This window comes from Lissotriton helveticus, chromosome 1_2, assembly GCF_964261635.1.
Source record: "Lissotriton helveticus chromosome 1_2, aLisHel1.1, whole genome shotgun sequence".
Taxonomy (NCBI): domain Eukaryota; kingdom Metazoa; phylum Chordata; class Amphibia; order Caudata; family Salamandridae; genus Lissotriton; species Lissotriton helveticus.
Genome location: NC_136058.1, coordinates 21,904,094 through 21,976,182, shown reverse-complemented (window position 1 = coordinate 21,976,182; position 72,089 = coordinate 21,904,094).

The window sequence follows — 72,089 nt, the reverse complement described above, 5'->3', positions numbered from 1 at the left end:
CATAGCCCACCAAACATGTAGTTTGTCAGGCCCAAATGAGGTCAGGCGTCATACAACAGCTCGATAGTTCGTTAGCAGCAATAACGCAAAGTGTAATACAACAGTTTTACGTGCTCAGTTACCAGTGCCCCCGTTATGGATCAAATGATGACAAAAAAGTACTGCTTCCCACTCCGGCTCCAGCACTGCCCCGCCTTGGGTCAGCACGGTCCGGTCTGAGCTAAAGCAATGGCTCATGGAGCTGACTGAAACGGGAGGCAGAGAAAGTGTCCCTCTGAGCCCGCACTAAGCATGAGCGCAAAATCCGCTACGCTTGCGGATTTTGCGAATTTTCGGTAAATCCGCGATCCGCGAACTCTCGCGAATTTACCCAAAATTCGCAATCCGCGAGCGGCGGAATCCGAGGCCAAAAGTTCAAGCCTTCCTGGCCTGTTGTTGTAACTAATTTACGATGGCGCCGGCAAGCTGCCAGCGCCATCGTAAAATAGTTACTAAATTAGCTTCAACAGGAAGCACTAATGGATAAAATCAAGCAGGCGCTCGTGCATCTGCTTTATTTTATCTATTCGAGCTTCCTGTTGAAGCTAATTTAGTAACTATTTTAGGATGGCGCTGGCAGCTTGCCGGCGCCATCGTAAAATAGTTAACAGGCCAGGCAGCTGTGCCCTCTTCCCAAATATACCATCGAAAATCGGCTGTGATGCTGGACAGAGGCCTTTGCATCCTTGACTGTCACGAGCGCAATCCTCGTGCTGTTCCTGGGGACAGGAGCTTTTATAGCTCACTCAAGGGACCCCTGCGCCCTTCGGCGCTATTGCATAGTAACACACACCTGGTCGCTGTAGACAACTCTCTGGCACTTTAGGCAGCTGTAGTGTAGTGTAGTGAAAGCACTATACATATAGCCAACGAGGTATGGCACAAAACGGTGGCGTCTTCTTGAATAAATATGGCCCTAGTTGAAGCTTAAATTCAGTGACTCATTCATCGGCCCAAAAAAAGAATCGTGACGTGAGCGTTGTCAAGGCTGGGCAGCTGTGCCCTCTTCCCAAATATACCATCGAAAATTGGCTGTGATGCTGGACAGAGGCCTTTGCATCCTTGACTGTCACGAGCGCAATCCTCGTGCTGTTCCTGGGGACAGGAGCTTTTATAGCTCACTCAAGGGACCCCTGCGCCCTTCGGCGCTATTGCATAGTAACACACACCTGGTCGCTGTAGACAACTCTCTGGCACTTTAGGCAGCTGTAGTGTAGTGTAGTGAAAGCACTATACATTTAGCCAACGAGGTATGGCACAAAACGGTGGCGTTTTCTTGAATAAATATGGCTCTAGTTGAAGCTTAAATTCAGTGACTCTTTCATCGGACCAAAAAAACAATCGTGAGCGTTGTCAAGGCTGGGCAGCTGTGCCCTCTTCCCAAATATACCATCGAAAATCGGCTGTGATGCTGGACAGAGGCCTTTGCATCCTTGACTTTCACGAGCGCAATCTTGGTGCTGTTCCTGTGGCCAGGAGCTTCTGTATCTTCTTCATCCGCTGCTCTGATCGGTCTCTGACCTTTTATACACACAAGAGGCATGTGCACTCGCATGTAAGCCCCGCCCCAAATCCGCAAATCCGCTAATCCGCAAATACGCGGATTTTGCGGATCCACGATCCGTGAATACGCAAACCGTGAAACGTGGATCCGCAAAATCCGCCCATGCTTAGCCCGCACCTCACCCCAGGTGTTGATCCACGTTACCTGGGGGGCGTGACCCCACTCTCCTAACCCGACATCAGCGACTTGGGCCTTGATCCAGAACTCCGTCACGAGGTGCGGCAGACTCAGGCCTGCAGCTCAGCTCTTCCGTGGCTGCTGATCCGGGCCGCTGCGAGTGACTCCGAGGGAGCAATGACTCGGCCTTCCTTCCGGCGGTCTCAGTCTGCACCGAGATCCACCCTCAACACTGTGGAGACTTTACTTCCAATTTGCTGCACCCACTACTTAGGCACTCCTTACCAGCACCTCAGGTTGCACTTCGACACACACACCACTCATCCGAGACTCGCCTCTTCACTGGTGCTCACGACGATCTGGCATTCTTCACCAACGCTACGCTTGCATCTCAACATGCACCCTGCGTGTCCAAGTCTCACCTCTTCTCCCAGTGCACACGATGCACTCCTCACCAACGCCCTGACTGCACCATGACACACACCCAGCGCTTCCGAGAGACTCACTTCTTTGGTTGGTGCATACAATGTCCCGACGCTCTTCACCAGTGCCCTGGCTGCACCACGACATGCACCCAGCGTGTACGAGTCTCGCTTCTTCCCTTGGTGCACACAAGGCACAGGCGCTCCTCACCAACATTCAGGCTGCACATGACATGCACACTGCACGTCCGAGCCTCACCTCTTCAACCCGTGCACACCACGACCCGGCTTTCCTCACCAACGCCTTGGCCTGCGCTTCAACACTTCTTCCGTTCGTGAACACAATTACCCCAATGATCTTCACCAGTGCCCCGCCTTTAACCCGACATGCACCTAGCGTGTCCGAGTCTTGCCTCTTCCTTTAGTGCACACGAGGCCCAGTTACTTCTCACCAACACCCGAGCTGCACCACCACACGCACACTGCGCGTCCGAGCCTCACCTTGTCTCCCCGTGCACCCCATGACCAGGCACTCCTCACCAATGCATTGGCCTGCACTTCGACACGCAACCAGCACGTTCGAGACTTAGCTTACTCCTACGTGCCCAGGATCCCGGAGCACAACTTCTGAGGGTCTCAAGCTGCAAAACCACGTGCACACTGCGTTGCTTGGGACTTCCCTGGAAACTTTTATGGTCATGTTTTTCTAAACAGGGAGCCAGCTCACCTCGGGTCCTTGAGGGTTAACAGACACAGCACAAAGCACAGTCTTCTTCAAGCAGGGGGACTCAGCGCCTCCAAGCACAGTCCCAACAGCCTCTACTTTAATTAGAACAGCAAAGTGCAGACCGGCCCCAGATCATGAAGCAAGGATTGGTCTTTCCACCACAGTCGCTTCAGTTGCTCCTTATTTAGCAGAGGTTCGTCTTGACCACAGAATGGGTCCAAGCCTTTACAGTCTCAATCCATATTTGTTTCATTCCCTCTTTCAGAGGTTTCAACTCTCCTAGTTCTACCCCTTAATGTCTTTGAAGTTTGCATGTGCTCAGGGGTCCCATATCCCTCCTCAAATCAGATATGGGTGTCTCCCTCCCAGTATCACCTCTCTCCCGTTGATACTGGGGTCTGGATCCTTAATCGGTCAGCAGGAGATGGGTCAATTGGTTTATAGCACCAGCCCAGTCCTTTTCACCTTCCGGGCTTCTCCTCCGCCCTACTCTCCAGATGCAGGGCAGCCTGGTGCCATCTTAACCCCTCCCTGGGGCAAGACCTCTCCCAGCCCCTCTCACCTTTCAGTTCCAAACAGACAATCCATATTTCAAAGACACACAGAAATGCTCAAAGCACAAAACTCAGACACTTTCTAAAAGAGTGGTTTATGAATACGCAGTGACAAAACCACCTACACAGAAAGATGTGTTATAACACTGTGAGTCCATACATTATAAACTTCACCTCTCCATTATAATCTGATAGGAAACTAGGCTATCAAACACAACACCCAGCTTTCCCCATTCTGTTGTGTGGGCAGGATGGACTTTCAGCAGTGAAAAACAAAATGGAGAGTTTTTCACTGTCAGAACATAGCACACAACTGAGCATGTGTTCTGCCTTTTACCTACATTACACCCTGTCCAGAGCTTACCTGAGATCTACCACAGGGGTGCCCAACATGTATGTAAAAGGGAAAATAAGGCCTGACAAGTGGTTGCCCTTGTCAGGACTACATGCTAACTTAGCATTCTGCGTGCAGGCCCTACACTGAAGATCTGAGTTCCCTTCTCTGCGCGTCCTTGCACCACTAGCCCTGCAACACACAGTGCACATCACTAGGGACTTTACTAGTACGGCAAACAAACCAATCATGGCCAACCAATTACCATTACATTTTAAAAAAGGGAACTCTTGTACTTTTTTCAGCAGTGGCAAAGTACCCAAAGCATCTAAATTGGCTATTCTATGTCAGGAAAACGGTCTAGGGGGAAAGCAAACAGTGTAGGGAACTTAAGCCAAAAAGGCCAAGTCCTACATTAACCAATTCTCCAAGGCTGTGTTACTACACCCTCAGTCCCACACCCATACTCCTGCCGTAGCATCTGGATACCCTAACGAGTGATATGCTGTGCTATATAAAGTTACATAATATAACACAATAGCAAGTGTAATAAAGGGTTAATAATTGTATCTTGGCCTGCAACAGAAAAATTACACTTTGGCAATGTAGGAGAAAATGACATTGCAATTTCTGAAATCGCAGTTCAATGCTATTAATGGCAATGGAAAACACAATTTGTCTTCCAATAACTGTATCAAAAGCCTCTTTCAGTCCCTTCTTCCGTGTTCAGTGCAAATATTAGCTTCAAGTTGCGCGTCTATCTGTGATTTAACGATAGTTTGGTCTGCTGTAAAACACACTTTGGGGCATATTACCAAGGGCCTTATCGCCGCTTAAGCGGGAATTTTTACCGCTAAAGCGGCGATAATTTAATCGCCCCATTACCTAGCTGTCGCTAACACCAGTTAGCGACAGCTATTAGGAGATAGCGGGCATTTAGGGGCCCACTTTGCATGTTAGCGACATGCAAAGTGGGCGTGCCAAGATGTTAGCGACTGAAAACAGTCGCTACCATCGCTATCCCCTATTACCAACTTTTGGAAATAATCGCCCTAAGCGCGATTATCTCCAAAAGCTAACGCCTGCCCAGAGCAGTTCTTAGCCATGTTATCCAATGGTAGGTGGATAACAAGGCTAAGAGCATTAGCTCGGTAATGCATGAATATCGCTGACTATTCAGCGATATTCATGCATTTCGGCCGATTTTTATCGCTTAGGAGATAAACCTTGATAATATCAAGGCTCCTAAGCGATAAAAATGGGCGAAGCTCAGCGATATAATTTCGGCCGCTAACCAAGCTTAGCGATAATTATCGCTATAGCTCGGTAATATGCCCCTTTATTCCTAGCGGAGCTGTGACAGACCTAATAGATATATGGTTAAGCAGGCAACAACAAAGCATGGTTACCTGACAGCAATGTGGGGAAATGTGGAAAGATTACACAGCAGACAAAGTTACCTCTGTGGGCCAAATGTATGAGCATGAGTATGACTGAGAGCAAGAACTCATTATGCAATAAAGTGTAGTGTGGAAGTTATCAAAATCAGTGGTGTTTGTTGCGTCAAATAAGCCAGATAAGCAATGGTCAGATGCGATGTAAGCAATTGAAGTGCGGTTACATAGGTTTTCTACTTTTGAATAAAGCTTTAAAATAATTAGGATTTCTCTAGTCAGTTTCAGCAGGGCTCTTAGGTTGCAGAGTCCAGTGCTGTAACACGTTTGATTTTCTCCCCATCTGTGCCACCTGCGTTTCTGGAAACACCTGAAAACTGACTTAAACAAATAGGTCTTCGGCACTAGAGTAGCCGAGTAGCCGAACTGACCCCGCAACCTGAACCTGTTGGTTTCCAAACTTTAAAAAACAAATCTTTTTTTGTCATTTCAATACTTTGTTGCTTTCTGTTATCTTCCTAGAGTTAAATTCCCCATATCCAGAATAGATTTGACTCGATTTTTCGTGGAATGTCAAACCATGGCCCACATCTACCGGAACCTGTCCTAATCTGGCTAATAGTTATGAGTTTGGCGAATAGACTCCCACTTCTCCATTGTCCCACCCAGGGCGGTCACTCAGTAGTTTTTTTCCAGCACTGGATTTTATGTTGGATCGTTTCTTTTTGTAAAAATACTCGTCAAATGATCATTAATAATGCCGATGTCGCTACTAGACTGTACTACGGAAAAGGGATTTATCTTTGCCTACTGGCTAAATGAATCAGGGGCCTCAAAATATTTAGAATATAAAACTGCAGCGAGGGCATTCTTCAGACTACTAAGTTTTAACACATTATACTATTGCTCAAATGGATCTTGGTCTGTAGCACATTCAGCTCAAGGGCAAATGTATCGACCATTTAGCAGTGTACAATACTGTGAATGCCTTGCGATTTTCCTGGAGTACTCACCAGTTTTAAACATTCTCCTCATGAAAAAAGTGCAAACCGATGATTTAGCTGACTACTTTTTCGAAATTTGAAAGGCAGAAAAAGTATGGATTACCCAGATCCTGAAAATATTGTTTCAGGCACTGGGGCCATCAATTCTCTCTTTTGAACGAGTTAGCAATCTGTTTCTCCTTTTCAGCATAGCTTTAACCACTTGGCTGCTAGGGGGTTTTCCCCTCCTGCGCTACAGATTTATGTTCCCCATTATACATGACGAGTTGACCTTGTCATGAGCACAGATTCATTGTGCCTCATGACGAGTTCACCTTGTCATTAGCATGCAAGTGGTTAAGTCCTTCCTACGAGTCACCGTGCCTAGATAGGAACTGTAAACTCTCAGACTCAGGCCTATAAATCAGCAGCCAGAGGGGCTCTGTCTGGCACCACTACATTATCTTACTTTGTGTGTCATTAAAGGCTTCTGAAACACAGTGAAGTCGAAACATTGCGTTATGGAATTCTCTGTTACTTTTTAAAATCATTAATAGGAATTCAGTGCAGAACTTCACCGGGTAAACAAGCCTACGCCCAAAAAAAGAGATGTCTAAGAAGGTGACAAGCATAGCATAAAATCTATGCAAAGTAGAAGAAACATAGGTGTCACATATATGACCATTTTTAGTGGTCTCAAAAAGAGAATCGAGCCATTTGCGACCGATAAAAAGTCTTTTAGCATGTTCTAACCTTATTTTGTGTAACCTATTAGAGTCAGTATCAGGAAGAGGCTTACCAAGAGTATCCCTTTCTAATAGCGAGTCGCATGCATGATTGTTTTGCCATGGGTATGACGCTGCATAACAATCGCGGTTTACTGCCTACTTGAAGCAGGTGGTAAGCCAGTCGCAAACGCGAAGGTGTCTTCAGGAGAACCCCTCTCCATTATCAAGAGCAGACAGTGGTCTCACGGACCACTGCCTACTCTTAAAAATTAAAACAGAAATGTTTATTTTTTCTTTTTGAACTGTATCCCGTTTAATTTTAAGGAAAACTGCATTATAAAAAAAGTTGTTTTATCTAAAAGCAAACACAGACATGGTGGTCTGCTGTCCACAGCAGGCCACCATCCCTGTGTTTTTAGCGATTCCCAAAGAGTTGCTAATTGTGACATACCTTGGGAATTGCGAAATGTGTTTGAGATGCATTAGTACATCGCATTTTGTGACTTCCTAATTGTGAGTCGCAAAAATTTGCAATTAGAAAGTCACAAAATGCTTTCGTCGTGCATGTGGCCCATACTGCCCTCAGAGTGGTTATGAGATTTCTCAACAAGACAATTCCTGCCAAAAAACAAAAAGCTAGGAAGGCTGTGGATGAAACAGCAAAGTGAGGCCAGCTCCTAATCGTCTTTACTGACACTCTGAAGGGTGCAGAGATAGAATATCGACGTGTAAATATCGATAAGCATGAATATTGAAGTCAGAAAATCGGTGGTGTTAATTATCGAGGTAAGTAATATCGATGTTAAACTTATCGAATTTTATTGTTAGAGTTTATATTGATTTTTAAAATATAGATGTAGAAAATATCGATGTAAGAAAATTAAAGTTAGTAATATCGATGCTATGAATTTTTTGTTATTTTTTTAATGCGTTATTTTTTTAGTATGTTATTTTTTGTTAATTTATAATTAATTAATAATTATATATTTTTAAATAACTAATTTAGAATGATATATATTTTTTTAGGAGGGGGATGTTAGGTTTATAGGGGATAGGGGATAAGGGTGGGTAGTAATTTAAAAAGGTTGTTTTGAAATGTACAATATTTTAATATATTGTATATATTTTAGGAGCGGGATCTTGGGTTTATAGGGAAGAAGGGTGTGTAGTAATTTAAAAATGTGGGGTTTATGATTTATATTTAGTCATTTGAAAAACTTTTTTGATGAGGTAAATAGATAATTTATAGTATTTACTAAGTTTTTATTTGAAGAATTAAAATTTTAAATTTACTTTTTTTATATATTTAAAATTGTAATATTATTTTTTAAAATAAAAAATCTACAAATTCATAATAGCAAATTTTGTTAATTGAAATGTATTATTAATACGTGTTATATTGTAAATAATTTTAAAGAAATTTAGATTGACATTATTAAATAATGAAATGTTTTATAAAATTGTATTATGTAATAATTTATTATTAATATTTTGGAGAGGTGTCTGAATAATTTTTAATTCTAATTTAATAATATTTGTGAAATATTGATCAATGAAAATGTTTTTAGAAAGAAATATTACATTTAATAATGTATATTTTTTAAATTGTAATAACATATTTATAATGAAATGTGAGAGTATTCTTTATTTGTTAATTTGAGTTAATTTAAATTTGAGGTGGAATACAAAAAATTCACGATTTACTATCCAGTGTTTTCCTTGAGTTTAATTGTATTTTGAGTTAGAATAGTAATTTATTATGGTTTACTATCCAGTGCTTTCCCTGAGTTTAGTTATATTTGGAGTTAGAATAGTAATTTATTATGGTTTACTATCTGGCATTTTCTTGGAGTTTAGTTGGATTTGGAGTTAGAATATTTAATGATTATAGTTTACTATCCAGCATTTTTCCTGAGTTTATGTGTATTTGGAGTTAGAATAGTAATTTATTATGGTTTACTGTCTAGCATTTTCTTGGGGTTTAGTTGGATGTGAAGTTAGAATATTTAATCATTATAGTTTACTATCCAGCATTTTTCCTGAGTGTATTTGTATTTGGAGTTAGAATAGTAAGATTTTATGGTTTACTATCTAGCGTTTTCTCTGAGTTGTTGGTATTTGGAGTTAGCATATTTAATTATTATGGTTTACTATCCATCATTTTCCTGGACTTTAGTTGCCTTTGGAGTTAGAGTATTTAATTATTATGGTTTACTATCCAGCATTTTCCCTGAGTTTATGGGTATTTGGAATTAGAATAGTAAATTATTATGGTTTACTATCCAGTGCTTTCCATGAGTTTAGTTGGATTTGGAGTTAGAATAGTAAATTATTACTGTTTACTATCCAGAACTTTCCCTGAGATTAGTTGAATTCGGAGTAAGAATAGTAAATATTTATGGTTTACCATCCAACGCTTTTCCTGAGCTTAGTTGGATTTGGAGTTAGAATAGTTAATTATTATGGTTTACTATATAGCACTGTCCCTGAGTTTACTTGAATTTGGAGTTAGAATAGTAAATTATTATGGGTTAGAATCAATTAATCAATCAATCAATCAATCATAGCATTTGTAAAGCGCACTACTTACCCATGAGGGTCTCAAGGTGCTGGGGGTGGGAAATGATGCTACTGCTCGAAAAGCCAGGTCTTAAGGAGTCTTCTGAAGGATAGCAGGTCTTGGATCTGCCTTAGGTGGATGGGGAGGGTTTTCCAGGTCTTGGTGGCGAGGTGGGAGAATGATCTGCTGCCAGAGGTTGATCTTCGGATGCGGGGGACTGTGGCGAGGGTGAGGTCGGCGGAGCGAGGCAGTTGGGTGGGGGTGTAGAAGCTGAGTCGTCTGTTGAGGTACGCTGGTCCGGTGTTGTGGAGTGCCTTGTGTGCGTGGGTGAGGAGCTTGAAGGTTAGCCTCTGTTGGCACCTGCGTAGAAGGCGTTTCCGTAGTCCAGCCTGCTGCCAATGAGGGCCTGGGTGACCGTTCTTCTCGTTTCGGTGGGGATCCACTCGTAGATCTTGCGGAGGGTGTTGAAGCAGAAGGAAGAGATGGCGTTGACCTGCTTAGTCATGGAGAGGGTGGAGTCGAGGATGACCCCTAGGTTGCGTGCATGGTCAGCCGGTGTTGGAGGTGTTCTCAGTGCGGACGGCCACCAGGAGTCGTCCCAGGCGTAAGGGGTGGATCCGAGGATGAGGACCTCCATCTTGTCCGAGTTCGGCTTCAGACGGCTGTTACTCAACAATTCAGCGACGGCCTTCATTCCTTCGTGGAGGTTGGTTTTGGCAGTGTGGTGGTCCTTGGTGAGGGAGAGGATCAGCTTGGTGTCGTCGGTGTAGGAGATGATGTTGAGGTCATGCAGGCGGGGGACATGGGCGAGCGGTGCCATGTAGATGTTGAACAGCGTTGGGCTGAGGGAGGAGCCCTGGGGTACGCCGCAGATGATCTCGGTGGCTTTGGAGCACAAGGGGTGGAGGCGGATGCTCTGCGTTTTGCCAGAAAGGAAGGAAGTGGTCCAGTCCAGGGCCTTCTCTTGGATCCCGGCGTCATGGAGGCATGTGTGTAGTGTGCGGTGGTAGACTGTGTCGAAGGCAGCTGACAAGTCCAGGAGGATGAGGGCTGCGGTTTCTCCGTTGTCTAGTAAGGTCCTGATGTCATCAGTGGCGGTGATGAGGGCAGTTTCGGTGCTGTGGTTGCTGTGGAACCCGGACTGGGACGGGTCCAGGATGCTGTTATCCTTGAGGTAGCGGGTCAGTTGTTTGTTTACGGTCTTCTCGATGAACTTCACCGGGAATTGGAGCAGGAAGATGGGCCGGAAGTTCATGAGGTCCTTGGGGTCTGCCTTTGGTTTCTTGAGTAAGGCATTGATCTCGGCGTGCTTCCAGCTTTCCGGGAAGGTTGCTGTCTTGAAGGAAATGCTGATGGATTTCTGTAGATGGGGTGCGATGGTGGTGCTGGCTTTGTTGAAGATGTGGTGTGGGCATGGGTCTGTCAGAGATCCGGAGTGGATGGTGTTCATGATCTTGATGGTGTCGTCGTCGTTAATGGTGGTCCAGGAGAGCAGGCGGTTAGTGCGGATGGTGGGCGTTGGGGCAGAGGTCTCAGTGGTTGTCGGGGCGGTCGTGGAATTGAAGCTGTTGTGGATGTCTGTGATCTTGCAATGGAAGAAGGTGGCCAGCGAGTTGCACAGGTCTTGTGAAGGTAGGATGCCGTTGGTGTTGGAGCTGGGGTTGGAGAGTTCAGTCACGATGTTGAAGAGCTCTTTGCTGTTGTGTACGTTGTTGTCTAGGCGGTCTTTGAAGGAGGCTCTTTTGGCGGATCTGATGAGGTGATGGTGTCTCCGGATGGCGTTCTTGTGAGCTACGTAGCTGTCCGGTGTTCGTTCACGGATCCAGTTCTTCTATAGCTTTTGGTAGGTTTGCTTGGAGGCCTGGAGGTCTTCAGAGAACCAGCTGGCTTTCTTGCTGGTGTGGCTGTTGGAGGGTTTCTTGAAGGGGTGAGGGTGTTGGCCCAGTTGTTGATCCACTGTCTGAGGTTGCGGGCCGCGGTGTTGGGGTCGGTGGGGTTGGCAGGTGGGCTCTGGGCGAGGACGGGGGTTAGCTGGTCTTCTGTGACTTTGCTCCAGCAGCGGCGAGGCATCTGTTGGGTGCAGTGGTGGGTTTACGGAAGGTGAAGTGGATGCAGCGATGGTCGGTCCAGTGGAGTTCAGTGCTGTGGTTAAAGGAGACATGGGGGCGTGCGGAGAAGATGGGGTCAAGCGTGTGGCTGGCGGAGTGGGTGGGTATTGTGTTGAGCTGTCTGAATCTGACGTTGGTGAGGTTGTCGATCAGGGTGGTGGAGTTGGTGTTGTTGTTGTTCTCGAGATGGAAGTTCAGGTACCCGAGGAGGATGTAGTCTGTGGAGGCGAGGGTGTGTGTGCTGATGAAGTTGGTGATGGAGTCGCTGAACTGTGGTCAGGATCCGGCGGTTCTCTAGACGAGGGTTCCTCTGAGGGTGGTGTTGGGGTCGGTGTGCATCTGGAAGTGCAGGTGTTCGGCGATGCTGAGGGTGTCCTTGGTGTTGGTCGAGGCTCTGAGAGTGTTCCTGTGGATTATGGAGATTCCTCCTCCTACTCCGTTGGTGCAGTCCCTGCGGTTGATCTTGTAGCCTTCCGGGATGGCTATGACGATGTCAGGTGCTGAGGAGGGGTTCAGTCAAGGCTCCGTCAGGAAGGCGACTTCTGGGGTTGTTGAGTCAAGTAGGTCCCAGAGTTCAACGGCGTGTTTGCGGGCAGAGCAGGTGTTGAGAAGAATGCATCTGAGGTGGTTGGCTTCTTTCCTGGTCGGTGTGTTGGCGGGCCGGATGCTGGTGGAGCTACAGTTATGGCAGGAGAAGGGTCCTTGGGTGCGCTTCGGGGCGGCCAGGCAGCAGGTGCGTGATCGTCCGGCGTTGAGTGTGAGAAGGGTCCTGGCCTCGTAGCAGAGACAGGAGTCATGGCGCAATAAGAAGGGGAGGTGGGAGGGAGGGGCAGCTGGGACCGGGGACCGAATGAATGGGCAACCGGGGGCGGAGCTGCAGGGAACGCAGCTGCGGGAAGCAACAGGCGGAGGGTACAGAAGGCAAAGGAAGGAAATTGACAAAATCGGGGAGAAATAAACAGTACGAGTAACAACACTGGGGAGAAGTGACCAGCACAGATAAACAGCACAGTTGACAAAAATCAGGGAGAAATAAACAGCAACAAATGGGGATTAATGCAGAGCAGGAAGAGAGGAACAAATGACAGCCCAGAGAAGCAGCACAATCAGGCAGCTATGGAGGAGGGCCTTGAACTCCTGATGGTAGCAGCAGCTGGGGCTCAAGGGGACGGACACACAGGTGGTGCTGTGCGTCTAGGGGGAGCGACCTGCCAGGAAGGATCAAGGGTCGCTCTTTCCCTGAGCTTAGTTGGATTTGGAGTTAGATTAGTAATTTATCATGGTTTACTTTCCAGTGCTTTCCCTGAGTTTACTTGGATGTGGAGTTAGAATAGTGAATTATTATGGTTTACTATCCAATGCTTTCCCTGAGTTTAGTTGTATTGGGAGTTAGAATAGTAAATTATTATTGTTTACTAAACAGCACTTTCTCTGAGTTTTTTTAATTTGGAGTTAGAGTATTTAATTATTGTGGTTTACTATCCAGCACTTTCCCTGAGATTAGTTAGATTTGAAGTTAGAATAGTAAATTATTTATGTTTACTATCCAGCGCTTCCCATGAGTTTAGTAGTGTTTGGAGTTAGAATATTTAATTTTTATTTTTTGTTATTTAGTGCTTTCGCTGACTTTACGTGTATTTAAGGTTTGTAGTTGTAAGTTATTGTTGTTTAGTAATTCGTATTTTTTAAATTCATTTTAGTTTGTAATAAGTTATTAGATGTATATTTTTTTCATTTTTAATAATTTTTAAATGTAAATATATTTAAATTTGTATTAATTATTATTAGTATTATTTATGGTTAGAACATTGATGTTTACATTACAAAAACAAATTTTATTCAAGTATTTAACACAATTGTAATATTTATTTATTATACAAAAATGTCACAATCTCATATATATTTTTACATATATATTTTATAGGTACAGTTTTCAACAATTGTACATTTTTCTTGTAGCATAATCATGTAATGGTAAAGTAAAAAATGTGAAATAATTTTTTTATTGTTTAATAAAGCTTTTCATTGTATATTTTATGTTTTCATTTTAAGATTATGTTTTATATAAATTTAATCAGTTTCAAAACATAAACATTTACAATTTTATAAAATTATATTTTATTATTTAGTATATTGAATATTATTTTTTCTAAAATGATATTCAATATGTTCACAACATGTTTACAATATTTTCACAATGTTTTTTTGAGTCATACATATATTTTGTAACACATTTTGTATAATATTTTTATGTTAACAGTGTACGGAATAAACATAGATTTTAAAAGACATTAAATATAATTGTATATTTTTAAAATTAACAAATATGTAATTTATATTTTACAATATTTTATGTTTATTTTAAACATTGGGAACAAAATATTGGTAGATGTAAAATGATACATACATTTAAAAAAAAATCAATATTTTCTATTGTTTTGTATGGGGAGTTAGTCCTATTTTCATTTTAATTATGCAGCCATTTAGTTTTCTTTTTCTAACTTTTGTATCTATCTGTTTTGTTTTTAGGACATTTTGGAAGACGGAACCTCGCGGTTGGGAGCTGCTTTTCGTCTGTGCGGGTAAGTTTACTTTGATATACTTTTTAGTTACTTTAAAGGTAGGGGTAAGTTAGTAGTAGTCTTTGGGGCTGATTACGATGTAAGGCGGATCGCCACCGCCCGCATGGTGGAGGCGATCCTCCCCATATTTACCTCTGCCCGCTACCCATTTCCCCCCGCCATATTAGTATGGTTGGGGGACCTCGGCGGATGGAAAGACCGTCTGCTGGTTTTCCGCCAGTCGACAAGTCGACCGGGCGGAAAAGGGGCTAGATATGGTGACGGTGTCTGCTAGACACCACCATCCATATTGGCATGAGTGGAAATGCATGCAGATTTTGCTGTTGGGGGCCCATTGCGGGCCTCCAGGTTATTGGGTGGGTGGGGTGCACAGGGGGTACCCATGGACAAGGACATGGACATGGTGGCAGGCACCGCACAGTGGCTGTCACCTTGTGCATGACAATGCACACAGTGCATTCCCAGCATTGTGGCGGGTGGTGCTGTGAGCACCGCCCACCACAATGCAGAGAATTGATGATGCCACCTCCCCAGTGGCGGTGGCATTCTAATTGCATGTGCGGGACCGCCGCACCACTGGTGGCTGGTCCCAGCACTTTCGTCCTCCCGCCATCCTAATCGGCCCCTAAGATTATTTGTTACAATGTTATTTGATCGTTATCGGGAGATTGAGGTGTCATTTTGGTAGTTTAGTGTTTTATGTATTTGACTTAGTGTTGGGTATAAGTAGAATGTTATCTTTTTTTAGTTATGTGTTTATTATATATGTTTTTGTGTATTTTATGTGGATATTTGTTGTTGTGGTTTGTATTTTTGTTGTGGGTGGGTTTTGTGTAATTTTTATTTACAGGTACTCGGTTTGGTGCATGGATGGAGTTCGAAGAGCATTTCTTTTTATAAATAAAGGACAATGTTGTTTCTTGTTTTATAACAAGTTACTGTACATTTCCTTTTTTTCGGGTTGTTGGAGTGTGATTTCACAAACAATTTTTAGGTTTTTAAGGGTTTTGTTATTTACAGGATTGCGGCGTTGTATTTCCCTTATCTACAGTTGTGTTTTTACATTTTTTTGGGTTTTACTTATTTTATAGGTTAATTTTTCCTTGGATTTGTGTGGATTTTATCATTTTTGAGGACTTTCTACAGCTACATAACTGTAAGTCATTTTTTTCTTATTACTTTGGGTGGGAAATGTTTATTTTTTCTTTCTCTTTTTTTAAATATATATATTTTGTCATATAATGTTTTTAAATTTGATCACATAATTATATTTATTAATTTAAAAAAAGAGAAATTCTTTGTTTTTATGTTTTATATGTTTTAAAAGTTCAGAGCCCATTAGGATGGGCTCTGAACTGGGCCCATTAGCCGAGCAGGCGGTAGCCACCTCCATCCATACCAGAAAGACCCTCCGCCATATTAGCATGGCTGGGGGGTCTGCTGCAGACGGAAAGACCGTCTGCCGCTTTTCGGCCGGTCTACTCAGCAACCGGGTGGAAAAGGGGCATAGCATGGTGGTGGTGTCTGCAAGACACCTAAATTAATATTATGATGATGGCGGAGATCAGCCTGCCATGGAAAGGCCCCCTGCATTTGTACACACAAGGTGGTAGGCACCGCACTGTGCCTGTCACGTTGTGCATGCAAATGCACAACATGCATTTTTTACATTGCAGCAGTTGCTGGCTGTTTACAGCACCGCCCGCCGCAATGTAAATAATGCGGGGTGAGCCCGCCAGTGTGGCGGGCGCATCCTAATTTGAATTGCTGGACCGCCGCACCTATGACAGGCGGTCCCTTTTGTACCTTTGTTGTAATAGACCCCTTTGTCCTTTGGTTTAATTTAAAGAATTGATTTTTCTAATAAGATTAGATATTCTAGACCTTGTGTAGTTGGATACATTCTAGTTTTATAGGTATTCATACATGGATTTGGTTTGTTTGCTTAGTTTAGGTCATATTTTACTTAAAGATTTCTCTAGTCTGAGCTCTTGGTAGATTTGTTCCTTTTTAATAGCTTCTATAAGTTTATGTAATGTTGGCTGTCCTCTTCCAATTGTGGCTTGAAGGCATTATGCCATCCTTCCACTGCGTTGTATGTTTTTGGCTTTTTGAGCCAAACTACTGACATACACATTCCATCAGGGTATTTGAAATTTAGGTTGTCTACTGTGCCCTGATCTATGTAACCTTCCCACCCAGGTGTCTTCGAAGTAGTCGAGCAGGGGACTTAATTTGGTTTCATTGGTTTGATAGAAAGGACTTTCGATTAGTAAGTTTCACTGATTGGCTACTTCAGTAGTTGGTACATAGGCCAAGCCGATTTGTTTTTTATTTGGTAGTCAAAGTTGCAGTTAGTTGAATATTCAATGCTTAAAGTAGATTTTTGTAGGTGCCTCCATATGGTTTAGTTAAAATGGCAGTAGGACCCTTGTATTGCAGTCTGTGGGTAAAGTTTAAGTGTTGCCTGAATCACTGTCTGTTCAAAATCTATTATTATTCTTCGGGGATAGTAATTTTCAGTGAATTCTTTTTTATTTTTTTTTGTTTCAAAAACCTTTATTTTACATAACAGCATATGATACAATACAGCACATATTGTCAATCTTCAGTCGAATTATCGCCATACATACAATAACAATGGTGCATTTTGCTATTCTACCCATCCCGGACCCCCCCACACCCTCAACCATCCACCCTTCAAACCCCCCCAAACTCAACCAAAACAGCCAAGCTCGAACGAGAAAGCCATATATAGAGGTTCAAAAACCATGGGAGTCCTCTCGCCAGGTAAATCAATGTCTTGTGCAAATTCGCAGATGCTCAGAGTCCGTTGTTAATTTGCCAGAGCAGCAGCGACCTATGTGTATTCCGTGCCTCCTATATCCTATCATATATGAAAATTTCTTGCACCATCCCTTGCACACATCATATCCCCTCTAAGTCCACCACCGCTGCCCCAGCATTCCCATCTTCCGTTTGCTGACTCAGGAGATACGTCGTCAGGGGCCCCCAGATGTCCCTTGGGCGAGACTTCATCGGCAATTGTTCCGCATATGCATGGAGGTATTCCTGCCATGTGGTTAAATCATGGATCCAAGCCTTAAACTTAGGCACCCTGCCCCTTCCCCACCGAAAGGCTACCTGCCTTCTTGCGAAAAGCAATCCCAGTGCGAGGAATTTTCAGTATGGTGTTTTAATGCCTCCAACTAGCCTCAACAGTGCTCTAAGAGGAGTGGATTCGATCTGAGTACCTATCATGCAAGTCTGGCCCATGAATACCTCCTCCCAATAAGTATCCACCCGGGGACACCTCCATGCCAGATGCATGAAATCAGCTACTCTCTGACCACAGCGCAGGCATTTGTCATCTTCCCGAAGTTGGAGCCTTGACAACCTCGCCGGGGTATAATAAATCCGGTGTAAAAACGTATAGTGCAGCTAGCACATCCTACTGCTGCTGGAAAGAGCGTCTGTCTGGAGGCAGGCCCCCTCCCACTGGTCGTCCATCAGGGGGCTATCAAGATCCTCATCCCACTCCCGTCTGGCCCATACTGAGTGAGGGTGAGGTGCACTACAGACCCTCTTATATAACAGTGAAATGACATGTGTGGGAGCATCAGTTTGTAACAGTAGATAAAGCGACGTGAACGTCTCCGGCTCTTTACGGAAATCTGGGGTTTTAGCCATAACACTCGGTTTAAGTCTGGTATAAAGGAACACATCCATAAACAAGTGATTGCCCTCCCCGAAGAACTGGTCCTTAGTGCGAAATTCCCCCTCAATGTACAAATCTCCCCAGTGGCAGAAGGGGACCAAAAGTGCTGGAGGGCAATCAAGAGTCCAGAATATGCTGCATTAGTGGCACACTGCCAGTGAGAGTGCACTCCCTCTTTGGATGAAGATCATCGGTCCCTGTGGGTCCTTCGGACCTTAATTTTTTGGGGGGGCTTATTCTCTCATGGAGAGCTGCGGGATAGTGCACTGTGGCATACTTTAGACTCTTGAAATCAATACTCTCCGTGATCCTTTTTTGTGAAACGCGCCTGACCCCAAAATGTCATCAGCAGAAGATCGTCACCAGGAGACAAAAACAATCACCCCAAGGGAGGTCCCTGTAGCCTTTAGCCTCTACAGCATAAAGGCCTCATAATTGTTTGAAATGGTAGCAACAGCTCAAGCCTCAAAGGAAGTTCTCGTTTAGCGTCACAAGCAACCAAGAGTGATACTAGAGGTGCTCCGCATGATCCTATCATGGCGGCAGTCTCCTCCCCTGACAGCTATAATGCAAAATTACTAAACCAATGACCCAACTAACATTTCCCCTTCTACAGTGAGGGTCTTTCTCTACCAGTCCGACTGCCCCTAAAATGGCCTCCATAAGTGTGCCCTTGTCCAAAGCACTCCTACTCCCCTTGTAGGGGTGGATCCAGCATTCATGCCCTGGAGTCTCAGAGACCCCTCTGCGAGAGTCCACAGCGACAAGGGAGAGCGACACATAGCGGAGGACTGGGAAAGATCCCCTTACCTCTGGGAGCCGTCTCCTGCCCAGCCGGACATTGGACACCGTTACTTCCTTTTCTCCATGCTGTGTCTCCTACCTCCTCCCTCACCTCTTCCCTCCTTCATTCTTTGCCTACCTCCCCTATTACTTTCCTCCCTCCCCTGAATTACTCACCCCCTGCCTGCCTTGTTTATCCTTATGCCTATGCTATGCTTTTGTAACTCATGTAACTCATGCAACTATGCTCCAGCAACTGATCTGATGTAACTGTGTACCTATGTTCTGCAACAATGTTCTTCCTGATGTAAAGCGCTCTGATACCTCCTGGTCTAGCCAATGCTATATAAAACTTTTCAAAGAAAAAAAATAAATCACGCATTTTTAACATTGCGGAGGGCGGTGCATTCAGCAGCACTTGCCGCAATGATAAAAATGCATGTTGTGCATTTGCATGCACAAAGTGGCAGGCACCGCGCGGTGCCTGCCGCATTGTGCATGCAAATGCATGGGGGTACCATACCCCCATGTGCAAACTTCCCTGAGGCCCACAAAACGTGCCCCTAATTGTGATCTCTGCATGCCTTTTCTTGGCAGCAGTGCCACTATGGAAATCTGGCTCTCCGCCTGCATACTAATATATATGGCGGTGTCTAGCAGACACCGCCACCATATTAAATCCTTTTCCGCCCTGTTGACTCGTCGACTGGGCGGAAAAGCGGCGGAAGGTCTTTCTGTCCGCTGAGGTCCCCCCCGCCATACTAATATGGCGGAGGGAAACGGGTGGTGGGCGTGGTAGGAAGTAGGACAGATCATCACTGACATGCGGGCGGTGGCGATCCGCCATACATTCAAATGGACCCCTTAGTATTTTTCCACAGCTAACCTGGGCTCCCTCCTCTAAACATGGTACAATTGGCTTATGCCCAATTGGCCCATTTAATTTACCTATAAGTCACTAATAAAGTGGTACTACATGTACTCAGGGCCTGTGAAGAAATGCTACTAGTGGACCTGCATCGCTTACTGTGCAACCCACTAGAGTAGTCTTATTAAATCCTGTCTCAGGCCTGCCATTGCAGTTTTAAACTACGAATTCAACCTGGCCAAATAAACCTTTTGCCAGGCCTTAAACTCCCTTTTTAATACCTATAAGGTACTCGTACATTAGGCCTAAAGAGCCCATTGGGCAGCGTTCATTCTATTTAAAAAGTTGGACATGTATTTAAGTTTGATATGTCCTGGCAATGAAAATGACAACAATGATTTTTCACTACTGTGAGGCCTACCTCTCCAATAAGATAACATTGTGTTACCTTCTTAAATTTAATTTAAACGTGATAATCTTAGAACAAGTAGAAATATCATGTTTGGTTTCTACACAACTAATATTTAAATTCCTCTTTAACCCCATCCATGCTCATGACGAGCTCAGCTCGTCATGCAGCACAGTGCTCGTGTGCTCATGACGAGCTGAGCTCGTCATGACCACACCCATTTTCATTGCTGTTCAGCACAGCAGGGAGAAGAACTCAAGCAGCCAAGAGGCTAATGGTAAAGCCGCATTTTAAGTCACAATTTTGAAAATGCAATTTTTAAAAATTTTGCATTTTCTTGTTCTAACCATTTGGTGTCTGGAGCCTTTGTCCCATATCACATGTCTGTAATATCATGGCAGTTGGCCTTTGTTTATTCTTCCCAAACAATGACAGAACGGGGGATATGTGGTTGGCAGAATGGGCCATCCTCCAGGATAGGGGAGATTAGAATCCACCCAATATGACCTTCACATCAACCCAGAGTTAGAGATACGTGGCCAGACAGGCTCTGGGACCCAAACCCAAGCCTATTGATTGATAAGTCACAGATATGGTTATACTTGGTCCGAAGACAAACGTGAAAATGGGGAAAACCCAGATTGATATCACAGATAGGCTACTACACCACAACAGTTCAGAGGAAATTGGCCCCAATAAAACATGTTTGGTTAAAGTGGTGTGCATTCTGCAAATACCACAAAATCAGATGCGACAAGTAGTTTTGGAACACTCGGCACATCAGAACACAGCATCCACTCTACATGTATTGATCTCATGCTCCACATGCTAGGCATCTGGACACATACACACTGGCCCACATTAGTTCTCCACAAAGTCAAGGGCCCCTTGTGCCCTCTTATCAGATGGTTGAATTTATGGTTTAGATTTATCTGCTCTACATGAATGTGTAATCAGTTTATTGAACTTCAAGAACTATATATAATGCAGGCCAAAACCTCTGTACATCAAGACAGTCTTCACACACGCCTCTGTTGCTGCTCTCCCGGCTGCTGTGTTTAATTAAACCAACTCGTTCCTGTTTTGCCAAACGGATCTTGTCTTTTAATTTTTTCAAGGTAAATTCTGAGCAATAAAATGTGCACAGTACCACTTACATTTCAAAGAAGCTTCCTCAACACACTCCCAAAAGATTTTCACCTTAGCTTTTCATGACCCCAGACAATCTGGGACCAGAGTAGAGAAGAAGGAAATCCAAGAACCATCTATGGGTTAAAAACCCAAAAAGTTTCTTTGACTTCAAAGCCGGCACCAGGTAAAAAATGGAACTTCAGATCCACTTTTCTGTTCACTTCTGAACCTGTGGATGACTCTCAGAGGACTGCCCTGCTGCCTGAGTCCTGGTGTGTTCTTCAGAGTACTTCCTTGCAGCTCCCAGAGGACTGTCTTGGTTCATGAAGTCTGCCCTGTGCCTCTGAGGACTGCCCTTCTGTTTTAGACCTGCTTTGCTGCTTGTACCCAGGACTACTGAGTGACTGCAGGGGCTTGTTGTCTGGCCTCCTGCTCAGAGCTACAGGGACATAACAATCCCCAACAACTTGAACCCAGCACCTGGACTCTGACTGAAGTAAGTCCTGCCCTCAAAGCAGTGCCCACCCAGTTGTGGTAAAGATCCCCAAACAGCAACATCCACAATGTGGGACATAAACAAATTTAAGCCCAAAAATGGTCTGAGAACCAATAGGAGACTGTCACCTACCAGTGCGCCGATACACCCAGGGTACATCGCTGGTTGGCGCCGGCTATGTTCTTTTCCGCAGCAGCAAATCCTGTTTAGCGGCTCCTCACGGAAGGCGTATTGGGCTTTGTGGATGTCTCATCCACTACAGCCTGGAGCCTTTGACGATGGAGATCTTCAGCCACCAAAAAAGTGACAAAGTCTGAAAAAAAGATTTTTCACCCTTACCTCGTCCAGCAGCTTCCCAATGACAATGCTTCCTCCTTGTACATTGGCGGCTGACCTTAACCTTCTCAGACATTTTTCATAAAAATGTCTTCTAAATCTGAAGGTAAGTGGAGACCTGGCTAATCCAACTCATGTATCTGAACCGCTCTCCATTGCAATCAGCCAAAGCTTTCAACTTTGCCTGGGTCTCAAGTGGCTAGATGTCCGCGGCTAGTGCTTTGATGTGATTAGAAACCTCACATTGACCAATTGGTCCTTAAACACGCCCAACTGTCTGCTGGCCTTCTAAAGGAACAGCATCTTTCCCATACTAAGCCTGTAACTCCAGTCCTATCAGCACCTCGGTTGTATACGGGGCAGATTTATGGGGATTTGACAACTTAGCCCCTTTGACGAAAGACCAAAACAAATTCCTTAGGGGCATAACTGGTCTACCCAAATCAACACCCTTGCTGCCCCTTTATTTAGTTATGGGTTGTCATTATATTGAGGACACGGCACGATATAGACCAGTGGCATACTGGAGAAGGCTTTGGGTTACACTTGAATTGTCCCTATATGCTCAGGCCCTTCTCGAAGTCAGTGAGGCAGATAGTATGTATAAAATCCCCTGGCTGAGACAGGCTAAAGTTATATTGAGCGAGATGGGGATGAGTCGACTGTGGGAAAACCCTGTTGATAATGTTTTTCCCCCAAAGAAGGAATTCAAGGCGATGTTTTGGAGCATGGTCAAAATAAAGCGCTTCACCTCCTTAACAAGGCTGTCACTGACAAGGGAGTTCTTAGAGCTTAAGCATGATACAGAGTGTGAAGGGTACTGGGATTGTATCAGTGTTTTTAATGAAAGGAAACTGTATCACCAATTAGAAGTGGGATCACTCCCAATTAATTTGTTTGTTAGTAAATGTGGTGCCACGAACCACAGCAAATGCTCCTTTTGTCCAACTCAGAATGAATCTCTAGCATATATTTAATTTATTTGCCCCGTTTATAAATTTCCTAGACACAAGTGGTTTAAACCAATCTGGTTGTCTTTGGGCATTAGCTCTGGCAACTAAGCACTCAGGATCTTAAAAACAGAAACTATGAACCTATAGTCATTTTAGTTGCCAAGTTTCTAAGGTGGATGTGGGCTATAAGAGCTAAAAATATATGGATATTTTAACTTGTTTTAAGTATACTGACCAATTTTCTAAATAAGCTGTAACTACTGTTATAGATGTTTCCGGTCCAACCATTAGAAGTTTTATTCATTTTTTAAATATTTATTTATTATACATCTAAGCACTTTATCAGTGTGGATCTATTCTCCCTGTGACCATTATTTTAATGTGTAACCATGAAATTTCTTATGAAAATGAACTGGAAAATTATGTTTTAAATGTTAACGTCTTTCATGATTTTTAATCAAAATGAAGACAAATTGAATTGAATTGTGATAGCTGATACATTTCACAAAAAACTCTACTGATTGGATGTTTGTTGTTTTATTAATTAAATATTACTCATTTCTCTAACGTGTTTTGTGATTTTTCTTGTGTTGTTGATTCACTTTAATACTGTTTGTGTGCTGCACGAATACCTAAAACATTGCATCTAAGTTAAGTCAGCCTGCTTTTGTTCCAAGCTATCAGAGGGTTAAGCACAGGTTATTTAGTGATTTTTATGGTTTATTCTGACAAGGATTGTGGTTCTTGCTTGAGAAGACTTTTCACTCCTTCAATAAAAAACCCACATTTTCATATTGGTGATCGGTGATGAGATCCAGTACTTGTGTTCATGTAGCACCATACAGTGATTTGAGTAATGCAAAAATACCCAAAGAGTGATCTGACATCAAAATTGATTTCACTGTAAATTCTTCTTGATAAGTCTCTTCAAATTCACTCGCATTCTACCTGACTTCTTGTGCCTGTGACATTTAGTTTGAGCTCAGCAACCTGGAGAGCTATACTGCAGCGGAGCTCGGTTTCTGCAGGTAGAGGGGGCTTCCAACAAATAGGAGCTCCAAGAAGCAGGAGCTCCAGAAGGAACTCATGGACTGGGATGATACCCACTAGTTGTAAGCTACAGGAACAGGAGGAGGAGAAGGAGGCTCTGGGGGAGCAGGAGGAGGACCTGGGTGCATGACATGAGCTGTAGCACTTAGAGAATGAGAAGAACTCACCCACAGGAGTGGAGCCCCTTGCCAGGGCAGGGAGCAGTATGTCTTCCAACACTTTACCCCAGAGGTGCTAGAGAACAGAAGAGTTGAGAAGAAGTTCAGGCTACAGTCAGCCAAATTGCAACTGGAGGTAGAGAGGGAAGGGGCTGCTGCCAAGAGTGTCTTTGAGGAAAAGAAGCTTGCCCTGGAGAAGGACGCAACCAAAAAGAGGTGGCAGAGTAGGTTGCCCGGGACCTTGAGGAAAAGAAACGGGCCCTATAAAGGAGAGCTGAGGCTGAGATGGCCATGGCTAAACAAAAAAAAATCTTGGCTCTTGAGTTGAGCCTGAGGGAACTGAACCTTAAGACCAGACAAACAACAGAATCAAGCACCAATGGTGACAGAAATGCAGTGTCTGCATACCCCAAGACCAAGTGTGTAATGGAGATGACATAGATAAATGGTTTTCTATGAGGTATCCCTTAAAATGTACAGGGTCTCTGAGGAGCATTGAGGTGCAAGCTTGTGGAAACACATGCCCACAAAGGAGCAGTGGGGAGGGACACCCTTCTGACACTAGAGGTGAAGGAAGTCACTCACGACCATCTCTCAGTCTTCCATACAAACAAAGAGTTGGTCAGACAAGAGAGAATACAAACCAATAATAGTTTATTCAAAGTACACTCAGAGCGGAGCCCTGTCTGCCAAGGCACTAGGAGTGCTGCAGAGGTGGCTGATATTAGCAAGCATAATGATACATTATGTACACTTAGAAAACAATGAAAACATGCCCACCATGGAATTTTCTAAGGAGATGCAGTTGGACAGTAGATTCTTAAAGGGCACACCTTATCTACTAGTCAAGGTCACTTTGCCTATGCCCACCACTAGACAAGTGGGTGAAGGCTTACATCTAAGGGAAAGGTATGCGCTAATAAGAACAGTGCATTCATTAGTGTAACAGAACTCAGCTCCAAAGAAATATAACATAGAGAAGGCTGTTTCTCGGAAATAGCAAAGGATTAGATTCGATCATGATACAAAATCGTGCCCTTACACAAAAAGTTGCCGCGAATGCTAACTTAAATGAAACAATGCTAAAGCATATTTTTCTATTCTAACAGAGGAAAGGGGCCAGCTGAAGTATGTTCCCATGGACGCCATTTTACTCACCAAGTTTGGGATGACCCGTGAGAAATATTGCATCAAGTTTAGGGACAGCCAGAAACTATCAAACCAGTCTTGGGTAGATTGCTTGTACTACTCCAGCAAGGCACTGAGTGGTTGGGTGTGTGGCAGTAAAAAGAGTGATTTTACTGTGTTGTGCAATCTGATTTCGAGGGAGCACATGCAGAGTTGTGCAAACATCTGACTGAAAGCAAGCTAAGTAACTCCATGGAGCTTGCAAAGGAGATGGATCTGGGTCAGCTTCAGAGTTTCTAAAATGGCATCTGAAGGGATTCCCAAAAGAGTGCTCAGGGTTCCCATCTGACAAAAGAGGGGGAAGACAAAAATAGAGGGAACATTTTCTTTCAAGGCCCCTAAAATTGTTCTCAGGGGAAGAAGACTAAGCGACAAAATGACAAAAAGGAAAGTGGGTTATTTGCAAAAAGACAGGAACGGGCATAACAGCTAGGGCAAGACATTTTGCCTGATTTGTCTCCCACTTTTAATAGCCCCAAATGCAGAAAGCCTCAGATACATTTTGCAGGTTATGTCCCACCTGCAGACCAGTGGGAAAACAGGGGAAACGCTGAATGTTCCAAGGTTCCCTCACCCGTCATTGACACCGCCTTCAAAAGGGTAGGCACCAACATTTTTGGGGACCTGGACCCAAAAATTGCCTAAGGCAACAGGTTTATCCTGGCTGTCAAGGACCGTGCAACCAGATACCCTGAGGCCATACCACTGAGATCTGTGACTTTACCTGTAGTGGCTAGAACCCTGATAGGGCTTTTCATTTGAATGGAGGCAGGTCCAACCTATAACTATATCAAACAAGGAGCAAGTGGCCGTGGTAATACAGTCGAGGTCAGCACCTCTGCAATGTTTTCAGTAAGTTTGATTCTAATTGTCAATGCGTGCTCAATGTAAATACTGTGCCACCTAAGAAGTGTTACCCGGTTTAAGAAAACACCGTCCTTATACAATCAGATTAAAAAAATATGGAACAGAGCACAGCAACAGATTAGTTTACAACTGACACTATCATCAGTTAGTTTTAATCACGGATATAGCACTAAAAACAAATATAATGATTAGGGTGAATCAGTCCAAATGCAAATATATAATAAATTCTTAATAATGTTTACGCGAAGTTGTAGCGTAGATGCAGACAGCCGACACGTGTTTCATCGTGTAGATGACTTTTTCAAGGCTTTTAACAAAAAAATGCAATTCAACACTAAACATTAAAGAGTTAATAACACTTACATTTATCCCAATGTTAGTCCCTTAGAGCAAATGTTATTACACCCAACTAAGAAAAAGGTGAGAGATGTTGAAAGAACAGAACTTTAACCCCTTCCATGCTCATGACGGAACGGTTCCGTCATGAGCGTCGGTTGGCCTGTGCTCATGACGGAACCGTTCCGTCATGAGTCCATAGGTTCTTTAGAACCTTCAGCACCGCAGCGGAATTCGCGCAGCGCATAAGGGGTTAAAAGAAGTACTTAATGGAGACATGGCTAGATCCATATCATGTTGTGAAGTGGAAACACACACATCCAATTGTGTAAAGCAAGAAAGGGGAAAGACAAAAAGTGAAAACCATTGTGAGCTCAAATAGAGAAACCCATGCTAAGAAGTTTTAAATATATAGAACAATAATCTATTATGAATATTTCTAAGATCAAATGAGTGAAAAAAGGAAAATAAAACCTCTAGGTGCTAAATTGAAAGAAAAATTGACCATAAGGCAAGAGGCAAAGGCGTTTCTAGATACCTTAAACTGTTCAAGCATGTGTAAACTCCAAAGTCCCCTGTTTAATTTGGGGAGTTGAGACAATGATAGCAAAAGTCCAAACTTCAGACTTGAATCTTGTATGTAGAAACGTTGCTGTGATATAAAGGTAGACTATATTAGTTATAGCTACATCATCGTAAATCAGTAGAGATGTAATATAATCGACGTTAGGAACAATGTAGAGGGAAGGTACCCTCAATGTATAAGAAGCAAAATGGCAGAACATAATCTGCTTAAACATGGTTTTAAAAAACTAATAAAAAAATAAAGTAAAAGGTGACTAAAGGTCAATGCTTCATGGTGCCCAACCCACCAATATTACTACAATAATGAAGTGCTCCACCTCCAAAACAGATCACTAGTAAAAAACCCATATGGGAAACACATAATAATAGACCCATACGTTCCTCATACCATTTTGACACTTACAATTGTTGTAATCATTGTAAAAAATTAGATTAGGTACTTTTCTGGTCCATGTAAGCGTCTGGATTCCAAAACAGAAGCGGGAACAGTCTAGATAAAATGCAAAAAAATGCAGTGCAAAGGAAAAAGAATTGTCTGTCAACAAATATTGTTACAGGCAAGGTTCGGGGTAAGAGTATGAACGGGATCAAACCTTCGAACCCATATGTAACAACTCCGGCATAACCGATGAAAGAACATCACAAATACGTGTAAGTATCAAATGGTTTACTTAGAAGTGGTGTATGCAATCAAATTCCCAACAGAGGGAGACCGCCAGTTGGTCTGTATAAAAGAAGCAATATTACTCTAAAACCCACTTGGCCTCCGTACATGGCCCGCGTACCTTATAAGTACACGAAGACCTGGTGCGCTCGTTATGTTAGACTAAGCCTCAAACCATATATGAAAGTGCATTTGTATACCGTCCATAGTCACAGCTGAAGTAACCTACAACAATCAAAATTAAAAGTCAAAGAGAAAAAATATAATACCACTTAGATTCTAATCTCTTAAGTTTAAGGAATGCAGGTGCCAAAACTGCATCCCCCAAACTTTAAAATGCCATGACTTGTTAGAAGCAGTCATACAGTATCAAAGAACACCGTACCCGTAATGTGTAAAATGTAGCCTCAAGCCAAAGTTTAAAAATACATTAGTATGTCGTCCATAGTCACAGCTGAAGTATCCTCCAGCAAATGAAATTCAAGATTCAGTGAGGTAAAAATAATAATAATGGGGCTGCCCAGCCTATATATACATATAGGGTATAATCTCTCGTAAAAGTGCAGCCATCACTCAAGTTAAAGCCTCTTAGGTTTAGCGAGTGTGGGTGCCAAAAATACGTCCCCTGAACCGTTAAAATGCCATGCAATAATAATAGCGGTCATAAAATACCAGTACCCATAATGTGTAACGTATCTCACTTCATATGGAGAAGTCCTAGAGATGCCGGTTCCCCGAGCAGGTATAAATAGTCCAGACGACAACCAGGATAGGAGTAAAAACAGAAATAGAAAGAGTTGCAAACTATAATGTACCCTCACAAACATCTCAGCGGTTACTCTTCTAGCGAAACAAGCACACGCAAAATCACGGACTCTGCATGCATGCTTCAGCGACCTTAAAGCAGCGTTCGATAAAGTACCAAGAGCAAGGTTATGGGCCAAAATGCAAAATTGGGGGTTACCAACCAAACTTCTGGCGGCGATAATGAACCTTTATACAAAAACGTGGGTACAAGTAAAGAAAGGAGATGGACGCAGTATAACAAGCAAGATTCCAACAAAAAATGGACTAAAACAGGGGTGTGTGTTGGCCCCCTGCCTTTTTAACATCTATACTGCTGACCTTGAGAAACATCTCCAACAAGTTCAAACCAACCCCCCTAAATTGGGCAACACGCCAATCACTAGCCTTCAATATGCAGACAACATTGTTCTCCTATCTCAAACACCTATAGGCCTGCAGCGATCGATGGCCCAACTAGGAGCATACATGATCACAGCCCAATTAACAATAAATCACAAGAAAACAAAGGTGCTATGTTTTTTCAAACATCTGAAAACAGGGTCAAAAGGTAAATTCATCTGGAATCTAGATGGCAAACCAATATCCCAGGTGAATTCATACAAATACTTGGGTTTCAACTCGAACACAAATTCAACTTTAACAACCAGCTGAACCAAGGAAAAATGAAGGCAAAACAACTCCACTACGCCTTTAAAATTCTAAAGAGGAAGTTAAAAGGCTGCTCAACGGGTCACCTGTCAAGGGTAATTGCAGCAAAATTCATTCCAACTATTTCTTATGGCTCAGAACTGATGAATACAAAAGATGCAGCCGCTTTAAAACAAGCCCAGTCGAGTCTCTTTAAGAATCTATTTTCAATTCCACTATACATCTCTCAGCCACAGATTTCATTGGAATACGGGCTCAAAAACCAGAAACCTGCCCGACAAGGAGTGGTGGTCAAATATTACTGACGGATGAGGCAAGCAGAAGAAAACACCTTAGCCCACTCTTGCTGGACAGAAATTGAACAGCAAGCGAGACAAAATAATTCCATCGTCAGCATACTAAAAGAATCACTTGCAGACCTACGCCTTGAAGAGGCCTGGCATACAATCACCTCCTATTCCGTGTTCAAAAAAGTGGCGAACACGGCAGCAAAACAAAGGTCTTTGTTAATGGATAAAACTGCATTTGCAACAAAAAAACATGCATGGGCAGTGATTCAAACGTATCAGACGCTGAAACCACAACAATACTTGTCAGAACACTTCTCACACCACAAAAAGCACTACCTGACGATGCTACGGTTGGGGCACTTCCCCACGAAGGATCTGACCCCGAAATGGAAACGCACATGGCAGACGAAAGAATGCAGACTGTGCATACAAGGAGATTAGACACTACTTCACCTCCTATGCATCTGCCCCTCGCTTTTAGAAAGCCAGAAAATCATCCTTCGTGAGTTTTTTAGGAAAAAACAATTAAGGACATGCAGAGCTGCTGTCATAGAAAGTCTGGGAGGCCTGTCAGTGCAACGGTCCTTCAAAGCTATTACATTTTTGGAAATGGCAGCCAAAGAACTAGATAAGTCACAAGAATCAAAGTGAGTGGCCCTCACAAGACAGACTGACTGGACCTCACCTTTTCATGCACTAATTTTTGATCCTTTCTCAACGAAATATCCTAGCACTTTAATATCGCACTGATTATAAACATAACATTTCTTATTTTAAATGTTAACGGAGATTGCGTAATGACAACAGTGTTTTTTTACCTCTTTGCATCTTTCAAATCATTGCTTTTAATTACTGTGTATAACGTGTTTTACAATCTTTTACGATTTTTTTAACGAAATCAAATAAAAGTATCATTGACTGACTGACTGACCTTAATGTATCTTCCTAGCACACTAGTGCCATTTTTAAAAGTACAAATTCCAAGGTCCATTTCATTTTGGGAATCAAAATACATTTTGAAGTAATAAGGGCATAATGTTCACGTAGTTTGCAAAATGTAGATATATTCGGTAGAAAGAAATAACCGAATTAGGCAGATGTCATGTTGAGACCACCGATAATATAAAACAACAAGTGGGGCACCTACTTCCACCCAGTTGCATCAATATATTGTTAAAAATTGAAAAAGGGTTGAAGAAAAGTTAAAAAAAAGTCTGCGCTCAGCTAGATTCAATATAGATGCTACAAACACAGGGGGACAATCCACTAACATGGAAAAGTGCATATATGCAGTGCGCCATCTTTGTATAACAGGACTCGAATAATAAGTCAGGTGGTTGAGAGGCCCAATTATCCAGAGGATTTGGAATGTTTCCTTTAGATCAGAAATAGCCAGAAACCTAGTCACTTTTGAATACAGCCATGTTAACAAGAGAGACATGTCACAGGTGCCAAGAATAGAAGACTGGATTAACAAGTGACAGAATTGATGTACTTGTCAAATCAACCCTGTAATGTTTCAATAATGTACCCCATTATTTATCCAAAGTGCAACATAACCAATATGTGTATCTCGGTAGTTAATCTAGTATAAGGGAACAGAAACAAAAACAGAGAAGGTGGAAAGGGAGGGGAAATGGGGGGTCAAATGAATGTCAAAATTCCATTCACATCATAATGAGTAAATAAAACCATCATCCTCAAATTTCACACATCAAAGAAAGATTTTTCCAAGGTTACAGTTAGGTCATATTAGGTGTACATCCAATAGGAACTAGATAGATATATGTTGGTGTATAGAAAATCTCACACGTGAACACGGCAAGTAGAAATTCATGTATACAGAAAATACAAACCAGATGAACAAACATGAGTATACCCAGAATCCAATTGGAGCCTACAGAAACACAGTATAAAGAGTTTTTTTTAAAATATTGATATAGAAAAGATAGTAATAGCAGCCCCTTTGAAGACATCACATGCATTCTACTTCAGTCTTTCAAGAATACAAACATCTCCCTGTCAATATTCAAGCCAAAGTCTACTGCCCTTAGTTTATTTATTCTGGCCTTTTCTGCTTTTTTCTGACCTTTATCTTGCCTCTTTCTTCTCATTGCTAACCTTTTTTGCCTCTTTCTGCTCAATGCTGGTCTCCGTGGAGCCTCTTTCTGCTTGTTGCTGGCCTCTATTTTGCCTCTTTATGTCCATTGCTGAATTTAATTTTCCCTCTTTCTGCTTGTTTATGACCTTTTTTCCACCTCTTTTTGCTCATTGCTGTCCTCTATTTTGCCTCTTTCTGCTTGTTACTTGCCTTTATTTTGCCTTGTGCGTGTTACTAACCTTCATTTTCCCTCTTTTTGCTCATTTCCAACCATTATTGGACCTCTTTCTGCCCATTTCTACCCTTTATCTTGCCTCTTTCTGCTCTTTGTTGACATTTATTTTGTCTCTTGCTGCTTGTTTCCAATCTATTTTGCCTCTTTCTGCTTATTGCTGGCCTCTAGTTTGCCTGCTTCTGTTCACTGCTGACTTATTTTACCTCTTTGTGCTTATTGCTGACCTTTATTTTTCCTCTCTCTGCTCATTTCTGACTTTTATTCTGCCTATTTTTGCTTGTTTCTGACCTTTATATTGTCTCTGTGTGCTCATTGCTACTAACCTTTATTTTGCCTCTTTCTGCCCATTGCTGGTATCTATTTTGCCTCCTCTTCCAAGCCCGTTGCTGGCCTCTCTTTTGCCTCTTTATGTTCATTGCTAACCTTTATTTTCTCTCTTTCGGCTCATTTCTGACCTTCATTCAGGGTCTTTTCTAGTTTCTGACATTTCATGTGCCTCATTCTGCTCGTTGCTGACCTTTAATGTGCGTCTTGCTGCTCGTTTCTGACCTTTATTTTGTCTCTTTCTGCTCCTTTCTGAATTCTTTTTTGCCTATTTCTTCTCAGTGCTGGCCTCTATTTTGCCTCTAACTGCTAGTTGCTGACCTTTATTTTCACTTTCTGCTCATTTCTGAACTTCATTCTGCCTTTTCTGCTCGTTTCTGTCTTTTATCTTGTCTCTTTCTGCAAATGGCTGACCTTTATTCTGTCTCTTGCTGCTTATTTGTGATTAATTTAGCTTTTTTCTGCTCATTGCTGGCCTCTGTTTTGCGTCTTTTATGCTCCTCGCTAACCTCTATTGTCCCTCATTCTGCTCATTTCTGACCTATGTTTTGCCTCTTTCTACTCATTTCTGACCATTATCTTTCCTCTTTCTGTTTATAGCTGACCAATTTTATTTCTTAATCTCCTCATTTCCAACTTATATTTTGCGTCTTTCTGCTTGTTTGTGACCTTTATATTGTCTCTTTCTGCTCATTGCTACTAACCCTTATTTTGCCTCTTTCTCCTCGATGCTGGCTTCTCTTGTGTCTCTCTGTGTTCATTGCTAACCTTTATTTACCCTATTTCTACTCGTTTCTGACCTTTATTCTGCCTCTTTTCTAGTTTCTGACCTTCCACTTGCGTCTTTCTGCTCGTTGCTGACCATTGTTAAGCTTCTTGCTGCTCGTTGCTGACCTACATTTGCCCTCTTTCTTCCTGTTTTCTGTCCTTCATTCTGTCATTTTCTGCTCATTTCTATCTTTTATCTTTCCTGTTTCTGTTGATAGCTGACCAATATTTTTTCTCTATCTTCTCATTTCCCACTTCTATTTTGTGTCTTTCTGCTCATTGCTGGCCTTTTCTTTGAGTCTTTCTGCTTGTTTCAGATCTCTATTTAGCCTCTTTCTGCTAATTTTTGGTCTTTATTTTGCCTCTTTCTGCTCTTTTCTTATCTCTATTTTGCCTCTATCTGCTCATTGCTAATCTCTATTTTGCCTCTTTCTGCTCATTGCTGGACTCTAGTTTGCCTCTTTCTGCTTGTTGCTGACCTTCACTTTCTCTCTTTCTGCTTGTTGCTGACTTTTATTTTCCCTCTTTCTGCTTGTTTCTGACATTTATCCTGCTTCTTTCTTCTCCTTACTTACCTTTATTTGTCCTCTTTCTGCTCTTTGATGAACTTTATTTTCCCTCTTTCTGTTTATTTCTGACTTTTATTTTGCCTCTTTATGCTTATTTCTGACTTTATTTTGCCTCTTTTTGCTTATTGCGGACATCTATTTTGTCTCTTTCTGCTCTTTGCTGGCCTCTCTTTTGTCTCTTTATGTTCATTGCTGACCTTTATTTTCCCTCTTTCTGCTCATTTCTGACCTTTAGTTTGCCTCTTTTCTAGTTTCTGACCTTTCGCTTACCTCTTTCTACTCGTTGCTGACCTTTATTGTACATCTTGCTGCTTGTTGCTGACCTTTATTTTCCTTCATTCAGCTCGTTTCTGTCCTTCATTCTGCCATTTTCTGCTCATTTCTGTCTTTTATCTTTGCTCTTCCTGCTCATTGTTAACCTCTATAGTCCCTCTTTTGCTTGTTTCCATCCTGTGTTCTGCCTTTTTCTGCTCGTTTCTGTTCTTCATATTGGCTCTTTTTGCTCATTGATGGCCTGTAGTTTGCCTCTTTCTGCTCGTTTCTCACCTTTATCTTGCTTCTTTGTGCTTGTTGCTGACCTTTATTCTGCCTCTTTCTGTTCATTTCTGACCTTCATTCTGCCTCTTTCTGCTAGTTTCTGACCTTCATTTTGCCTCGTTCTCCTCTTTCCCTGAGACCCCGGGGGGAGACTCAAGGCCCCCGCAGTCCTAGCCGGCTCACAACTGCTGCAGGAGGAGCATTGATTTCGCACACAGAGAGCTGCTAACCATGCAGCCACCTGTGTGTTAAAGCAATTTATCTGTTTCCCTGCTTGATGATTACAGGCAGGGAAACAGACGACAGCTCTGCTTCCAACAAGCGAATCATTTTCACAGCTCCTGATTGCTGAAAGCAGAGTGTTTGTTGTGACTTGGCAAGAGCTGTCATCGCTCCCTCCAAGTCACAGCAAACAGATATGTACCTGGAGTGGGCACCCCGGGCCATAGCAGGAGCGGGCTTCAGAAGGAGGGAAGTGTGCCCCCCCTCATTTGCACTACTTATCCCTGGGGAGGTGCTGCTCCCAGGGGCTGCGGAGGGGCTGCCCCCCTACATTTTTATGAATTGCACTGGGGAGGTGGTGGTCCCCAGGGCTGCGGGGTAGACTGTGGGCCCACTGCAGTAATTTGGTGTTTAGGCCTGGGCAGGTGGCAGTTCCAGGGCAAGGGTGTGCCCTGCAAACCCACCTGCATACATATATTTAAGTGCCCCAGGGTGGTGGCAGTCCCCAGGGCAGTGGGCTGTGTGGGCTCCCCTGCATTACTTTAAAAACATTTGCCTGGGGAGGTGGTGGTCCCCAGGGCATGGGGATGCCACGTGGGCCCTGCAGAGGTGGTTGTTTCCGGTGCTTTCATAAGCCATAGGAGGGGGACTTATGTGCCCCCCACCTATTTTTCTAGCCCACTAGGGAGGTTATTTTAATGCAACCGTGGGAGTCATTATTTGTATTTTTTCACGAATATCACAAATTTGGGGTCTAAAATATTGCATTTGATGGGGGGTCCAGAGGGGCCCTGTAGCACAGTGACTGCCATCATTCGGTGCTATAAAATAAACGAGTGGGGGCTCAAAGGAACTCCCTCAGTAAAATACTTGGGTAGGGGGGCTTAAGGCCCTTCCCAGCCCCAGAGACCGCTACTCTTTCGGGCTTTAAAAAAAATGGGTGGGAGGGCTCAAAGGTCTCTCTAAGCTCCGGGGATCACCAACGTCCGGGACTTTTTAAATTGCGGGAGGGGGGTCACGTGGCCCCCATTCTGGAGCAGTCGAAGGCCCTGGGGAACACCACTCCCCAAGATCGGCTCCTGCTGTGTCTCGGGGTGCCTACCCCCGGGACACTGCTGTTTGGTATGGCAGGGCGGGAGTCGAGGTTCCCGCTCTGTCATAGCAAACTTGAGGGCATATTAAGAAGTGCCATTTTGCCAATTTTTTTTTTTTAAAAAGGCAAAAATGTGGTGAAAATTATATCGCCCTGTTTACTGTTTAGCCGTATATATGCAACGTTGGGAACCGTGGGTGGAGCCCCAGTGTCTCTATCGTCCTAGGCAGCTCCCCGCGTCCTTCTGAAGCTGCCATTACTTTATAACATGCTTAAACAAAATCTGAAGACATATAGTACAATTGTCTCTGAATTAAATAAAGCAAGGATGAATTTCATGCTGGCAGAGTTGAATTCAAGTTGTGAACCCTACTGTCCCCAGGGTACATCAAAGGCAGTAGTCAGCACAGATATCAACGAATGCTTTTTATCACTTAATTTAACAAAATCTGAAGACATACAGTACAATTGTCTCTGCATTAAATAAATTAAGGCTGAATTCCCTACTGTCCGTAGTGTAGATGCAAAGCTGAATTCAAGCTATGAACCCTGCTGTCCGCAATGTAGATCGAAGGCAGTAGTCTACACAGGCATCGAGGGATGCTTTTTGTCATATCCTTTTACAAAATCTGAGGACATAGTGTACAACTGTCTCTGCCTTAAATAAAGCAAGGCTAAATTCAATGCTGTTCATAGTGTAGATCCAAAGCTGAATTCAAGTTGTGAACCCTTCTGTCCTCAGTGTAGATCGAGGCAGTAGTCAGGGCAGGCATCGAGGAATGCTTTTTGGCACATCCTTTAACAAAATCTGAAGACATATAGTACAATTGTCTCTGCATTAAATAAAGAAAGGCTTAATTTAATGTTGTCTGTAGTGTAGATCCACATCTAAATTCAATTTGTGAACCCTGCTGTCCGCAGTGTAGATCGAAGGCAGTAGTCGATATAGACATAAGTCTGCGGTGCTGTGGCGCTGAGTTTGCAATGGGCCTGTATCGAGGAGGCACGTGGTCATGGCGGCAGCCACATGGCAGGGTGAGGACCTTTGCTGTGGCAGAGTCTTTTGTCTTTGCACAAGTGAACCTCACCCAAGGGGTAGCCTGTGTATTTATACTCTTACGCTGGAGTTGCGTACGTTCGACCAGCCCACTCCGCTACTGCTTCAAGGGGGGACAACACAGCTACATGACCGGGATATTCCTCAGTGTCTGAGATAATATGGTTGCATCCACTGTGAAGTACACTACACGTATCAATACTATATCTACACACAGTAAAGTTTTTGGTTTGTATATTGAGTTGTGTATAGCATATCACCGGTAGTCTTGGCATTGTGTAAATTATTGTTGAGGTGCGAGTTCCCTGCCTTATACATAGTTGGTTGCCACATCTCTGAACATTAAGCTAGTGTGCTGTTGAGGGGATATATTATTTTTGGAAGGAACGTTGTCCGGTTTTGTGCTGCCTCTTAGGTAGTAGAGGGGGAGGGGTCAGGAGGGGTTGTTGTAGTGGTGGTGGTGCTGGGTGTGATTTTGTTGGGAGTCGGAGGTGCATAATTAGTACCTCTATCACATATTCGTCTTTAAATATGGGTGTGAGTTGGATGTAATTCACGCAGTACATAGTCGACGTCCTTACACTAGTTAAATGTTGATGTTAATTTGTTAGTGGTAAGTGTTTCTGTAGCTTTGCAGATTTGGCCTGTTGAAAATATGGGGAAGTGGTGTTGTTTTTTTTCTTTCTACAGGAACGCCTAGTTTGTATATTATTAATGTTAGCTGTGGTTCTGGTTTGTGGCGATTTTGTTGGAGGAAGGAATCAATTGAAAAGTGGTAATATTTGCAGTTTTTACTAGGTTGGGAATGGGATGATAATTAAAAAAGACAGAAAAAACACAGATATGCTTAATGAACATTATAATTAGGAATTATCATTTAGAAAACCTTTGAAATTCACTGAAAAAAACATAGGTTTCAGGTATGTTATAGTTAGGAATTATCATTAATCGTTTAAAAAAACCTCAGAAATTCACTGAAAAAAACATAGGTTTCAGGGGTGTTATAGTTAGCTGGACATTTCACTCATACAAAACCATTGAAAGTCCTCTGTTATAGTTAGTTGTACTAACTGTAACTCACGCGCCCGCAATCCACTGCTGATGATGCCACATATTATATCATTCGTGACATGGTCAGTGACACCACTGATGACATCAGTGATGAAATCTCAAATGGCATCACTGATGACATCACTGATGACATCATCCACATGACAATCAGATACACCTATCATAAGCTAGTATAACCTTTCATCACTCACTATAAAATACAGAGCACCATATTTGAATCAATTGACACACCAATACAAGTTTCTAAAAACACACTCAGTGATTCCTAGATCTACACACACATCTAATCACTTACCTATAGATTCACTCATAAATGCTGTCAATGATCAATAGAACACTACCAAATATACTTATAGACATATATTGACATTGCACACCAGCACAAATCCTATTCACTTATGTAGTCATCCTACTCACTTATGCAAACAATGGATCATACTTACATTTACTCAGCTACACACTTATACAAACACCACTTCATTTATAGATAGTAACTGTTACTTAGTGTGTTATAAAATAACTATTACAAATATACCATTATCCATACAGTCCCTCATACAATCACTGAGTCTAATGTATACTTTTTTATATCCAACAAATGTCACATACACTGCCTTTTATTTTTCTAGTTTGTTGGACATGTACCATTGAGAGAGATATTTTCTCAACACCACACCCATAAAGATATTCACTCACCCAAACAACTGTTATAACATGTAGTCTTAACCTCATATACCAACTGAATCAACTATTCACACATCTTTCGGCAGTCCCACACCCCTACCGAACCACACACACATTAACTCTCCCATACAAATACTCAGTTAAATAATAAATGACTAATAAAGAATTTCACATAGCTAGTAACCAACTGGTGCAGCAGTTTACACAACAACTGACAAAGTGATACAGATATTCACACAGTTTAGTCACTATCCAATATATTTATATATATATAAATATATATATATTTATATATATAAATTAGTCAAGTGAACAGTCAATCACACTGCTACTAAATTTTCCATCCAGATATTTATCCACTCATTCTTCAATTCAGATTGCTATATATATAATACATATTCAAATAACAAACCAAACCACATTCACTGGATGATGTCATCAGTGATGTCATCAGTGATGTAATTTGAGATGTCATCAGTGATGTCACTGACCATGTCATAAATGATTTAATATGTGACATCATCAGCAGTGGGTTGCGGGCGTGCGAGTTACAGTTAGTACAACTCACTATAACGGAGGAATTTCAATGGTCTTGTATGAGTGAAATGTCCAGCTACTTATAACACCCCTGAAACCTATGGTTTTTTTCAGTGAATATATATATATATATAATATATATATATATATATGTATATATATATATATATACATATATATATATATATTACCTACTGGCGGTCGCCAGTAGGTAGTTATAGTTAGGACCTAGTTTCCATAGGAAATCTTCAACATTCTATTTGGATTAACTTTGGCTCTGGTGGATGAATCTTTGCGAATTTCTCAAAGAAGATGGCTCGGTCCGCTGCGCTCCTTCCCGGAAAGTTTGGGGGGGATTGGTGAAGCGGGGGCTGAGATAAAAGGGGGGTCCCAAAACGTGTTTTCTCCATGTTATTTTCCATAGGACGTTTAGACACGGCTACAGGTCGAACGGCTGAATGGGTTTATAAGAAATTTGGCAAAACTGTAGAGTCCGGCTCGCAGATTACGCTTTTTTTGGAATGGTGTAAATCCGTTCAATAGTTGCTGAGAAAATTAAAGTTAAAGTCAATTATATATCTATAAGCGCGGACGGGTGCGCGCACTCAAGCGGCTGCGCGCGAGCGGAATTTTTTTTTTGCTGCGTGACGTGTGTTTACGTTCGATTCGAAGGAAATCAGGAAGTGTTGACCGCCATTTTGTCACTGCGAGTAAATATATTGTTCATTTGAAAGCGTTGGAACATGGAAAGGGGAGAAGGTAGAGATTGTTTTGCTGCGTAGGTTTTCTCAGGGTGTGCAGTAAGGTCCTTAAAGGCGAAAATATATATATATATATTTTTTTTTAAGTTGCGGGGTACGCGCACTCGGGCGCGCACACTTATTTAGAAGAGTGTGAAAATGGAGATAAATCAGAAGTTTGAGTGCTTTGATATAAGGTGGCTCTGAAAAGAGCCCTTGTGTTAATTGAGTTTTTTCTGCATTTATAAGTAAGTAGCGATGCAGAGCCGGATGTTGCAGAGGAAGATTCTGTTTCTGTCTTCCTTCTTACTTAGTTATGGTTTTTTCACTCTCACTCCAGGCTTTTAGTCTGTGGATGGAAATCCATGAACCTAGACTCACCTATGAAAATCATACTATTGATGCTTGACTGAGGCCAAGGAGATCAGAGTGCATGTGTGTGTAAGGTGATGTACCTTTGGGGAGATGATGTTACGTTTAAACGTAGCCTCTGAGTGCTTAGTTCGGTTCTGTTCTCTCACTGTTGTTGATTTAGAGCCCCAAATACAAAGGCTTGTTGTTGCTTGTGAATCCCCAAGTGTATATTTGCTCATACTGATCCATAACGCCCCGGCGTATCCATGTCGTAGGCTGCACGAGTGGGCGAAACTCAGCTGGCCGAGCAAGACTTGGGGAGGGGGCAGGAGTCAAGAGGAAACAAGGAGGGGTTTTCATCATTTGGGACAAAAAATATTTCTAAACCAATGAAAAGTTTTATTAACAAGTCACATGACCTGTTATGCTTACGTTACGCGCTCCGCGCCGCGCCCCGGATTGCTTCCGGGAAGCTGTGCTTCGCGCCTCGCGCACCGGAGCACTTCCGGGTGCGCTAACGCAGCGTGTCATATGACGCATTATGCAACAACGCGATACGTTGTTGGGGCTCCACCGGAACTGATTGAATTGGTAGCCTACAGTGTTTCTGGAAGTTTCAGACTGAAGCTGGCGTCAGCATGAGAGCACCCCGTGGCTACGTAGTGGCCATTCTGCGAGCAATCATGGCAGAAGCTCCCCACCGGAACTCTGCGGGAGTCGGGGGCCCCGGTGACTCTTGTAGAATCTTCAAGGCTGATGGGACGCTTTTGGGAATGGGGCCCATGCCGTAGCAGTCAAGCGTCCGAGTTCCAGGGTTGTCCAGAGCCATCCTTGCAGGCCAGGCCCAAGTCTGTGGAGCCGACCGCCATTTCCTGAGCTCCGTGGCAGCCGCCTGTCGCTGTACCGGAAGAGTGGGTGCAATTCAGCCGGATGGCGGGTGAGACGCTGTAATAGCAAGAGCAGGCGTAATTCAGCTGGCCGAGCGAGGCACTGTGCCGCAGGAGCGGGCGCAACTCAGCTTGTCGAGTGAAGCGCTGGGGTGTAGCTGAGAAACCTCCACCTGGGGAGGTGGGGGAGGCTCGTACGCGCCGCCTCTCTCTTCCAGTGCACCCCACGCCGTCTCCTGGCGCAGGTATATGTGATGGTTGGACCAGGGCACCGCAGGACGTGTCTTCAGGTCAAACGGATTGTGGGACAAGGCCCAGAATGGAAGAGTCACCAAAAGGCTAAAAGTTCCGCCGGACCCCGGGAGCCGGCCGCCTATGTCGAGTGAAGTGCTGGGGTGCAGCTGAGAAACCTCCACCTGGGGAGGTGGGGGAGGCTCGTTCGCGCCGCCTCTCCCTTCCAGTGCACCCCACGCCGTCTCCTGGCGCAGGTATATGTGATGGTTGGACCAAGAGACCGCAGGACGTGTCTTTAGGGGTGTAGCTGAGAAACCTCCACCTGGGGAGGTGGGGGAGGCTCGTTCGCGCCACCTCTCCCTTCCAGTGCACCCCACGCCGTCTCCTGGCGCAGGTATATGTGATGGTTGGACCAGGGCACCGCAGGACGTGTCTTTAGGTCAAACCCTCAACTATGGCACCCAACATCCAGGACTTATGACATTTGTGGAAGGCAGTGACATCGAAGCATCTCAGGGACCAAGCATATGCAGAGTCCTTCCTACAACCTCTGCGTTCCTTCTTACCTAGTTATGGTTTTTTCACTGCCACTCCAGGCTTTTAGTATGTGGATGGCAAACTATGAACCTACACTCACCTATGAAAATCTTACTATTGATGCTTGACTGAGGACAAGGAGATCAGTGAAGCGCTGGGGTGTAGCTGAGAAACCTCCACCTGGGGAGGTGGGGGAGGCTCGTTCGCGCCGCCTCTCCCTTCCAGTGCACCCCACGCCGTCTGCTGGCGGAGATGTTGCAGCAGGCTGCCATGTAAATAGTTATTTAATTAAACGTTTTACCCTGTTACTTTGTTGGTGTGTTGTATATATTTATAATATTTGCATAGGGTTTATCGTTATTTTGGGCGGGGTGGGCGGCGGAGGAATTTCACTGAAAAAGCCATGCATTTGGATCGATGTTGCAGCAGGCTGCCATGTAAATAGTTATTTAATTAAACGTTTTACCCTGTTACTTTGTTGGTGTGTTGTATATATTTATAATATTTGCATAGGGTTTCTCGTTATTTTGGGCGGGGTGGGCGGCGGAGCAAATTCACTGAAAAAACCATAGGTTATAGACCATATATAGTTAAATATCTCAAGTCCATCTCTGCACTCAATGGAGATACACGTCGTCGATCAAAAAATGTGCTGGCCACCTCTAATGGTAATAGCGTGGCCAGGGCTTTTGTCAATCCCTCTGCAAATTGCACAGGGTGCTCTTGTTTGACATGCCGCACCATGGTATGTATGGAAAAGGAATATTTTTTTGTTGGATTTCCTCTTGAGAGAAACGAGTCACATATCGTGCAGGTTACTTTTGGTGCATTTACTTTCTTTTGATCTTCAGGATAAGTGAAAAATTGCCAGATGAAAGATTCTTTTTTCCTTCTTAAAGGTAGTCGATCATTTTGTTCAGATTCGGAAGATGAATGAGATACGGTAGCCATTTCACCAAAGTCTTCCGAAAAATGTAGGACGTTGTTCTCTCTTGAGAGTAGAAAAGATAGTGAGAGAAGTGGGTGGAGTGCTGCGTGTAAATTCCAGAATAGAAACTAGTAAGAACCAATTGGAAGTGTTGTTTTCATGTTGCAGCAGGCTGCCATGTAAATAGTTATTTAATAAAACGTTTTACACTGTTACTTTGCTGGTGTGTTGTATTTATTTATAATATTTGTATAGGGTTTGTCGTTATTTTGGGCGGGGTGGGCGGCGGAGCCGAGCTATCTTGCAGCCATCATGGCGTCGAGCTCGGTTTCTCTCACTAGTTTCATATTTCTCATGAGGGGTTGTTCCTAATGTTTCTATTTTAGCGAGGTGAAAAAGAGATCCTATCAGTGGCCTACTGATTTTGCTCGATTCCTTTTGTTTTTTCTAACGATTTTTAAGTTAAAGTTTGCTAGCACGATACAGCGGCTAGTCCGTATTTTATATATGTCTTTTTTATTAGGGGTCTCCTCCGGTGGAGTCGGACGATCTACCTCTAATAACCGGTAAGTGTTCCTCTGAAGGGATGCGTCTTGAAAGTGGCTGACTGTAATGTATGATATTTCACTCAGTGACTTTCAGGCCCATGCTGTTTCAAAACTGTGCATGTGCTTGAAGCAGGCGTAGGTATTGATGCAGCATTGTGAATATAGTGCATTGGTGAGCCTTGCTGGAGCTGCATCACAGTTGCGATGTAACTCTAGCAATGTATTCGTTTTTGAGCACAGATGTGTTACGCATGTATGGTGTTTTTGTACCATGGTGCGCCACATTTCAAATGTGGCACACCATGGGTAACGGAGCACTACCATACTGTGGTGCACATTAACTGGTGCATATCTGGGTATGAAGTAGTTAACATAAATCTGCCCCATAGGTTACAAATCCGCGTTTAGTAGACTGTTTGGCCTTTGTAGTTTTATGTTTTTTCTGTTATTCTATGTAGGTATGTAATATTGCAAGATTTTTGTCACGAAAAAGAAGCCATGAGTATTGGGTTTGTGAAAGATTGCAAGATTTTTAAAATTAAAAAGGAAAAATCATGGCATTGTTTAATATAGTATTGTAAATACTTATCTTTAACAATGATGAGAGAGTAAAAAAAGGTTAACCTGATGTTCGAAAGTTATTCACAGGCTTCTTTAGAGGAAGTATTCTATATGATTGTAGCGTGGGTGTTTCACTTTTTTATAGGTAATAGAATGCATTCTGCAAGCATGTAGTACTCCTCCTGCTACAGCATAAATATTCTTCAGTGCTTATTTTCATTTCGTAAGTGGTATTGAGACCGACACAGAACTTCAATGGATCGGAGGGGCTGTTCCTGTGCATCTGGAGGACTGCCAAGCCGTTGCAGCAGTGGGAGTGAGGCCTCTCATGACAGAGAACTTCAATGGATCGGAGGGGCTGTTCCTGTGCATCTGGAGGACTGCCAAGCCGTTGCAGCAGTGGGAGTGAGGCCTCTTACAGGGGCGTAGTGCAGCTCCTTTTGATGTTCACAATTGCAGATAACAGGGTAGAGATGTGAGAGAAGTGGGTGGAGTGCTTCGTGTAAATTGCAGAATAGAAACTACTAAGAACCAATTGGAAGTGTTGTTGTGAAGTCACATGACTTCACATGCGCGACTCAGGACGTGTACGCGGTGATAGTATCTGGTCACGTACGCCATTTGGAAGTAGCGGTCTAATTCAGCGAAGTTTCAAAACGTGAAAAGGAGTAAATCCAAATATATCCGGATTTAATATATCTTCTGAGCTGGAATCAAGCATACAATTGTTAAAGTATAAAACCTTTTATATTTTTTTTTAAAATACCAAGGTGTGTACATTCAGTCACACACGAAAGTTTAAAAAGACATTCGGCTCCATTTAATGAAAACTTTCATAATAATAAAAAAGAAGCCTAGGTTTACTGTCTTTGATGTAGTATAAGTTCTTTGATGGGTCTATGAAGAAATTTAATAGGTTGCAATCGCGAAGTTTTCCCGAAATATATAGGCGGGTGCGCGCACACGGTCGCGCACGAACAAAAGCCAAAAAAGGGGAGATAAACCCCCTTTATAATATGCTCCTGGAGCTGTTTTTGGTACAATGAGTTAGTTCTGAAAAGAACTTTTTTTTTTTTTTTTTAAACAAGTGTTATGTTGTTTGATTTTGGACCAGGGCACCGCAGGACGTGTCTTTAGGTCAAACCCTCAAGTATGGCACCGAACATCCAGGACTTATGCCATTTGTGGAAGGCAGTGACATCGAAGAATCTCATGGACCAAGCATATCCAGAGTCCTTCCCGGGGTATTTGCACAACGGTCCTCCACCCCTAGGCCGTCAGCTATGCTACCTTGACAGGAACAGTGCCATGCAGTTTTTGATTTTTTTAACTTGCAACAACATTTTCATGTGTGACACAGGATCAAAATGAAATGAAGAAATGTATCTTTTCTCGGGGCATTTATGACTCTCAATTTTTAGTTTAGTAAGAATTAGGCTCTGCTCTCCGTACAGAAGAATTTCTCCACACTCGTTGCATTTCATGTGCACCTTTGCAAGATATGGTCTCAAGTCCATCACAGCACTCGATGGAGATACAGGTCGTCCACCAGAAGATGTGCTGGCCACCTCTGATGGTAATAGCGTGGCCAGGGCTCTTGTCGATGCCTGTGCAAATTCCACAGGGTGCACTTGTTTGACATGCCGCACCATGGTATGTATGGAAAAGGAATATTTTTTTCTTGCATTTCCTCTTGAGAGAACCGAATTGCATATCGTGCAGGTAACTTTTGGCGCATTCACTTTCTTTTGTTCTTCAGGATAAGTGAAAAATTGCCAAATAAAAGATTCCTTTTTTCTTTTTAAAGGTAGTCGCTCATTTCCTTCAGATTCGGAAGATGAATGCGGGGCGGCAGCCATTTCAGCAAAGTCTTCCGAAGGGTGTTGAACGTTGTTCTCTTTTGAGAGTAGAAAAGATAGTGAGAGGAGTGGGTGGAGTGCTCCGTGTAAATTGCAGAATAGAAACTACTAAGAACCAATTGGAAGTGTTGTTTTCAAGTCACATGACTTCACATGCGCGTCTCAGGACGTGTACGCGGTGATAGTATCTGGTCACGTACGCCATTTGGAAGTAGCGGTCTAATTCAGCGAAGTTTCAAAATGTGAAAAGGAGTAAATCCAAACATATCCGGATTTAATATATCTTCTGAGCTCGATTCAAGCATACAATTGTTAAAGTATAAAACCTTTTATATTTTTTTTAAAATACCAAGGTGTGTACATTCGGTCACACACGAAGGTTTAAAAAGACATTCGGCTCCATTTAATGAAAATTTTCATAATATTAAAAAAGAAGCCTAGGTTTAGTCTCTTTGACGTATTATAAGTTCTTTGATGGGTCTATGAAGAAATTCAATAAGTTCAGATTGCAAAGTTTTCACGAAATATATAGGCGGGTGCGCGCAGTCGGTCGCGCACGAAAGCCTGGAAATGCGCTATCCATTTTATTGAGAACTGTTGCCGAGAGTGCGCACACTGGGTCGTGCACGAAAGTTTAGAAAGGCTATTTTTATTTACAGGCAAATTTTAATGCGTTGAAAAAAAGGCAAGGTACAGACTTTCTAATTTCTTTATCGCTTTACAAGGAGTCTCTATGCAACTTGGACAGTGAAGAAAACGGCTTGTTTCTGAAATAAATATTGCCAGAACTTTATTGACAAAAGTATAGGTTGTATACACGAGATATTTCTGAATTAGCATTTTAAAAACCAATGAAATTCACTGAAAAAACCATAGGTTTTACACACGTTATAGTTAGGAAGTAGCATTTACAAAACCTATGAAATTCACTGAAAAAACCATAGGTTTGACACCAGTTATAGTTAGCTGGAAATTTTACTGATATAAAACCAATGAAATTCCACGTTATAGTTAGTTGGACTCACTATAACTTGCGCGTGTAATGCACTGCTGATGACGTCACATATTACATCACTCATGACATCACTGATGACACCATCCAGTGAATGTGTGTCTTTCTGAAAAATAAATATGTGTTATATATGTATATATTATTGAATATCTTAGTAAATACATATATTAGTGAGTAATGCTTAAATATTTAAATATATGTATTAGTGTTTCACTTTGTGTATAAGTGGCTGCATGGGTTGATGAGTAGGTACATGTGTATGTATATAGGTTATTAGATGTTTTTCTTAGTATCAGTATGAGTGTTTGCATGCTTTGGTGGGAGTATTACTTAGTACATAGATGCAAGAATGACTGAGTCTATGTATGTGTTTTGAAGACAGCATATGTGCAGGACTGTATGGGTGGATGAGTGTGTATATGTCTGTGTTAGTGAGTGAATGACTGTCTTATTAGTGTCTTTATCAGTAACTACATATGTTTTAATCTAGTATATGTGAATATTGATGTATATAAGTGAGTATATGTGAGAGTGAGGGATTGTAAGAGTTCCTGTTTAAATTAGTATGTGTTTCTATAAGTGATTTTTTAAGAGAGTAAGTATGTGTAAGTTTCCTTAGAAGTAAAGTGATAGTGTGTGTATAGCTGTTTATGCAAATAAATGGATGTTCAATAGTTTATTTGCATGTGTGAGTATGTGTGTGAATAACTTTTGGATGACTGTCGGTGTGTAACAGGATGTGTAGGTGTATCACTACATATGATTAGTGAATATATGTATGAGTGACTATATAGAACTGTTGGTGAATTAGTGCATGTGTATATAGATGGTGGAATTATTGAATTGGTTGTTGTAACTGGTATGGGTATCTCCATTTTTTTGAAAATTTTAGTTTCTATTTTTGAATATGTGTTTCAAGGGTTAGATTACAGTGAAAGGAGGTCTGTCACTGTGTCACAAGGATGGTGTCATCAGTGATGTCATGAGTGATGTAATATGTGACGTCATCAGCAGTGCATTACACGCGCAAGTTATAGTGAGTCCAACTAACTATAACGTGGAATTTCATTGGTTTTATATCAGTAAAATTTCCAACTAACTATAACTGGTGTCAAACCTATGGTTTTTTCAGTGAATTTCATAGGTTTTGTAAATGCTACTTCCTAACTATAACGTGTGTAAAACCTATGGTTTTTTTAGTGAATATATATATATATATATTCCTCCGTTATAGTTAGTCTGCTAACTATAACTCGCGCGACCGGAATGCACTGCTGATGCTGTCACATATTACATCATTCATGACATGACATCACTGATGACATCTCAAATGACATCACTGATGACATCACTGGTTACATCATCCAGTGAACGTGGTTTAGTTTGAAATTTAAATATGTATTATATATATACCAATCTGTATTGAAGATTGTGTGGATATATAACGGTCTGGATGGAGGATTTAGTAGCTGTCTGACTGTCTGTTTAAGTGAGTAATTAAAAGTGTCTCACTTAGTACATGGATTAGTAACTAAACTATGTGAATGTGTGCATCAATGTCTCTGTTGTTGTATAACATGCTGCATCAGTTGGTCACTAACTACATGAGTGTGTATATTAGTTATTGATTAGTTGGGTGAGTATTTGCATGGGACACTTAATTTGTGTGTGGTTGGATGGGGTGTGTGTAACTCTATACATAGATGTGTGAATGCTTGATTGACTAGGTGTATAGGTTTAAGAGTTCATGTGGAAAGAGTTGTTTGGGTGACTGAGTGTATTTATTTGTGTGTTGGTGAGCGAATATATGTTTTAGTTGTACATCTTCAATAGAGTAAAAAAATTAAAGGCATTGTAAGTGAGAGAATATGTATATAAATAAGTATATGTAAGAGTCAGTGATTGTGAGAGTAACTATATGAATGAGTATATAATTGTAATGGTGATTTTTTAACATATTAACAATGAGTTAATATGTGTTTGAACAAATGAGGTGTGTGTATAATTGTGTAAGTGAGCAAATGTAAGTGTGATTCATTTTTTTATGAGTGAGTAGGATGACTGCATAACTGACTAAGATGACTGCTGATGTGTTAATGTCTATATATGTGTATAAGTGCATTTGATAGTGTTTTCTTTATTAGTGACTGCATGTATAAGTGATTCTGTTGTTGAATGGGTAGTTGTGTGTGTAGACTTAGAAATCAGTGAGTGGGTTTGTAGTAACTGGTATTGATGTGTCAATGTTTTCAAATATGGTACTCTGTATTTTACAGTGAGTGATGAAAGGTTACAATAGTGTATGATGAGGTGTATCAGATTGTCACATGGATGATGTCATCAGTGATGTCATCAGTTATATCATTTGAGATGTCATCAGTGATGTCATCAGTGATGTCACTGACCATGTCATGGCTGGTTTAATACTGCGCATTACACGGTGTACGCAGTCACGGACATGCCTGACAGCGGCCGACTCGTAAGTTGATGCCGACCTCTGGAGCAGCTTGCTTTATTAACTAGAAGTTACTCGCATAAAGGATATTTATATTCTGACCGACTTGGCGTTTTCACCTCAGTAATTAACGTTCTATGGTGACACATTTCTGTATATAATCCTATTTGTCTGCGCTCCTTCTGGATTGGAGCCTCCTGGCCCAATACCTCCAGATGTCTTCCCCATGAGTTACCTGCCCTGCCACACCCCCCACGTCCTGATGAAGACCCCGCTTTAAGGCTGAACGGTCGCCTACCCTCCTCTTGGGGACGAAACGTCGACTTTGTTTCCACCTTATTAACGGCTTGCGCTAATAACGAACAAGATATTCACACAAGCGTCTTCAGCATGTTGTTGTACTAAATAGGCTATGAACATTGCATGTCCTCTCTTGTAGCTGGCTCACAGGTGAAGCCAGGGTTGAATTATGTATTCTTGCATAACTGCAAAATCGATATTGTACTGTAGATTGTGCTGAGTTCTGTCACTATCTCTCTCACATTTCACTACCCCCCCCCTTTTTTTTCCCTTTTACTACCTGGGGCACTTTTTATTGTGATGATGATAAAATGTTTCTGTTTCACTGCATTTTGTATTTTATACACACACTGTGAATAAAAACAAGTGTGTTGATGCTTTAAAGTACTCTTTGTGTTTATTTCATTATATGTTCATTGGATTGTATATTTTCATGTACTGGGAACCCTTTTCATATGTACCGGTGGTTTAATATGTGACATCATCAGCAGTGCATTGCCAGCGCGCGAGTTATAGTTAGCAGAACTAACTATAACGGAGGAATTTCTATGGTTTTGTACGAGTGAAATGTTCAGCTAACTATAACACCCCTGAAACCTATGTTATTTACTGTGAATTTCTTTTTTTTAAGTTTGAAAGCTTTATTGAATCGACATGATATAAAAACAACAAGGTGACATCAGTAGGAACAAAATGAAATGAGAAAAATATGAAATAAAGATGAATACTAAACTACTGGTGACACAAAAAGAAAACCAAGCATTTTCTAATTTTAAGGGGGGGAGGGAAGAAGGGGAGGGAAGAGGAAAAAAAAATCATGTTAAAAGCAATCATAAAAATATATAGGCTTAGGCATAAACAATTATCGGCAAGGAAAAGCAGAAACAAATGCACAAGAATCAAAAACAGAAGTATCAATTATAACTTGAATAAAAGACCTAAAACTGTGAATTTTAAAGAACGAAACTACAGGCAGAAGTATATGTGCTCAGGGGGGCTTAAAATTGTCAGAGGAAAGTGGAGTATAAATTTCGTTGACAGACTGATCTAAATACAAAGTAAGGGGTAACCAATAAAGCTCAACATTGCGAGGAAGTTTACAAGAGGAGGCAAAGGCAACATCAAGTCTGTGGGAGTTACACAGGAGATTCCACCAACAACGAATGGAGAGATTTGTAAGTGATTTCCAATTGGATGCAATGTGTTGAAGTGCATGGGCTAGCATGAGATCAAAGAGACCCAATGAATGTGAAGGGAGGTTCAAAGAATCTGAAAGACTTCCTAGAAAGATAAGGGAATTGGAATAGGGAACAGAGAGTGTGAAGATACGTGAGATGCGAGACCAAACTTGTTTCCAAACAACTTGAACAGAAGGGCAGAGAAAGAAAAGGTGAAAAAGATCAGCCTCAGGGGTATTGCATGTCCAGCAGTTAGAGGTGGAAGAAGAAAGGAAACGAGACAGGGAAAGAGGAGAAAGGTAAAGTCTATGATATAAGAAAAAAATGGATTGAGTGAGGGATGCAGATCGAGAAGTCTTCAAAGTTTTAATCAATAATTTATCCCAGAGAGAGATAGGCCAAGAACAAGCCAACTCCTTCTCCCAGGATAATTCTATCTTAGATTTGGGACGGTCGGGGTTGGGGGCGGAGAAGAAGCGGTAGATAAGGGAAGCTTTGGGAACAGAGGAAAGTATGGAAAGAAGAGGGGAAGAAGGGGGAGGTAATTCTGAAGAAGGTAGAGAGTAATAGCGATCAAGGATGATTTCCATAAAGAGATAATATTTCTGTGCAAAGGAACGAGGGCATTGAAACTGCAACTGAAATTGAGGGAAAGAGCAAGGTGAAGAACCATCAAAAAGATGATGGACCCAAATAATACCTTTAGATCTCCAGGAGGACCAGAAGGTAGGTCGATTATGCAAAAGTATAAGCGAGTTGTACCAAATGGGCAAAAGTAGAAAAGACTCACGAGAAACACTCAGCGGGGAAAGCAAAGGTTTCAAGAGAGAAGAAGTATGTTTAAACAGAGGAGAAATAGTATAAGGAGATTTAGAAGTAAAGCGAAGAACATCTTGAAGTGAAAAGGGTAATAATAAAGAGCGTTCAACATGAAGCCAAAGGGGAGAAAAAGGGGATAATTCTGACGATAACCAACGAGAAGCCTGACGAAGAGAGAAGGATTTATGGTAAAGTTGAAAATCTGGAAAATTAATTCCTCCATTTAATTTGGGTTTGCGAAGAGTCGATAAAGATCTACGAGATTTTTTCTGTTTCCAAAGAAATTTGGATAAGATAGAGTCAATGCGATGAAAGTAAGTGGTCGGGATGCGGACAGGGAGCATAGAGAGTAAATAAATCAAAATAGGTGCGATCATCATCTTGACAGAGTCAAGACGACCCCACCAGGAAAGGAAAAGAGGGTTCCAGGAAGACAGCAAGCGCTCAATTCTAGAGATGACAGCGTTCATATTAAGTTTAATAGAGGATGAGATTGAGTTGGAAAAAAGAACTCCAAGATATTTTATCTTATTACTATTCCAAGCAAAGCCTGTGGAGGTATAGAAGTGTGGAAGACAATATTTAGTCAATGGAAGAATTTCGGTCTTGTCGGAATTAATTTTATATACTGAGACAAGAGAAAACTTCTCAAACTCAGCCAACAGAGAGGGGACAGAAGAAACTGGATCAGAGATAAATAAAAGAATATCATCAGCATAAGTAGATAGTTTGAGTTTACGGTCTCCATATGGAAAACCAGAAACCGAAGAATTGTTACGAATAGAGGATAGAAAAGGTTCAAGAGCTAAGATTTAAAGTAGCGGGGAAAGGGGACATCCTTGATGAACCCCACTTTGAAGTGTGAAAGGTGAAGTGAGTTGACCATTTACAAGGACTGAAGCCTGGGGGGTACTGTAAATTAAAGAAATAAACAAAATAAAATTGGGACCAAATTGGGACCAAAACCATGCCATTTTAGAGAGGCAAGAAGGAAAGACCAGTCGACTCTACAGAAATAGCTGCCAGGGGGAAAGAAAGAGAAGAGGCTTTATTTAAAACATTGAGGAAAAGTCTAGAATTATCCGAGGTGAGACGACCTTTAACAAATCCGCATTGTTCCTTCCCAATGAGGGATGGCATGAAGGGATCAAGACGTAGGGCTAACAGTTTAGCATATAGCTTATAGTCAACATTAACCAAAGAGATAGGACGGTATGTTTTACAGAATTGAGGATCGCGGCCTTCTTTAGGAATAAGACAGATAGTAGCATCTTGAAACGAACCTTTAGCAAGACCAGTGGTGCAAATGACTGAAAGAGAGAGAGAAGTTTGGGCAAAAGAAGATCAGAAAAATGTAAATAAAATGCGACCGGAAAACTGTCGGGACCTGGAGGTTTGCCTTTGGTAAGCCTTTGGTAAGAGAAGACAGTGCAGTAGAAAGTTCATGTAAAGTAAAATCAGTTTCGATGTCTGAGAAACGAAGGTGGGACGTATCAGGTTGGGGCAGGTTATCAAAGTAAGAATGAAGAAGAGTAGGCGAAGGGGGATTTTCGGGGGTATACAAAGACTTATAAAAAGATGGAAATTGGTCTAAAATCTCTTTATCTGTGTGCAGGAGAACATTGGAAGGGGAATAGATGGAGTCTATGAAGGTACGTTCTTTCCACGACTTAAGATAATTAGCAAGTAATTTGCCTGATTTATTACGACCCCCATAGTAGCGAGCGCTCCTACGAAGAAGGAAGGAAGAAGCTGAATCAGTGGTGAGTTTGTTAAAGTCAAGTTTAGCTTGAAGAAGTTCAGAGGGTATATGATTGGGGGAGGAAGTATAAAACCGATGTTCCAAGAACTTAATATGCGCCAAAGCAACATTACGCTTTTGAAGAAACTGTTTTTTTTTCTTAGAAACAAAGTCAATAATAAATCCACGGGCTGTAGCTTTGAAAGAATCCCATAAAACATGGGGTGAAATATGAGGATCAGAGTTGAGCTGAAAGAATTCAGTGGTAAAAGTACGGAAAGAGGTGGAAAAATTAGGGTCAGTTAGTAAGGAAGAATTAAAACGCCAACGAGATGATTTAGGAAGAGGGGGAAGGAGGTCGAAGTCTGTTACAACGGGAGCGTGGTCAGAGATTAAAATAGGTTCGATAGAGGAAGATAGAAGATTTTGGGATAAAGAAGAGGAGAGAAAAATATAGTCTAGACGAGAGAAGGAAGCATGTGGGGGAGAGAAGAAAGAGAAATCTAAAGCGTCTGGATGGGTGAGTCTCCAAGAATCCACAAGGTGAGCCTGTGTAATAGTATCCAAGAATTGTTTATGGGGCTTATGTGGGGTGAAGGGAACGGAGGACTTACGATCCAAGAAGGGGTCAACTATCTGATTACAATCGCCACCTAGAAGGAAACATTCATCTTTATGCTGAATACATTTGGAAGTAATTGTTGGTCAAAAGGAAGAATCAAAATTCGTGGGACCATAAACATTAAATAAAGTAATCGGAATTGCATTAATAAGTAATTTAGCTAATACCCAACGACCTTCATCATCTTTTTCCTCCAGCACAATTTTGCATGTGAGTCGTTTGTGAATCAAAATAGCAACTCCATTCTTTTTATGAAGGGCCGGAGAGAATAACACGGTACCAACCCATTGTCTTTTCAACTTTAGAGATTCAACATCAGAGAGGTGGGTCTCTTGGATAAGAGCAATATCAGGATTATAAGAGGAAAGGTGAGATAATACTTTCTGCTGCTTAATAGGATTATTAAAACCTTTCACATTCCATGAAACAACTTTAAATATTAAAACAGAGTAAACAATTCAAAGTCCAAAAGTGCAAAATACACAGTAATAGTAAAAAATCAAGTGTAAAAAGGCCGAAATTAAGAAAGTATGAGAAAAGAACAAGGGAAAGGGGGAAAAGAGGGGATAAAGGAAAGGAAGAAAATTCAGCGCGAGAAAAGGGAGAGAGAAAATAGAGAAGACAGTACAAATCCAAAATTATGACTGCAAACAACATACCTGAAGGGAAAAACAAATAAAGATATGGGGAAGTGGTGACGCGTAACAAGACGGAGCAGACCAGGAGTAGGGACAAGACCGCACCGAGACCTCACAGAATTATATGGGGATGACACAAGATGAGGGGAATAGTCGGTAAAGTACAAATCTGTAATAGAAAGAAATAAGAACAATTAATAAGAGGGTCAAGTCTTTAACAAAAATAACATAATATAAGATACAAACAATGTAAAAAATACAAGCAAGTGGAATATAAATCAGAAATAAACACTACAGCATACTAGAGGAAAAGGGAATAAAGGGAGAAAGAACAAGAAGCTCAAAGAACATGGAGTACATAAGTACAAGAAACAACAGAGCATCTAAAGATTAGAGGCAAGGAAAAAGGAAAACCATTTAGCCACTATTTGAAGGGGAGGATTCCATTCCATCACTATTCTGCAGAAGGATGAAGTTACGAAGTTCACCAGGATCTTGGCAGGACCAAGTCTTATTTTGATGAGTCACTCTGAAGGTGCAAGGATGAAACAGGCCATAGCGTGCGCCCATAGAGCGTAAAGAGGGGCGAAGGGAAAGAAATTCCTTACGCCTAGAGGCAGTAGCATTAGATACATCTTGGGTTAGGAAAACACGTTCACCTTGCCAGGATACTTGTCATTTGGCTTTAGCTGCAGAAAGAATGGAGAGAAGATCCGTGAACTTCAAAAAAAGGATGATGACACCCCGAGGCTTTGTAGATGTAGTTGTACGTGGTTCAAGTCTGTGAGCTCTTTGGATGCTGATGGTCGTAGAAGGAGGCATGTCCAAAAGTTTTGGAAGGAAAGAGGTGAAAAAAGTGACTGGGTCATCCCCCTCAAGAGATTCTGGCAAGCCATAAATACGTAGGTTATTCCTTCTATTGCGATTTTCCAAATCCTCCGTATGATGTTGGAGTGAGAGAACAGTCTTTTCCAAAGAAGTGATGCGTTGTGTATTGGATTGAACCTCAGGAAGTTGGTGTTCAATTGAGAAGATGCGAGCATCCATGGTCTCCCACTTATCTTTTAAAAGTTGCATATCTTTACTTGTTTCCTCAACAAATGGGCGTAATTTCTTCCAAGATCAAATCCATGGAGGATGAAGAAGAAGATTTATCCGGTGAAGGAGGATCTTGCTTTAGTCGTTTGGAAGAAGACGCCGGAGGTGAAGATTTGTTTGAGGAGGCCTGCAATGTTGAGGAACGTTGAGAGGTGGAGGTCGCCATCCTAAGAGACTGTGAGGAGGCAATCAAATCAGTGGGAGAATTTAGAGGAGTCTTCACAGAGGAAGTAAAAATAAATAGGCTTGCGTAACTTGACCATACGAGAAAGTCCAGATAATGATAGCACAAGAAAAGGAGGTGTATAGTCAGCACTCCGTCCAGCAAAAATTAGTCAAGTAGAGCTAGCTTAGGCAGGAAAAGGAACCGAATAAAGGAGTCTGCCCAGATGGTAAATTCTACTAATAGATTTTACTAAAGTTCACTGAGAGACAAAGTCGCCTTGTGGAACGTTTTAAAGCTTATAGCATGGAGGGACCATCCATGATATGTGAAATAGCAGAAGGTTCAGAATGGCTGGAACACAGTTCACAAGGGACTGAAGAAATCATGGAAATCACAGATATCAGATATCAAAGAATGCTGGAAGCCTCCTAATAAGCGGGAACATTGTAAAAAGTTGAAAAATGCAATTGTAGAAACAGTGCTATGCATCCAGAAGAAGGTTTATCATAAAGGACGCTCATTCAATAAACATAGAAGCAAACTTGTACACACCAGTTATGCAACATTCATTGTGTAGGAGGTGGAAGCATATCCAAGCAGGAGATAAAATGAGATAAGGCATGAAAAACCGATGATAAAACTGTGATGCCGTGAGGAGAAGCCGTGGTATTGAATGAGGCTGTAGCGCTTTTAAAGCGCACTCAAAATGGCGGCTTCCTGACAACAGTTGCAGTATAAGTAACAAGTAAAAATTAGGCAAGGTGTAACATAGTCAGCGGAAATCTCTGTGGCGCTTACCGCAGTGTCCGCAGAAATTGAAGCAGGGAGAGAGCGGAGAGACCAGCGGTGAAGAGCATTGAGAATGAGAGAAGTCCGTTAATGTCGCGGCGCTCACGAAATGGCGGCTTCTCAGGACGCGCGTTTCCAATACACGACAGACGTGTTGCGATTTACCGTGGAAAAACGGCTTCGAAGGGATCGTAAAAATGCCCCAGGTGCTCACCGCCAATTCCGATGCCAGATGGTAGCAAGCCGCTGCGAAAACAGTTCCCTTCACATCGGGAAAACTGTCTGGAAAGTCTGTGGTGCGGCGGAGCTCCGCAACTAGCCGGCCATCTTGCACGGCGTCCAAGCCACGCCCCTACTGTGAATTTCTAAGGTTTTTTAAATGCTGATTTCTAAATATAACATCTCTGAAACCTATGGTTTTTTCAGTGAATTTCAAAGCTTTTTTTTATTAAATGCTAATTTCGAACTATAACGTCTCTGAAACCTATGTTTTTTTCAGGGAATTTCAAAGGTTTTTTAAATGCTAATTTTTAAGTGTCATAGTAGTTATACCTATTTTTTTTGTACAAATTTTCTACAGTTTTTTAACTGTTTATTTATCAATAGTTTATTCATTAAACAAAATTATATATTTTTCTGAAAATTGCAAAAAAGCTTTTTACAAAAACTCAAGCTGAAATATTGTTTAATGTTTTTGTTTTATTTTTTATTTTTATATATTTATATTATTTTATTTTTTAATATTTTTTTTCCCAAAAATTTTCTGAGTCGTGCACCCAAAGCGTACACATCACGGTGAGTGCGCAGATTCTATCCAACATTTTGAAAAAAGTCGTGAAGGATCTGTGTACGGTGTGCAACGGCTGCGTGTTTTTCAGTTACATCATATACATTTCATATTAAGTGATGTGCGCGATTGGTATGCGACCAGTCCGCGACTCCTGCTCCCACGCATTCGCGACACATGCGCATTAAGGCACACGATGCTTGACTCCAGTGGCATGGAGAGCACGGGACCCACGTCTGGGAGACTTATTTGTTATGAAGTTTCCTAATTTCCTCATTTAATACAGTATCCTCAATAGGAAATACTTTCAGTTTCTTTACTGTGATTCCATCAAGAAGGCATTCAGATGTGTCACACATTTGCCATAAATTCTGAATGTTAGCACTCTAGTTGCTCATTAGCTCACTGTACTAAAGCTACTGCTCACCAGGAAAATCTGATGCTGGAATTCAAAGTGCATGTTTCAGTCTGCATGTAAGAATTGTTTAATGAAATAGAAGAGGATTTGAGAAGTCAAACTGTGCCGTAATTATTCTTTCCGCAGCACTGATTATAGTTTCTGTGGCAAAATAAAGCCCCTCATTTTGTTCCTTTTCAAATAGAATGTTTTAAGTGTTGCCACTTTATTCCAAACAAGATGGCTTCAGGTGTTCCATACTTTTGTCATAAGTAAGACTGGTAGGACTCTAGTTGTTCTTTAGAACACTATGGGACATTCTGTCATTGGGCTACACTTGGGCTACATCTGTGTGATATTTGTGCTACATTTGGGCTCTTTTGTCTCTGGTGGCCATCTTGGGAGACTTATTTGTGATGAAGTTTCCTAATTTCCTCATTTACTACAGTCTGCTCAGTAGGAAATACGTTCAGTTGTTTACTTTGGTTCCATCAAGAAGGCATTCTGATGTGTCACACATTTGCCATGAATTCTGAATGTCAGCACTGTAGTTGCTCATTCGATCACTGTAGTAAAGCTACTGCTCACCAGGGTAGTCTGCTGCTGGTATTCAAAGGGCATGTTTCAGTCGGCATGTTAGAATTTTTTAATGAAATATAAGAGGATTTGAGAAGTCAAAATGTGCCCTAATTTTTCTTTCTGCAGCACTACAATAATCATATTTTTTATGGCAAAATAAAGCCCCTCATTTTGTTCCTTTGCAAATTAAATGCTTTAAGTGTTACCACTTTATTCCAATCAAGATGGCTTCAGGTGTTCCATACTTTTGTCATAGGTAAGACTGTTAGAGCTCTTGTTGTTCTTTAGAACACTCTGGGACATTCTGTCATTGGGCTATACTTGGGCTACATCTGGGTAATACTTGTGCTACATTTGGGCTCTTTTGTCTCTGGCGGCCATCTTGGGAGACTTATTTGTTATGAGGTTTCCCTATTTCCTCATTTACTACAGTCTCCTCAGTAGGAAATACTTTCCGTTTTTTACTTTGGTTCTATCAAGAAGGCATTCAGATGTGTCACAGATTTGACCTAAATTCTGAATGTTAGCACTCTAATTGCTCATTAGATCACTGTAGTAAAGCTTTTGCTCACCAGTGAAGTCTGCTGCTGGTATTGAAAGTACATGTTTCAGTCTGCATGTCAGAAATAGAAGAGGATTTGCAGCACTAATCATACTTTCTATGGCAAAGGGAACCCCCTCATTTTCTTCCTTTTTAAATTAAATGTTTTAAGAGTTACCACTTTATTCCAATCAAGATGGCTTCAGGTGTGCTATACTTTTGTCATAAGTAAGGCTTTTAGCACTCTACTTGTTCTTTAGAACACTCTGGGAAGCTGCAGTAGAACACAAAAGAATCAACAGACAGTGTCTGCCCTTTTTGGATGTCCATGTTTTACTGAGAATATCAGACTTCATTTTCAAATGACTGAGAAAGATAATGTGAATTTACAGAAAATATGCTGTCAATTTAGCTTATAGATCACCTTCGAAACCTCATTGGGAAAAGCATGAGAAAATAGTTTCCTCTCAAACATATTCATGATATCCCAGCAGAAAGCTTTTTTCACATGGTAAAATCACCTTAGTACACACCACAATTCCTAAAGGTAGTATGGTAGCATCAACAAATGATTTATAATGTAACTAAAGTCCTAAAACCTTCTATTAACTGCAATGTTTTTTAATTAGGTGCTATCATGTATATTGGTCCCAAGATGGCTGCCAACACTTTTTGGATGAAGTGCTGACAGCCAATCAGATCTCACGATGAGATGTGTCGTTAGGCTCCGCCCAGATATATATATATATTTTTTTTTCCTTTAATAGCTAAAAAATTACTGAACAGATGTACATTATTTAACAAAAAGACACGAGTATGAACCAAAGACTACCTCTTTGCCAAATTTGGTGTAATTCTTTCAGCAGTTCGCGCTGTAGCTGTAAATAAAGGTTCCTATGGGAAATTGCATGTGGAAAACATGTTTTGGGACCCCCTTTTTTTTCTTGGCCCCCGCTTGATGAATCGCAGTCAAACTTTCAGGGAAGGTGCGGACCAGAGCACATTCGAATTTTGAAAATTTAGCGAAGGTTCGTCAACCGTCACCAAAGTTATTCCAAATAGAATGTTGCGGATTTCCTATGGAAAATAGGTCCTAACTATAACTACCTACTGGCTATATATTTTATATGTATATATATATATATATGCATATATTACCTACTGGCGGTCGCCAGTAGGTAGTTATAGTTAGGACCTAGCTACCATAGGAAATCCGCAACATTCTATTGGGAATAACTTTGGCGCCGGTGGAGGAATTTGCATGTAATTTTTCATAATTTAGGCCAGCTCCGCTCCGCTTCTTCCCTGGACGTTTCGGGGGGATTCGTCATGCGGGGGCAGAGAAAAAAGGGGGGTCCCAAAACGTGTTTTACCCATGTTAATTTACATAGGACGAATAGACAACCCTACAGCCCGAACCGCTGAATGGAATTACACCAAACTTTGCAAAATTGTAGGGACTGGTACGCTGAAGTGCCTTTTCTATATTTGGTGAAAATTGCTCCAGTGGTTTTTACGAAAATTAACTTCCCAAAAATGTATATATCTATATGCGCGCTCTGAGCGCTTTGGGGTACGCGTACCTGTAAGCGCACCCGGCGTGTCACGGGAGTGTGCGAGCGGAAAGCTGATTGGCTCTCGGGTGTCTGTCAACATTCTAAACAGTCCGGAGAGTCCACCATCTTGTGTCTCGGTAGAATCGAGACAGAAGAGGTGACAAAATAAAGGGGGAAATGATTAAAAGGGGGCAGGGTAGATACCCCCTGATCCCCTAGGTTTTCTGAGGGGGGCCTAGAAGGGCCCTGAAGGACAAAAAAACTATTTTTTTTTTAATTTCCACGGGGTAAGCACTGGGTGCGTACCCATGTACGCTTCCCGGTACGCGTACCCTGAGCGCACCACGGGGTAAAACAGTGAAAAAAATTAGAGTAAAAAATAATTTAGAGTGCTTAGAGGTAGGGTAGCTCTGAAAAAAGCTGTTGTGTTATGTGGGTGTTTTTTGTACCTACAAGTAGGTACCGATGCAGAGTCTAAAATTCAAGAGGAAGACTCTATTCCCCTCATCTGTAAAATGTACACCATCTCTCCTATGGATGCCTTGCATGTTGTAACGCAAGTTGTTGTGGTATATGGCACCCATACCATAGTCTCTGAGGTAAGCAGAAACAGATTTATTCACATGTTTCCTTGCTTTCTCAATCAGTGGACAAAATTGGCTGGACCAGTTCCATTTTTGCCTATGGCATATGTTAGAAAATACCAAGGCAGTTTTTGGAAAAAGTGACATCAATTGCCCAAAGATGGCCATTAAAAGCATTTCCAGACCTACCACAGTCAAAGTGCCCAGGTCATTTCCACCACAGTGCACAATTATGAGGTCAGGGTGTGGTAGATGCATAAAGGATTTTACCAATGGTATCAATTGGTGACATCTCAATCCTCTCTGGCCAATCCACATAATATCCGCATTTGGTAAATCAAGGTTGGGAATACCTCTGTTTGCTGCATACTTTTCACTCCAGTGAACAAAGCTATGACCCACAATCCAGACTTTTGGCATCTTGAAGGTAGATGTGGTTGTACTCAGATGGGCTGTGGAAATGAAATGGCAGTTTGAAAGTAGGAGTTATGGAAAAAAAAGTGGTTGAGATTCAGTGCACTTGTAAAAGAAGAAATGATTGGTGGTTTATTTTAATTCTCCACTGAAAATTAGGGTGCATGCTTTTGTTTTTTGAAAGAAGTAATTCTAATGGTTGAGAAAAAGTCCTTGAAAGAAACATTGCACATGATTAGCTAGTATGCTGAGAGCTCAAACACCCTTGCTGGATTCATTTGCAAAATAGTATGATGAACTTTTCACCTGTGTGCTGAGTTAGGTGGCAGTTACCATGGTAACAGGCTGAATGAGCAATGGGGGGATGGGTGAATATTATGTGAGTTTGAAAGTATTGAAATGTAGAACCAATTAAATTGTCAGTTTGATTTTGAAATAGTGTGGGAAGAATTTTGAATGGTTAACTCCAGGGATATGTGTGAAGAATTACAAGGAATCAGGGTCATTTCTGGTTGCAGTGTTTGAGGTGCATTTCAGAGTTTCTGCTTAAGAAAATCTGGTGTGTGTGACTGACACTGTTCCCAATCTTCTAAAGCATTTTTAAAGGTGAGTTATGATTCATTTAATATAGATAGACTGCTGTATGCACTATGGGGAAGATTAAGAAGCATATTGGGCTTGTTTATTCTTGCATTGTGCCTCATGTTTCTATGTAATGCTAGCAAAAAAATATATGGTGCATATTGGAAATGTATTTTGGAAATAAGTCATGTTTCTGCCTTGTAATGTTGTGATTATTTAAATGGGCTGTGCTCTATGTGTAAAACGATATACTATGCTACATGTTTTTTGATAAAATGTAAGTTGGTGATTGATGGTGAGATGGTATGAGCACAGACACACATATTGCATGCAGAGACAGACATGGTAGATTGCATGTAACATCCTGGTCATGTGCCTAAGATTACACTGTGAGTCAAGCTTGATTTTAAATGAATCTGGGTGAATAATTTGCTTAGTTGATGTGTTTAAAAATATGGGAATACATGTATTCTTGAAGTCAGTTAGGCTTTAGGATATGTACTAGTAGGGAATCTTAGGCAGCCTGTCTGTTAGGCCTCTTACTTCACAAATAGGCTCTAAGCTGTGCAATAAAGATCCAGGGTGTGCCGTTGAAATGAAAAAGGAATGTTATGTCTTGCTTATATATATGTGGTCTGTTTTTTGACAGTAGAGACAGTGAAATAGTATGAGCAGAAGCACACATGTTGCATGCAGAGACAGACATGGTAGATTACATGGAACATCCTGGTCATGTGCCTAAGATCACACTGTGAGTCAAGCTTGATTTTAAATGAATCTAGATGAATAATGTGCTTAGTTGATGTGTTTAAAAATATGGGAATACATGTATTCTTGAAGTCAGTTAGGCTTTAGAATATGTAATAGTAGAGAATCTTAGGCAGCATGTCTGTTAGGCCTCTTACTTCACAAATAGGCTCTAAGCTGTGCAATAAAGATCCAGGGTGTGCTGTTGAAATGAAAAAGGAACGTTATGCCTGGCTTATATATATGTGGTATGTTTTTTTGCCAGTAGAGACAGTGAAATAGTATGAGCAGAGACACACATATTGCATGCAGTGACAGACATGGTAGATTACATGTAACATCCTGGTCATGTGCCTAAGATCACACTGTAAGTCAAGCTTGATTTTAAATGAATCTGGGTGAATAATTTGCTTAGTTGATGTGTTTAAAAATATGGGAATACATGTATTCTTGAAGTCAGTTAGGCTTTAGGATATGTAGTAGTAGAGAATCTTAGGCAGCATGTCTGTTAGTCCTCTTACTTCACAAATAGGCTCTAAGCTGTGCAATAAAGAGCCAGGGTGTGCCGTTGAAATGAAAAAGAAATGTTATGTCTTGCTTATATATATATATGGTCTGTTTTTTGCCAGTAGAGATAGTGAAATAGTATGAGCAGAGACACACATATTGCATGCAGACACAGACATGGTAGATTACATATAACATCCTGGTCATGTGCCTAAGATCACATTGTGAGTCAAGCTTGATTTTAAATGAATCTGGGTGAATAATTTGCTTAGTTGATGTGTTTAAAAATATGGGAATACATGTATTCTTGAAGTCAGTTAGGCTTTAGGATATGTACTAGCAGTGAATCTTAGGCAGCATGTCTGTTAGGCCTCTTACTTCACAAATAGGCTCTAAGCTGTGCAATAAAGATCCAGGTTGTGCCGTTGAAATGAAAAAGGAATGTTATGTCTTGCTTATATATATGTGGTCTGTTTTTTGCCAGTAGAGACAGTGAAATAGTATGAGCAGAGACACACATATCGCATGCAGAGACAAACATGGTAGATTACATGTAACATCCTGGTCATGTGCCTAAGATCACACTGTGAGTCAAGCTTGATTTTAAATGAATCTGGATGAATAATGTGCTTATTTGATTTGTTTAAAAATATGGGAATACATGTATTCTTGAAGTCAGTTAGGCTTTAGGATATGTACTAGTAGAGAATCTTAGGCAGCATGTCTGTTAGGCCTCTTACTTCACAAATAGGCTCTAAGCTGTGCAATAAAGATCCAGGGTGTGCTGTTGAAATGAAAAAGGAATGTTATGCCTTGCTTATATACATGTGGTATGTTTTTTTGCCAGTAGAGACAGTGAAATAGTATGAGCAGAGACACACATATTGCATGCAGAGACAGGCATGGTAGATTACAAGTAACGTCCTGGTCATGTGCCTAAGATCACACTGTGAGTCAAGCTTGATTTTAAATGAATCTGGGTGAATAATTTGCTTAGTTGATGTGTTTAAAAATATGGGAATACATGTATTCTTGAAGTCAGTTAGGCTTTAGGATATGTACTATTAGGGAATCTTAGGCAGCATGTCTGTTAGGCCTCTTACTTCACAAATAGGCTCTAAGCTGTGCAATAAAGATCCAGGGTGTGCTGTTGAAATGAAAAAGGAACGTTATGCCTGGCTTATATATATGTGGTATGTTTTTTTGCCAGTAGAGACAGTGAAATAGTATGAGCAGAGACACACATATTGCATGCAGTGACAGACATGGTAGATTACAAGTAACATCCTGGTCATGTGCCTAAGATCACACTGTAAGTCAAGCTTGATTTTAAATGAATCTGGGTGAATAATTTGCTTAGTTGATGTGTTTAAAAATATAGGAATACATGTATTCTTGAAGTCAGTTAGGCTTTAGGATATGTAGTAGTAGAGAATCTTAGGCAGCATGTCTGTTAGTCCTCTTACTTCACAAATAGGCTCTAAGCTGTGCAATAAAGAGCCAGGGTGTGCCGTTGAAATGAAAAAGAAATGTTATGTCTTGCTTATATATATATATGGTCTGTTTTTTGCCAGTAGAGATAGTGAAATAGTATGAGCAGAGACACACATATTGCATGCAGACACAGACATGGTAGATTACATGTAACATCCTGGTCATGTGCCTAAGATCACATTGTGAGTCAAGCTTGATTTTAAATGAATCTGGGTGAATAATTTGCTTAGTTGATGTGTTTAAAAATATGGGAATACATGTATTCTTGAAGTCAGTTAGGCTTTAGGATATGTACTAGCAGCGAATCTTAGGCAGCATGTCTGTTAGGCCTCTTACTTCACAAATAGGCTCTAAGCTGTGCAATAAAGATCCAGGTTGTGCCGTTGAAATGAAAAAGGAATGTTATGTCTTGCTTATATATATGTGGTCTGTTTTTTGCCAGTAGAGACAGTGAAATAGTATGAGCAGAGACACACATATCGCATGCAGAGACAAACATGGTAGATTACATGTAACATCCTGATCATGTGCCTAAGATCACACTGTGAGTCAAGCTTGATTTTAAATGAATCTGGATGAATAATGTGCTTATTTGATGTGTTTAAAAATATGGGAATACATGTATTCTTGAAGTCAGTTAGGCTTTAGGATATGTACTAGTAGAGAATCTTAGGCAGCATGTCTGTTAGGCCTCTTACTTCACAAATAGGCTCTAAGCTGTGCAATAAAGATCCAGGGTGTGCTGTTGAAATGAAAAAGGAATGTTATGCCTTGCTTATATACATGTGGTATGTTTTTTTCCAGTAGAGACAGTGAAATAGTATGAGCAGAGACACACATATTGCATGCAGAGACAGGCATGGTAGATTACAAGTAACGTCCTGGTCATGTGCCTAAGATCACACTGTGAGTCAAGCTTGATTTTAAATGAATCTGGGTGAATAATTTGCTTAGTTGATGTGTTTAAAAATATGGGAATACATGTATTCTTGAAGTCAGTTAGGCTTTAGGATATGTACTATTAGGGAATCTTAGGCAGCATGTCTGTTAGGCCTCTTACTTCACAAATAGGCTCTAAGCTGTGCAATAAAGATCCAGGGTGTGCCGTTGAAATGAAAAAGGAATGTTATGTCTTGCTCAAATATATGTGGTCTTTTTTTTTGCCAGTAGAGACAGTGAAATAGTATGAGCAGAGACACACATATTGCATGCAGAGACAGACATGGTAGATTACATGTAACATCCTGGTCATGTGCCTAAGATCACACTGTGAGTCAAGCTTGATTTTAAATGAATCTGGATGAATAATGTGCTTAGTTGATGTGTTTAAAAATATGGGAATACATGTATTCTTGAAGTCAGTTAGGCTTTAGGATATGTACTAGTAGGGAATCTTAGGCAGCATGTCTGTTAGGCCTCTTACTTCACAAATAGGCTCTAAGCTGTGCAATAAAGATCCAGGGTGTGCTGTTGGAATGAAAAAGGAATGTTAGGCCTTGCTTATATATATGTGGTATGTTTTTTTGCCAGTAGAGACAGTGAAATAGTATGAGCAGAGACACACATATTGCATGCAGAGACAGGCATGGTAGATTACAAGTAACATCCTGGTTATGTGCCTAAGATCACACTGTGAGTCAAGCTTGATTTTAAATTAATCTGGGTGAATAATTTGCTTAGTTGATGTGTTTAAAAATATGGGAATTCATGTATTCTTGAAGTCAGTTAGGCTTTAGGATATGTACTAGTAGAGAATCTTAGGCAGCATGTCTGTTAGGCCTCTTAGTTCAGAAATAGGCTCTAATCTGTGCAATAAAGATCCAGGGTGTGCCGTTGAAATGAGAAAGAAATGTTATGTCTTGCTTATATATATATATGGTCTGTTTTTTGCCAGTAGAGACAGTGAGATAGTATGAGCACAAAGACACATAGTGGAGGCAGAGACAGACATGGTAGATTACATGTAACATCCTAGTCGTGTGTCTAAGCTCACACTGTGAGTCAAGCTTGATTTTAAATGAATCTAGGTGAATAATTTGCTTAGTTGATGTGTTTAAAAATATGGGAATACATGTATTCTTGAAGTCAGTTAGGCTTTAGGATATGTACTAGTAGATGAGAGTTAGAGAGATGGGGCAGGCACTCAGTGAGATGCAAACTGCGAGCAGACACTGGTGACATTATTGAAAGATTTGAAAATATAATTCCTTATTTCATACAGACACTCAGTGTGATCTTTGTAAAAAAAAGCCATACATTTTACGAAATGACACACAGAAAGAGATAGATGGGGCACGCACAGAGTGAGATGACACACAGGCACAGAGTGAGGTGAGACACATGCACAAAGTACCCTTTAACATTAGAGATGCAAACTGTGAGCAGACACAGGTGACATTATTGACAAATGTGAAAATATCATTCCTTATTTCATACAGACACTCAGTGTGATCCTTGTAAAAAATGTTAAAGCCATACTTTTTACCATAAAATATTTACCAGAGTGAGATGAGACACACGCAAACAGACAAATGACACACACAAAGAGAGAGAGATGGGGCAGGCACAGAGTGAGATGAGACACAGGCACAGAGTGAGGTGAGACACAGGCTCAGAGTCAGATGAGACACAGGCACAGAGTGAGATGAGGCACAGGCATAGAGTGAGATGAGACACACAAAGAGAGAAATGACACATCAAAGAGAGAGATGGGGCAGGTACAGACTGAGATGAGACACAGGCACAGTGTGAGATGAGACACAGGCACAGAGTGAGATGAGACAGAGGCACAGAGTGACATGAGACACAGGCACAGAGTGAGATGGTGCAGACAGAGAGTGAGATTAATAATGAAACTGTACTGCACTGTTGCTGGGACACAGTTGCTGTGGTATAAACTTACTTATGTTGTAAACTAGTGTTTATATAGTTTACTTATTGTAATTGCTATGTAGTATGTTTGTAGTGGTCTATAATATGTTATTTTTTCTTTACCACAGATTGCAATCATCTATAGAAAGATAGAAGAATATGCCGACGAAGGAAAGACGACAAAAAATATATAAACATGATTTATGGTCCAAGAAAACACAAATAGAAGATTCGTCCAAAACACAATCTTCAGTGAAAAAAAAGAATGCTCCTGGTAAGCAAAAAAAAGGAGTTTTTAAGGAAAATAATGAAATGTACAAAAAAAAGATGTTCTTTCAAAGAAAAAAAAACATCTCTAAATACAAAGAAAAAACTGTGCCCCTCAAAAAATGTTAGACCTGTAGAAGGAGATGATATTCTCTATAGTAACAGACGAAGAAATCAATTTATTGACATTCGTAGATGAATGTTTTATAACAGAATTGTTTTAAATTTATTGAAAAATGTAAAGATGTATCAAAAGAAGAGTGTTTTTTACAAGAACAAAAAAAGCATAGCGAAGATTGTGGATCAGGCATTTAAAGTGAAAAATAAATTATATGGTTTAGTAATCATTAGAATTCGTACACTAGATAAGGTAATCAATGTTTTCAAATCAAAATGTAAGTGGAAAAGAGTAATTAATCGGACTAATTTTTGTGATGTTTTTTCTGGAGAATGAAAGCATAGTTCAAGTTGTGAGCCATTTTTTAATGAAGAAAGTTACTTTCAGGATAATGATTTGGTGCATGCAGTTGACACCAGTGGTCGAGCATATGAGGTGAAGGACGGTTGTCCGGTTGAAAAAGAAAAAATTGTGCCTAGAAATGCAGAAGAGGTGTTAGCTGATGAAGTTTTAGGGAGATGTCCTAAGGCTCCAGTGTATACTTGGAATTGTAGTAGTATTTGTAGTATGCGACGGGATTCAATTGATTTGTTTCTCAATTTCTTACGAACATATACTAAGAAATGTCTAAAACAAAAGATGAAGATTTTGCAAGAGTTAGATCCTTGTAGAGTGAGAGAAAAAACAGGTTTGCATGGGCATTCACTGGCTTGTCTTTCATGAAAAGTATGTCAGAGTGTTTTTCACCATTTTAGGATGTTAGCAGTGCATCATAATAAAGTGAGGAAATTAGTGAGAAGGTTGTATTATGCAAAAAGTCCACCACTTAAGCTAAAACAGTTAAACAGTGCTCTTTTGCATGGAACTGAATTAGATGTGAAAAACATTTGTGAAGAAATTGAGTTTTGTTACTTTGGTGAAAAAGAGGACAGTGCAGAAGCTGATACTGTAATAGAAGGTAATGTGGAAGAGAATGTAGAGATTTCAAGTACAGAAAAATTTGAACATGAAATTACAAAGTTTAAGGTCAATTCAAGTGAAAGGCCTAATTTTTCTTGTGTGTGTTGTCGACAAACTCATTATAAGAATCAGGCTAAATTAGTTGATTTATATGTAAAAAGTGAAATGGAAAATAATGATGAGTGGAAAGATTTTGCAACTTATTTGTTGGTAGAAAATTGTTTTGATTTGGGTTCTCATCAACGTATTTGTAAATATTGTTATAATAAATTAAATGAAAACAGAATGCCTGCTAGAGCTTTTCATAATAATCTGGAGTTAGTAGACATTCCTTCTGAATTGATGGATTTAAATACCTATGAGTCTATTCTGATTCAATATGTGCATCCTTTTCAGGCTATTGTTCGCATGGAGCCTAAGACAGGGAAATTGCCTCCTTCAGATTTACAGAGAGGATTAAAGGGAAGAGTTGTTTATTTGCCTCTAGATTTTAAGAAAAATATTGATACAATTGGTGTAGAAAAAGTAGAAGAGGAACCTCTGGTTATTCTAGTTAATGGTGTTCCAACAAAGAGTAAAAAAATCTGGCAAGAATTAGTGGATGTTAGGAAAGTCAAAAAGGCAACGTTGTATTTGGTAAAAAATAATCACTACTACAAAAATGTAAATGTTGGAGAAGAGGAAACAACTGTAGAAGAGGACAGTGATTTCTCATCTGGGCAAATTGAAAAAGTTGATGTCTCTAGAAGTGAAGAGATTTATGAACATTATAGTGTTCATCCATTGCATTCTAAAGAAGTAATGGGGAATGCTATTGACTTGTTTCAAATGAAAGAAGCAAAAGGAAGTCCCATTAGTGTATGGGAAGAAAGTTTGGAAGCTCGTTGTTTTCCACAGTTATTTCCCACAGGTCAAGGTGGACGATATGACGACCGACCTGTTCAAATTCCTGCATCTGAATACCGGACTTTAAGATTATATGCAGAAGATCCAAGGTTTCGTCAATGCATTCCATATTTGTTTCATCTACTGTTTGAGAGTGACTTGTCTGGACTTTCTTATGCAGTGAACCATATACTGAAAAGTAGAATAGATCTGCAAAATGTTTCGGCAAGGGACTTTATGGATAAAGTCAAACTGCAAGACAGTGTTCTGGAATCTCAGCTAATTAATCTCATGGCATGCCAGAGTGGTACTAACGAGTATTGGTACCGTCGTCATGGGGAATTGAAGTGTATGCTAAGAAACTTAGGAACTCCTACATGGTTCCTCACTCTTAGCTTTGCTGAGTATGCTTGGGAAGACTTACTTCAATTTCTACGAGAGGCAAATAAAAACATTGAAAATATTGAATACAAGACACCTGGAGAACTGTGCTCTTTGGATCCAGTTAATGTATGCAGGTATTTCAATCATAGGTTTGAAGCTATGATGTCTTTTATCACAAACAAAAAAAATCCTCCGCTTGGAGAGGTTTTGGATTTCTTTTGGAGAAAGGAGTATCAAGCAAGAGGTGCTCCTCACATACATATGCTGCTATGGATCAAAGATGCACCTAAATTTGGAACAAATTCGGATGAGAAAGGATGAGTTTCATTGAACAGTATTCTACATGTGCTGTTCCGAAAAGTACAGAAGAAAACAATTTAAGACATCAAGTTTTCTCTTTCAAACCCATCGTTTTGGAAAATACTGTCGTCGAAAATACAAATCCAAGGACAAATGTCGTTTTGCATTTCCACGTCCAGTAACATCGAAAGGAAGAGTGAATAATTTTATGTCTTCAATGCGACATACTGTGACAAGAAAATCACCGAAAAATACATACAACCTAAGAAGAAATGAAGAGTCGAAATACATAAATGACTACAACCCAGTCATTTTGTCCATGTGGAATGCTAACATGGATATTCAATATGTTGCTGACAACTCTATTGCTGTGGCTCTTTATGTGACGTCTTACATCACAAAATCAGAAAAGACGGAACTGAAGGAAATGTGGGAGGAAATTTCACATGAAAAGAGTCTAAGTAAGAAATTATACAGTTACAGTCTGAAGATGTTGTTGCATCGAGAAATTGGAGCATATGAATGTTCTGATCGGTTATCATCAGCAGGTCTATATGCCAAATCTAGAACAATCATTTGGGTGAGTCTAAGTCTTGCTGTAACACGAAATCGAGTTTTGAAATCTGTACAAGAAATAGAGTATTTGGCGGAGAAAGAACCATACAGTACAGATATTTTGAAGACAAACGTGTTGGATACATACTATCCAAATAGAAGTAGTCATCTCTAGAACGTTTGTCTCTATGAAGTTCTGCAAACCTATACTTTTAAGAGGAACATCACAGAAGATATCAATAAAGGTGTATATGCTGTAATTGGATGTGAAGGCTGTATGGTGAAACAAAGAAAAGGCCATTTGATTAATCGTCGAAAATTGAGTTGTGAATCTCCTGACAAAGGGGAATTTTGCTATTTAGCTCTTTTGCAACTCTTTAAGCCATGGCGTACTGAAGAGGAACTACTTGGAGATTTTCTCAGTTATGAAGATTCCTTCAATGCAACCAAGGATACCATAGAATGTCCTGTTTTTTCAAATTATCAGCAAATTTTGAATGAGGAAATACAGCAAGAAGCTACAATTGCAGCAGAGATTGCTAGAGACAGTTCTCAAGACTGTCAGAGTTCTGCTTCATTGAGTCAGGATCCACTAGGAGGACCAATTATTCAAAATGTAGCTGCCACTGCCATGGATGAAGTGGAGAGAGCCATGGAACAAGCTCAGGAGGATGTAGTTAACTTAGAAGATTTGGAAAAAGAACTAAACGTTGAGCAGAGACAAATATATGACGAAGTCACAGAACAGATTGAGCATGGTTTATGTCATGAGAAAAAAGAGTGCTCATGTACATCATTTATACCTGTCTGACTGTACATGAGTGGAGAAGCAGGAACTGGAAAAAGTTTTCTTATTAAAGCAATTGCAACTTATCTGCAGAAAAGAACGGAGTCATCGCTGTCTTGTGTTGTTACCGCTCCAACTGGGATGGCAGCACATAACATTAAAGGGATTACTTTACATCGTTTATTGATGCTGCCAGTAGAGCATGATAATAAATTACAATACCACAAGCTATCTGGAGAAGCTTGTTGTGAAGTTTCAAGAGTCCTAAAGAAAATGAAACTTCTTATCATTGGTGAGGTAAGCATGGTATCAAATGTAATGCTTGCTTTTGTGCATTTACGAATGCAAGACATTCTTAAAACAGAGTATGATGTGTTATTTGGAGGCAAACACATCATTGTTTTTGGAGATCTACTGCAGCTAACTCCAGTGAAAGGAGAACCAGTGTTTAAAATGCTTACGCATGAAGATACCAGGAAGTGCTTAGGAAGCATTGGAAATGTTAACATATGGTTAAATTTCAAATATGCAGAACTGCTTCAAAATATGCGACAGGCAAAGGATGAAGATTATAAAAATATTCTACAAGATGTAAGAATTGGAAAAGTAAGTGTGTGGAAAATGACAATGTATATGTACATAAGCGGCGTTCATTTGTGTTCACCATACCCCTCGCTGTAAGCAGAACGAATACCGCGAAGCATTGCCCGC